This window comes from Bactrocera tryoni, chromosome 1, assembly GCF_016617805.1.
Source record: "Bactrocera tryoni isolate S06 chromosome 1, CSIRO_BtryS06_freeze2, whole genome shotgun sequence".
Lineage (NCBI taxonomy): Eukaryota > Metazoa > Arthropoda > Insecta > Diptera > Tephritidae > Bactrocera > Bactrocera tryoni.
Window position 1 is genome coordinate 50816477 of NC_052499.1, and position 58765 is coordinate 50875241.

The 58765-nt window shown below is 38.1% G+C and overlaps 1 protein-coding gene across 1 annotated transcript; it reads right to left on the reverse strand.

Annotated features, from left to right (window-relative positions):
- Positions 1-24121: 24121 nt before the first annotated feature.
- On the reverse strand, positions 24122-32722 carry LOC120774023 (opsin Rh2). Its single transcript, XM_040103315.1, has 5 exons — positions 32703-32722; positions 32497-32560; positions 24921-25411; positions 24409-24834; positions 24122-24318 (listed from the first exon to the last, which is right to left on the reverse strand). Exons 1-5 carry the CDS (start codon positions 32720-32722, stop codon positions 24189-24191), a joined length of 1131 nt encoding a protein of 376 aa, XP_039959249.1. The 3' UTR covers positions 24122-24188.
- Positions 32723-58765: the final 26043 nt, after the last annotated feature.

A 58765-nucleotide genomic window follows, 5' to 3' on the forward strand; every position in this document is an offset into this window, starting at 1 on the left:
AAGTCGCCAAAATGGTCGCATTTGAAGAAAAAGAAAGTGCTGTTTCACCAAACCAATGCACCGTGTCACAAGTCGGTGCAAACGATGGCTAAAAAGCATGCATTTGGTTTTAAATTGCTTCCGCATCCACCGTATTCTTCAGATCTGTCTTCCAGCGACTATTTTCTGTTCTCAGATCTCAAAAGAATGCTCGCTGTGAAGACATTTTCGTCGAATGTGGAGGTGATCGCCGAAAGCGAGACCTATTTTGAAGCAAAAGACAAATCGTATAACAAAATTTGTATCGAAAAGTTGGAGGGTCGTGTATCACCCTTGTTGGCAATAATGTTGAATACAAAAAACGAATTTTGCCAAAATACATGTTTAACTATGTTAGGCCGGGGGCTTTTGAACACGTTCTTTCTCCCCAAGAAGTTGCTCATTGGTTGGAATCGCCGATATCGGATCATTGCATTTAGCTGTCATACAAACTGGACGAGCGGAATCAAGTGCTTGTAGGGAAAACATGTACATTTGACGGCATATCTCCACAAACTTTATTGGCAGCCCTTGAAAACTGTTGGAACTACATATATTCAACATACAAAAACTGATTTACTGACATCAAGTGGTCTTTTTCTACCGTTAACCTATTGAAGTCTCTTTATATTCCAAATGAACTCGTAAGCTTGGCATTGCCTGCTAAAGGTCCCCTGATTTCACATTCACCACCAACCGATTGCCGAGTGACGCACTAAACCCAAACGTCTGTAGTTGTGGTCGCCAAATGTGTTTTGAAAACCTCCTACACACATATATAAGCATTTCTATACCGCATAAGTAGGTGTATGTGACAACAAGCTACTATTCTGGCCACTGTCGCTTGCTGGCGCTGATTTGGGGCTCTTGCCATTTCGTGCGACTCCATTTTTTCGCTCCATGTTTCGCCTTAATTTGTTTACTCAGCTTAGTTGGCTGAGCTGTTGATGATTATCGTTTTTTTGTTGTTGCTAATTTCTATTTCCTGTTGTCGTTGCTGTTGTTGTTTGTTGTATTTTAGTCAGTTGTTTCCTTTTTGTTGGCAATTGTTTTTCTTTGTTGGGCCGAAAACTTTTGAATTATTATACAGTTAACACACGCGCATGCACAATTGCGGTATTACGTCTACTCATCTACACTCTGCTCTGGCAGCTCGCACGAGCGCTCGCTTGTAAAACAAGTGAAACTTTTAAAAATTCACACCAAAATGCTGGTGGAAAGTTTTAATCTTCGGGCGAATATTTCAATTAAGTGACAAAACTTTGCACTTGTCATTTCCCATTTGTTGTTGTTGACGTTGTAGGCGCCGCTGTTGTTGTTTTGCTCGCTACTGCCGCTGCTGTTGTGTCGTTCTGCCATGTTCTGCCCGCTGCTGCCACTCAGCCTAGATGTATGCTACAAATAAATCTGCGTATTTTCGTTCTCTAATTTCGCCTTCGGCCAAAGTCTCGGTTCAACAATCGTTACTCTACTGGCTTAGCCGACAACTTCCATACATACATATGCATGCGGATATGTTGCTGTTGTTGCTCTGCTGACGTATGTTGCTCATACGCCTTGTCATCTAGTTACCACTTTTCAATTGTTGTTTTCAGTTTTCGACGCTCCGCTCGCCTACGCTCTGGGATTGCATGCCAATTCAGGGTGTGACCGCATTTAATTGGAAGTATTTTGCACTCGCACTTGATTATATTCAAATTGAAAGACTCGAACAAAATACAACTAAATCAAGTAGAGTTTGTCGAGTTCGTTGAGCACGCAAGTGAGTGAGGGACTTGTAGCAGAAGTTGCTCTGCGCGGGAGAGATATGCAAATAAACTTAAGTTTGTGTAGTATTATGCTAAGCTCCTGCCTTGGATAATGTTTTGCCGTTTTTAGTTGGGAAAATAGTTGTTTTCGTTAAAATTATATTAGAAAATAGCCAAATATAAAATATATTATTCCTCTTTCTCTGATAATTTTCGATGTCATCCAACAAATCGATACATTTTAAGATAAGCACATCTTTTCACTTCAAGAAAATACCTGCTGATTTGACATTGCCTACAGAGATTCGAACACTTTTAAAAAATATTTGCAAGACTTTGTTTACCTTGTTTTTAATCAAAAATATATCGAATTCTGCGCTCATTATAGGGGAAAACAAGTACCGTTATTTGAATGGGGCTTATTCAACATAATACATAAGTAAAACATTCTGATCCCTCAAAGGAATCAAATTTGACTCGAACTGATCCATTAAAACAGCGAACGTGAACCGAATCAATGAAATTCTAAATTGGTACAACCCTTTTTATTTTCGTTTGCTTTTCCAATGGAATCATGGCAACGGAATCATTGAGATTGTTGCAGAAATAGTTTGCGGATTCTGCTTTATCACGTATCCAAGTATTTGCGCGACAAAAAGCATTGAGGTTATGACGTCATCGAAAACGTGTCTCAAGCGAATCGTCCATCCACCTCTGTTAATCACGATAACATTGGACAAGTTAAAGAAACTGTTGATTGTTGTTGTTGTTGAAATTCGTTGTTTTAAGACAAAAGAGAGATGACTGAGAATCTCATCTTTCATTGATAGACTCAACACATTTTGGTAAATGTTTTGTCTATGAAGCATGTCAATGCTTGACTCCTATTAAATTATTTGAATATTTTGCAAAAAACGATGCCTACAACGTAGCTGAGGAACCTGCATTCATCGAACTACTGGAGAGGAAACCGGGATTTATGAATATGACGTTGAAACTATACAACAATCTACCGAATAACGCCTCCCACCGAAAAAAACATGTCAATGTCAGTCAAAAATAAAGGTGATGCCCATCAGTATCCCTGATTACAATAGTGTAAAAACGATCACCTAAGGCAATTCATCGTAAACGATGATACTTGTGCGTAAAGCATTTCTTGATGCACCACGATATGGCGCCTTGACATTCTAGCACGATGGTGTATGATTTTTTGACCAAATACGAAAAATGAAAAAACCTGTAAGAATTGGCACATAATGTATAGAAATCACGTGAACGATTTTTTATCTGTTCTCTTATAACAAAATTGCATTAAAATTTTTTGTAATTAAAAAAAAAAAATTAAATTAAAAAATTTTGGTGTTAAAGTATTCAAAATACTTCAAAATTTTTATACTCTTGCAACCAGCTGCTACAGAGTAGTATAGTTTTGTTCACCTAACGGTTGTAACTGTCACATAAAACTAAGCGAGATAGATATAGGGTTATATATAATATATAAATATATATAAATGATCAGAATGACGTGAAAAATGGAAATCCAATTGACTGTCTGTCTGTTTGTTCGTCCCTCCGTCCATCTGTGCTTGCTGTAATTTGAGTAAAAATTCAAAAAATTCAGATCAGAGATATCTCGATGAATCTTCGCATGTGGGTTAATTAGTACAAAAAAATTTCGAACTCTTAGATTATTGAGTACAAATCTTTTAAGAACTTCTACCGAAAGTGTGAAAATGGTTGAAATTGGAGAATAACCCCGCTCACTCTCCATATAACGGTACCGTTAAAAACTACTAAAAGCGCAAAACAATAAGTAAATACGCCAGATACATTAAATTTTACCACCGAGATGGCATAAGAGAGCTTTATAGGAGCCGGTGTAAAAATTGGACAATGGGCATGGCACTGTCTACTTTTTGGTGAAATCCCATATCTCGGTCCCCGGCTTATTGATTTCAACAAAATTTAGTATATGGCGCTCTTCTTACATTCTTACGTCACAATATGAAAATGGACAAAATCGAACAACAACCACGCCTACCCCTCCCATGTAGCACAATTTTAAATTCCACTTGATTCGTTCCAGTACATAAATCAAAAAGCAATTAATACAGTATAACGGGATAAGATTTTGCACGAATAATGTCTTTAGTGTGTGCCATCTTATGATCAAAAATTGTTTAAATCCAATAAAAACTGTTTAAGAACAGACTATTTAGACTCCGGTACCTATAGTTGACTCTTGATCGAAAATGTCAGCCAATAGGTAATTCTTCTCTTATAATGATATGTCTTTGTGTCCCCACATATACTTAATATAAAGATTTTCCAACTTCCGGCTAACTTTGTACCGCATGTAACGGTCAATATGGGAGTTATCCCAATGAATATAAGAGAGCGTGTTTTACTCATAACAGTGTCACCTTGTGCCTAAAATAGGTAATTTGGAGCGAAAGCTTGGCCTATCCCCTGTATAACTAACATCATGACTTTCGAACTTCCGGCTGACTTTACTCTATATGAATGGTCTTACACCTTAAAGTATTTCCCCAGCTAAGATTCTTGCAAGTTGCAAGAGTATTAAATGCTTGGTTGCACCCAAACTCAGTCTAGTTTCTTTTGAATTTTCGATCAAATCAGAAATAAGTCAAATGATGATATTATGAGTTAATATATATTGACACATGTTTTTAAAACCTGAACGCTAAAAAAATATAAAAGTTGAAAAAAGTTCACAAAACTGGTCTCTAATGGGTTAAAATGCGAAAAAGTATGTTTTTACTTCTTGTGAGAAGGTAATCAAGTCCAAAGTTTTTATACCCTGAAAAGGGTATATTAAGTTTGTCACGAAATTTGTAACACCCAGAATGAGGCGTCGGTGACCCTATAAAGTATATATATAAATGATCAGTATGTTGAGCTGAGTCGATTTAGCTACATATGTCCGGCTGTCTGTCTGTCCGTCTGTATATATACGAACTAGTCCCTCAGTTTTTAAGATATCGATTTGAAATTTTGCAAAAGTCATTTTCTCTTCAAGAAGCTGCTCATTTGTCGGAACTGCCGATATCGGACTACTATAACATATAGCTGCCATACAAACTGAACGCTGGGAAAAAAGTTCTTGTATGGAAAACTTTTGCATTTGACAAGATATATTCACGGAATTTGGTATAGATTATTTTCTAAGGCAACAATGTAATCTCCGAAGAAATTGTTCAGATCGGTTAACTATAGCATATAGCTGCCATACAAACTGAACACATAGTTACTAATAGAAATGCACCTGTGATGGGTATATTAGCATCGTTCGGCCGAAGTTAACGCTTTTTCTTGTTTTAAGTTAAGAAAAATGACTTCTACTTTATTTACTATTTCTTAAAGTAAATATATGTACAAATTAAGTAATTTAGGGGTTTCACATAGTCTCATAAAGTTATAGGTTATAACGGTTCGAAAACATAGCATCGAGAATTGTAAATGTGTAAACTCATTTTTGTATGTAATTCAACAACAATTTTTTTTAAACCAGTGTAAAAATTTATAATTTTATCATTTTACGATACTTTATGACGGGTTGTGAGTACCCCAATTATATATCTCATTTAAATGAAATTTTTGAACATTTAAATTTTTTTAAATATGTGCATAAAACTTTACAAAAAAAAGTATTTAACTGATAATATACGCTGAGCTCGTTAATTTGCGCCCATTCTTTGCTCATAGCCAACTTTAAGCCGCAAGAAGGTTCATAACGGTCACCAATGGGTTAATTAATGGCGAGAACCTTTATCAATGCCATGAATTTCAAATTAAAAACAATTAAAATTATTCACTTATAAATTCATGCGCTTTACTCAAATTACCCAAATAGTTAGCCAGACAGATAAATGACCTTTAGCTGAAGAAATTGGTCGACAGATGGTTAGTCTGGATTTATCGCAGACCTTAAACAAACTAAAATTTAAGTGATGCTTCTTTTAAAATCATAGATCAGCTTTTATATATAGATAATTGATGACTTGAATTTTTACGAACTTTCATTTTCACGAACTTTCATTTTCACTCAAACATTCGTTCCTGCTTCGCATTTCATTGATTTTTACAATATTTGAGTTATATTTGGCGTCTAATCAGGCGATCGTAAATCTCCGAGGCAAACAAATTAGTTTCCCCAAGTTGCAATTACCAATGCAGCATAAGCAATGGCAGCCAAATTACAGCAATTTAATGCGAATTTTCCAAACAAAATGATTGCATGCACGTGCAGGTACATAACGGCATACATATAAGTGTAGGTGCAGCTATATGTATACCTGCAATACATTGGGTCCATGCAGATGTGTGTGTGTGTGTGTATGTGTATGTGTGAGCACTTTGCAACTAGGCATCGACTGTTGCACTTTCGTTGGCGCAGCGGTCAAGCGTCATTGCACACACGAGTGCTGCTGCCCGAACCCAGGAGTGGTCAATACAATACAAGTAAGAAAATTATTTAAAAAATATAATTTACAATTTGCGGCGCTAAAACGAAAGCTTCACAAAATTGTTTCGAAAATAATTCCAAATTCTGAGTCAGATGACACTTAAAGGTTGACATTTTTTTTTTTATCACGTATAGCTAAACTTCAATGGCACTTTAAAGCTTTGTAAAACAGTTTTCTAAATTTATTAATACGTTTGTTGTCTTTCATATTTCGGGACTTGGCAACCCTAGTTGCCATATGGCAACTCACAACTGTATAGTAAATTCCCACATTTTTGATATTATACATGCTTTGACATACGACCGCTATTTGCGTTGTTTACAGTAACTTGAAATATTCTTCTCAGCCAAAAAATTTATTAATAGTGAACATTTTCGCATTCTTACAATTTTTGATGATGATTAACTCAGCAACAGAGTTTCGACGAACTTAATTCAATTTTTAGCGATGAAGCAGCACCTAGAACCAGTGTTTATGGTGAATACAATCGAGGCCGCAGATCACTCTAGACGAATTTCAAGAAGGTCGTCCAAAGTCAGTTGTGGGTCTGGATGCTATAGATGCTCTGTGAAAAAAAAAAATATGTTGGATCCCACAAATTATCAATTGCTCAAATTTGTTCGTGTACGAAGCTCTTCCCAGCACATTCGAAACCATACGACTTGTATAACACAAAACAGTAAATTCTGAGTAGTACCAAATCATTTGGGTGCCAGTTCTCACACCTCGACTGAATCAACCACATTTTTGAGGTTTATTGAGTCATCCACTGTAAAGTCTTGACTTGGCACCGAATGACAACTTGTTGTTTTGCTTTTTATGAAAATATAACCAATTTATCAAAAAAACTTCTCAGCACACCGAAATATATAGCGGTACTTTTGATTGAGTTGACATTTCATCTCTATAATTATCTGATCAAATTTGACCCGGACTGATAAAAAAATATATAAAAATAAATTTTCACGTATTTTAACGCTAATACTATTTTCCTTACACATAACAGTTATAAGCCCTCACTGAGATGGCCTTCAGTGCTCTCAGCCAAGTTTGATGTTTTCGACTCATTTTTGGAGCGTTAAACGTTGTACCAGTAATGATGCGTTTGAATGCGTTCGTGTTAAAATCGTTTTCCCAATATACTTCTGATTCCATTTGAAGCGACAACTTCGTGTACAAACAGCTGGAAGCCACATATAGACCAGACCGGTTCAAATTTAATATTGTTACTAAACAAAACTAAAAATAGGAATCAAACAAGCCAACCCAATTCTATGCTGGGTTCATCGAATTTTCCGCATGTGCGAACATACCCAGCTCTCCACCATCTTGGCGCTGTCTGTAAGAATGCGTCAAGACCGACGGGCAACAATGCTGCAAGGCACAGAATGTCCGCAGTTCGAAAGCAATTGGTCGAAATGTCTTATTAATGATGGTCAACAGACCGGCAACTACTACTAACAAATACATACATAAATAATGGCACACATACATACACACAATCATGCAACTATATATATGTGTTGCATGCAGCCTCATCAGTGAGTCAATTGTATTTGGCCGCAAATGGGTAAAGCTTGCCGTTAGGCTGAGTATTCGCCGAGCTTACTACACTACAATAACAATAACAACTGGAAGCAATCGCATATAAACTGCACCTGCAGCTCAATGAAGTTGAGCCACATGGCCTTACACCGAAATCAGTTATTCACATTTCTCAAGGGATTGCACACACACTCATAAACGCATACATATAAAGGAGGCTCAGTTGGCTTATTTGGCTGGCAGGCAGTGATTTGTATGTTTAGAAGGCGAGTGAAAGCGTGCGCAGAGCTAAGTGTGTTGCAACACAGCGTTGCATTTGGCTCTGAAAGTGAGTGTACGGCTGCTTAAAATGTTCCCAAGTAACTTTATCGAAAGAATAGGATTCAAATGTCTACTGCAGTCGCATTACTGCAGAAGATGGTGGCTGCTGGTTGGCAGCAGTCAAAATGACGGCATGTGGCAAGTGGCAGTTTCGGCAAAGTTCAAGGGTAATGCAATAATTATGATATTTCACGATTTTTTATGGCCGGCTGCTTTTCTTGCAGTTAATGCCAAAGCCATAATCGTACTTTCCTGAAACACGGCGGCGGGTGGCTGCTGCGCGTTCGCCAGGTTGCAAGCGCAGCTTCTCGCAGTTGATCTAACTTTGATGCCAGCGCCAACTGCGCCAACTGTTGCTGGTGTTAGTGTTTGCTTGCAATTTTCTATTTTTTGTAGTTCTCAGGGTTTGTTTTTTTGCAAATCTTCTTTACTACTTTATTGAGCTCATTGTTGTGGCGGCTCACAGCGAAAGCGGAGTTGTAGACTTTTCAACACAAAATCGAGATTTATTATGATTGTGTGCTTGAAGTGGGAGAGTACGAGTGTTTCCACAAGTAAAAGTTCATCTAAGTGTTATTGTTGTAGTCTCTTTCGCGAATATTGCATTCGTAGACGACTTTGAAACTGCTTTTTTAAAGTTTTGCTGAAGACTTGATTTGAGAGAATGAACGGAAGGTAAACTTTGTTTAAAGCAGTCGCTGTTAAGAAATTTCGTATAGCATACAGAAGCATTATTATCCTAAAGTATCAAGAAAGCACACAAGGGGTACAACTAGTATGAAAAAAATAAAGATATAATACCCTTTTCAAATAAATAATATTATTTCAAGAACTTGATTTTGATTTTTCAGTTTGTAATGCAGCTGCAGGCTATAGTTATACAAGCTGAACAATTTCGTTAGGATATCTCATAAAATGAATAAGTTTTCCATACAAACACTTGAATCTCATCGTTATATGTTGTAATGGTCCGATATCAGCACTTCCGACAAATTAGCAGTTTTCTGTGAAAAAACTGGACGTGTTCAAAATTTCAATTGGATATCTCGTAAACGGAGATACTTGTTCTCGTATATACATACACACGGGCACGGTTAATCAGCACAGCTCTCCACTCTAATCATTTAGATATATAACGGGTGATACAAGTAGAGCTACTTTTTTCCATAGCTGTTTTTTTGAGTCGCGTCAAGCTGTCAAGTGGCTATTGTTTGTCATTTCGTCATGGAAAGACTTACGCCTGAACAACGTTTTGAAATCTGTATTTCTGTAAAGAATTTATTTCGTGCACTTCGCTTAACTTATAGCCAACATAATCGGCCTATTGAGCAACATAATCTTGAGACCCAGCGTTTCTTATTGGATAATATTCGACCGTGTAGACTACGTCCAGCACGCGTCCGTGGATAGTCGATTCGGCACCGTTCGCTGCAACTCGCATTGACGTTTGGAACGGTTTAACCCATTTTTCGTCGAGATCTCAAATTGAAAGCGTACAAAATAAGGTTTGTGTAAGACCTAAAGCCGCCCACCTTCGTAAGCGACATCCATTCGTTCTATGAGCCCCTGAAAAGTTCCAAGAAGATCCGACATTTTCGAGCCAAATTTTGTTCAGCGATGCGCCCCATTTGTGACTCAGTGCGTATGTAAACAAGCCAAATTGCTGCATGTGGGACGAAGAGCAATCTGAAGAGATTCAAGAGCTGCCTTTAGATCAAGAAAAAGATTTGGTTTAGTATAGTTTGCAGGCCGGTGGAATTATCTGTCGATATTTCTTCAAAAATGATGCCGGTGAGAATGTAATCGTCCCGCTTCGATTCAGGCCTTGGAGCAAAGCAAAATTGTAACATCTGAGACGTAGTTTGAAAGAGATAGTTTTTGGAAAAGAAAAGCCAAAGAATGTTCTTTTGAATGATAATAACCATTACCATTAAATTTGAAGCTTCTGTGTTTTTAATGGATCACATTTATATTGACCTCAGTTCCTTTTTGCGGAGATTGAGTAAACCATTGTGTATTTAAGGCATTTAAATTTGAATATTAAAAAGAGCAATAACAAAAACTAAAAAACCTAAAATCCTCAATATCAAAAATATGAATACTTTCTTTGAATCAAAACATACATACATATCTAAATTTATTAATAAGTTTTGCTACTTTATATATGTATCTATATATATGTATATATAAATATCTTTAAGAGTAAATATGTATGTATGGTTATCACAGTCCACAATTTCTCCACACCGAGATTTGCTTGTGCGATTATTAATTTCTCTCGCTTGAGAGAAATGCTTGCATTACCACAATATTTTGTGAATTATCAAAACTTATTTATCAAAACGTTGCAGCCGGCAACCGAGCTGGCTGGCGATGCGGTTAAAAAAACAGTTGAAACAAGTTTTATTGTGGCAATAAATTAGAATTTGATACTTAGCTCCCTGTTGCCCTGCTGAATGAAAAACAAAAATTTAGAAAATGCAGAGCCAAGAAATGTGCAAAAATAGAATGAAATGAATTAGATGAAGCCAGCGAACCACAACGGCAACAAAAACACGTACGAATTAGAATTGCCATACTGCTATTGTTGATTTAATTAAAACCTTACCTGAAATCAACACCATTGTATACTATGTATGTATATATCTGGAAAATATTTATGACAGAGCATGAGTAATCGTGTGCACTGTGTTGAGTGACTGCTATTTCGTAAATTGTGGGGGCGAAACTAAAATTTTAAGAGAGATTCTTTTTTATATCTATATCTATATAATATATATCTATATCTATATCTATATCTATATCTATATCTATATCTATATCTATATCTATATCTATATCTATATATCTATATCTATATCTATATCTATATCTATATCTATATCTATATCTATATCTATATCTATATCTATATCTATATCTATATCTATATCTATATCTATATCTATATCTATATCTATATCTATATCTATATTTATATCTATATCTATATCTATATCTATATCTATATCTATATCTATATCTATATCTATATCTATATCTATATCTATATCTATATCTATTTATTTGAATTATACTAAGAGAAGGCTAGACATGTTTTGGTAACATCCATTTAGTACAATTGTAATCTTGAAGCGCTAAATATCAAAACTCGATATAACGATACTGAATTTGGTTTTTGTAAGCGATTTTTACACTGCCTAGTGGCATGATGGAATATTACTATATATTGCATGACTAGGTTAGGTTAGGTTAGATAGATGATTTTGTTGCAAGCTCATTAGCTTTACAATTTCCTGCCATCCCACTGTGGCCTGGCACCGATACCAGACTTATCACAAAGACACTCAATGCTATGGAGAGCTTCTGACAGTAAACCCCCCAACCTCCCTCCCAAGCTTTGACCCATCCGTAAATAAGCTCACTGCCCCTCTTCTCCAACGACTTCTTCCCAACCACAAAGGAGCTGCCAGAGTTCGGTTTGGGGACTCCTTGATCCAAGCGATCCGGTACGATGGCAAAGTGTGTGAGGATTTTAAAAACCCAGATTTTCTGGGTCTGATAGCAGCTTTCGCAGCCTTTCGACGATGTCTACGTGCAAGATGGCGTTAAGTGCCAGGGTTGGAGTGAGCCTTAGGTCACCATATGTGCTGATGAGCACCGCTGAACGCTCTCGAGTTTCTTTGCAAGTGTGGTCTTTTCTAGAGCCCCTCACCACATAAAGACTTCATGGTACATAATGAGTTTGATTATAGTGTCTAAGAGCTAGAGGACCACTCTCGATGAAAGACCTGACTTTTTGCCAATGGCTCTTTTACAGCAGTATAAAGGGATCTTGTAGCTTCTAGTAAATAAAATCATCTCTGTTTTATTTGGGTTGATGGCGAGACCACTTCCGACTGCCCAATTTGTTACGACGCTGACAACTCGTATACGTATTCAGGAACTTTCTTTTGACCAAAAGTGCTACCTTGTCTGCATAAGCAATCACCTGACAGACGATTCTCAAGTTTTTTAAGCAGGTCTACCTTGTGGCGTTCCTACTCCCATTTCGTTGAGCACATGTGTTGCACCATTCCATTTCAATCACTCTGTCGCACAAAAGACTGAAAATTAAGAGTTTGAAATTTGATTCAACCCCAAAATCGACCAGAGTAGCATTACTCAAAATAAGTTATTTTTTAATTTTTCTGACTTAATAGGCATGAAAAGGATTCCGGCTTATAATAAATATAAGAAGACAAGCCACCGTGACATACTCCGAGGCAAACGTTTTAGGTTTTATGAGAAAAGTTGCTTGGTTATTTCATTGATCTGATTTCAAAAAGAGGTGAATTTGATTGACCACCATTATTTTCAAAGTTGGTTCGTTTTGCATCCTTTGCATTACTTCAAACTCAAACTTAAGCCAGCAATCTTCAGACTATTGACGAACTCTAGGAAAATTTTGGCTTTTTGATTGGTTTCTTGAAACTTTCTTGATACTCAAACTCTAAGCCATCAAGTCTCGGATCACTGATGAACTCAAGAAATATTCGTAGAGACATTTCCATTTTAACGCACGAGATTTTCGGAAAAATAATAGAGAACACAACAAAAATACTTAATCTTACAAAAATCAATAAATATAACCATTTTATTGTTGTTGTATTAAAAATATACTATTATATATTCTTGACAAATTGTAAATAGCCAAGTTTAATAAAAATTTCTCAAATATAAAAAGCTCACGCTGTTACTTCAAATAGAAAGGCAATGGTTGTAAAGAAAAATAAAAAATGGCACACCCTTTATTTCGATATAATATCGAAATGTTGAAAACAAAGAAACAATGAAGAAAATTTAAGAAATATACCTCAATATATTTGAAATAAAAGGATAAAAATGATTTTATATCTCCACAGCGAAGCGCTTGGGTTATTGTAACGGTTAGCAAAACACAAAAATAACAAAGAAAGAAAATAAAATGAATTATTTCCAGCGCAGACAACTACAAATGGCGATGCAATAAAACAAACAAACCAAAATTAAAATCTGTTTAAGTAACCCAGTATCAATGGGTGTGGCATGGGGCTTACATGCAAGCAGAAATCAGCACCAACAACAGGCAATGAGCGAAAGCTAGAATCATGCTAGATACATGGTGTATTGCTTCTGGCCATTGCCACTCCTATTAGCACCATAATGGCAATTGAAACTAAACGAATGTGCGGCCAACTAACCACTTAACGGACCGATATCCAAGCCCGGCAAACTGAACTCACACACCTACAAACATACCTACACAAATACACATACACGTTAAACAACGAACGAAATAATGTGAAAAACAGTTAACAGTATAAATACAGTTATGCACACACACACATGTACTCATACAAACAGGCAAACAGACCGAGTGCACCGCTGAGCGCAAATGAAAGTCGAGTTTGACCAAACCTAAAAACCGAAATGTTGTATTGAAATTGAAAATGGCCGCATAGCCAACGAAATGGAACGAATGAAAGTAAGATTATGAGCGGGCGGAGTGAGTTGCAAGCACTGGCTGCTGGTGGCTTGACCTCAAAAAGAAAACCATGCTTAAAAATGAGGTGAGCAACGCTGATGTCTGCTGTGTATATGCATGTGTATGCGCGCGCGCGCGTGTGTGTGCTGAGTTTGCTGACCGCAAATGCAATTTACTTCGCGATCATCAATGAAATTTACTCGGGCTAAGCAATAATGGGCAACAAAACGACCATAAAGCAGCGCCACCAACTAGTTGAATGGCTGAATAGAAATGACTGTATGTACAGACACCAACACTAACAACGCTATAACGGTACAGGCTTGCAGTTGCCTGTTGAAGGATTTTTCAATTTTGTCCCGTTTTATTTATATTTCTTTATTTCGCTGTGCGCAGTGCATGCAAATGCAAATGCCAACGAAGATCCTGTGGGAAATTTGAGGTGAATATTTCCATATGATTTTTATAAAAGTTTGATTAGCAGGATCGTTAAGTACAGTGGGGAAGTTTAGCCCTATCTTTATTTTAATAACTCCCTACATGGATACTAGCAGCTTTTTTAATAAATTCTGTTCGTCTCTTCTTCGACCAAAGAAAAAGCTCAGATCCCAAAATATTTGAATACAAATATTTTATAGGCCATGATTCAATTAAAACACTCAAAAATGCTTTATGAAGATCCTAACATGAAGTTGTTAGGGATAGCTGAAGATCTGGAACCATTGAAGGAACGAATTGGATGTAAGACTTATCATCAGGATTTATAATCGATAATTATCCGCGTGTACTCAGTTGGTGAAGATAAACGTCTCTATTTTGAGATGCCTTTGAAAAAAAGGAAAAAAAATCCTCGAAGGGTGACTATTATATATATTGTTATTGGAACGCTTGAAGGAAAATATAAATAAACCGAGCCCATTTTCAAAAGCTGCTTTAACGGCTTATCTACTTTATCCAAACAATACAGCGTATCAGGAATCAATAAAAACGATTAAGGGGTCAGTAGGGTAATCTGGCTTGTTTTTTTGACATTTTTTTCATAGAACGTTTAATTCTACAATAGAACTTTTTTCACATATCATGAGGTATATCGTGGGTGTATAAATACATTTTTTCGGAATTTTTTGATGACATCTTTCGGAGAAATGGCTGGGTGAGTGAGATGCATTTTTTCACTGGCGAACCTAATTTCTTATGTTTGGATCATCTGAAACACAAAAACACAATTTATTATTAAAAAGTATCTTAATGGTTATCGTCCCTACTAGAATAATGAAAAAATGTTGATAAATAAAAAAAGTAATTAACGTTTTTTTTTACCCTACTGACCCCTTAAAAAAAAAATTAGAGTTACTTTCGCATTTACCGCATTCTTCGAAACTAGATCCGTGGCTTCTTTTTGGTTCACAGACTTCAATATGCTCACTGGAAAGAGCTTGAGCATTTCGGAGTTCTCTACCTTTTTGAAGAAAAAACACAGAAACTTCAAATTTAATGGGGAGTGTTTACTATCATTCAAAAGAACATTCTTTGGCATTTATTTTTTGAAGATTATCTCTTTCAAATGTTGGCACGGCTACGTCTCAAATAGTCCATCCGTTGACTTGTTCGAGTATTTCGACTGGTAACTGACGAATGACATCACACCATTTTGGTGACTATCGACCAGCCCAAAACCTGAAATTATCTGCTCACCAAAGTGTTCTCTCAATAAATCAATTGATTGATGCGAAGTGTGGAAAGTGGCGCCGTCTTGTTGCGACCAAATGTCGCCGAGATCATGACCTTTAATTTCAAATAGTAGCTTATCATGGCGTGATAACGGTCACCATTGACGGTTGCGTTCTCACCGGCATCATTTTTGAAGCAATATAGACCGATGATTCCACCGGCCCATAAACCACACCAAAGCACACACCACAAGCGTTGTTTTTCTGGATGAAATGGCAGCTCTTGAATCTCTTCAATTGGTTCTTCGTCACTGAGGCGGCAATTTTGCTTGTTTACATACGCATTGAGTTAGAAATGAGATCCATCGCTGGGCTCGAAAACGTCGGATCTTCTTGGAACTTTTCAAGAGCCCAGAGAGCGAAACGATGTCGCTTGGGTTGGTCGAGCAGCTTCAGTTCTTGCACAAGCTGTATTTTGCATGCTTTCAATTTAAGATCTCGTTATAAAATGCGCCACATCGTTCCATACGTCAATTCGAGTTGCTACGAACGGCGCCGAATGGACTCTACACGGTCTTCGTGTACACTCTCACCTACGGATGCTATATTTTTTTCAACATGTGCTGGGCGTGGTCTATTCGGTCGAATATTATCCAATAAAGAATGCTATGTCTCAAGATGGGTGATGGTGTTGTGAATATTTAGTATGCTCAGCGGGCCGAATATGTTGAACATAAGTTGGGCGAAGCGCGCGAAATATATTCTTTAAAAAAACGTGAATTTTTGTACTAAAAATAATTAAACAGTCTCAATATTTTAAGGACCGCCATAGTATTTAGATACTTTTTGGAAAGTATTTTTAAAGTTAAGCAGTTTTTACAATCCTTAGAACCGGCTTGCCGTTTCATATTGGTCAAAAGTTTTTTCCTATTGACCCTCACATGCCAATGAGTTGGCGAGCCAGCTTGTTATCGGACTTTTCATCGTTAGCCACGCGGCCGCACATACAAATATATATGTGTGTGTTGTAAACGGCTTACACAAGCTTTGCATTGCTATAACATACATTTATACATATGTATGGTACGTACGTACACACGTTCTTTCCGGCATACGTTATGTGCATACCTGGCAAAAGCGATTCCGCGACGCCTTCATGCATAGTTGAGTTCGCATAGAGTGCCGGCATACATCATGTGGCCTGCTATTTTGCATTTAGTATTGCAATTAAAATTGAAATGTGTTGACCGTGATGTGTGTACTTTCTCGTAATCCCGCAAATGCGGTTGTAAATAAGCGATTTTTGAGTAAAATGTAGATACTTTTGCAGGGATAAAAATTTGAGCCCTAAACTAGTTTGAACAGAAGTTGAACATAATTTATATTAGAAATTATACGATCGCTTTAAGCAAGCTATATTTACAATTAAAACTTTCTTCAAATTTATGAGCAATGGGATTTTCTGGTGCGTGATATTTTTTGGAAATCTTTTCAATATAGGAGAAAATAAGCATTGCTTGTTACCGATTGCTGCACCGCTTTTGGAAACCATCTTCTCTTGTTGTCATGACCTTGAGGCACAATTAAAGCAGGATCATACACACAGCCTTCGTCTTTTTACGGGTTTCTTTGTCTTTATAGCGTAGAATTGATTCATAATTTGTTCCCTGCTGTGGAATTTCTGTGTTATTAACAGTTCTTTGAGAACAAATTTTTGGTCGAAACATATTTACATGCCTTTCTAATTTCTAGGTCAGCGTCCAAATTTCAATAAGCTTACCAAGTTTGGATGATCTTAATGCACCATGTTTCTAAAATTTATTGCAATTTTAATAATCACAAATATTTGAGGTGCTTGTACAATTTTTATTTCTGAGAATTTGCTTCTGGGGGATTTTGAACTCACGACCATTTGGTTAATAGTTACTTCTTCCATCTACTCGACTACAGCGACAATATTTCAATAATAATTTAGGTATAGACTGAACTCGGACGGTATTTATGTTAGGTCTTGCAAAAATAGATATATAATTTTTCTTCTGCTTCTTCTTTATTGGCGTAGATACCGCGGTTATAGTCGAGTTTACAAAAGAGTCATAGTTATTCTTCCTTTCGCTGTTTGGTGCCAATTGGAGATTCCAAGTGCAGCCAGGTCCTTCTCCGCCTGATATTTCCAACGGGGTGGAGGTCTTCCTCTTCCCCTGCTTCCCTCGCCGGAGACTACGTCGAATACTCTCAGAGCTGCAGTGTCTTCATTCATTCGGACGCCATATCTTTACTACATCGTTGTATATCTCATTCAGCTCGTTCCATCGAATGCGATATTCGCCATGGCCAATGCGCAAGCACTATAAATCTTCCGCAGAACCTTTCTCGAAAACTCGTAAAGCCGACTCAGCAGATGTTGTAATCGTCCATCGTTTGCAGCGTATGGCAGGATGGGAATGATGAGTGACTTTTAGTTCTTTGTTTGTCGAGAGAGGACTTTAATTCTCAATTACTTACTTAGTCCGAAGTAGCACCCGTTGGCAAGAGTTATTCTGCTTTGGGTTTCGAGGTTGACCTTGTCTGAAACCTCGTTTGGTATCGAACGTATTAGTTTTGCGGGGATACCAAATTCAGACATAGCGACATAAAGGCAGCTTCTTTTCGTGCTGTCAACAGCAACTTTTTTTAGTATTGGACGGGAATAATTATTAGAAGCTGCTCTTATACAGCTATGGTCAAAATTTGGATCTCTACAGCCAGCAATTGGACCATCTTAAGAAAGTAATCGCCCAGAAATAGTCAGCTTTAGCTAATAGTATACGAATTGTGTTCCATCAGGACAACTCCATGACACTCGTCGATAGTGACTCGCCAGAAGCTCCGGCTGCGAAATAAAACCATCAATTTAGTGCCAAAATAATGGATTTATTTCTATCAGACTCAATATATCCAGACGTTAGGTTTAGACAAAGATCACGGGCACTTGGACAATTGAAACATCGGTCCTTTGGGGTAGTAAGCACTCTTCGGTGTGGAAAAAATACCCTTATGTATCGATGAAGAGCTTTGAGTCTTCTAATTTCAGCCAGCCATCAAGAAATCAAGAATATATCTCGTTTACGCCCTCTGTTTTTGTTGCGTATTTCGTGATTTAATCTTGTGAAAATGTGAAAGAATAGTATAAATTCTCCAAATCAGGGGAGGTTTTGACAAAGTGAAACTTCTGTAGAGATTTTCTCTGCGCTCGCTAATTATCTTTCTTCCTAATCGATCTACAAATAAAAACGCGTAAAGTGGCTAAGCTTGGATTTCCAGATCAGTTCGTTAATTAGATCATTTTTTTAGGTGTTCTAACGACTTGTTATCTCATCTTTTAATGAAAATATAAAATATTAGTTTGGTTTAGTGTTAAATACTACCAAATACATATGTATGTCGTCATATACAACTACTTTCCACCTATGTATGTACATGTGTATATCTTCCTAAACAGAGGTATATGGCAGCACTAAAATAGAGTTGCAAACAATTTCATTCAAATATCTAAAAAAGCTATCTATTTCATTTGAATTTGTCTATTTCCTCAATATTTTTTGCAACAGCGGCAGTAAAGTGGGCCACCACATGCCACAACTGCTGCCACATGTCAATCAAATCAATTACTCCATGACAAGTATGAGTACAGTAAAAAGTAAACTGCAAAATTCGGAATTGAAAAAAATGAAATTATAAAAAATATAAAAAAGTACAATAATTGCTCTTACACATGAAATTGAGTGTACTTATGTGAGTACACATACTGAATATAATCGTACATAATACTATGAGCAAAAAATAGTAAGACTTTGCTCATAATTTTAAAATCTTTAATTTATTATTCAAAATGTATGTCGCCTCCCTGAAAACAATGTTTCTTGATCCCAATAAACTTGTGCCTACGTTTTTGCCAATGTTCGAAACAGTTGTTACAGTCAATTTCCGGAGTAGCCTTCAATGCGTGTAGCCGTCCCCGTTTAATGTCTTCAATTGACTCAAAACGATTTCTCCGGAGCGGTCGTTTGAGTTTGAATCCGGCGAATACGATGGTTGAGGTACAATATTGGTTGAAAATTAGTATGCGTCGGTGCATTATCCTGGAACATAAACCAAGAGTTGTCGATCCATAATTCCGAACTCTTTTTACGAATAGCTTCGCTCAAATGACGCATAACACTCAAATAGTAGTCCTTGTTGACAGTTTGGCCAGTCGGAATGAATTCTAAGTGCACCACACATCGATAATTGAAGAAACCGGTCAACATTCCTTGATTTTTGACTGTTATGACGTTGTTTTCGTCGGCTTCGGCTCGCCTTTGCCACGATATTCGGCCGATTGATCGTCTGTTTCCGGGTCGTAAGCATAGATACAAGACTCATTGCCAGTAATAAGACAGGGTTTGTCCGGAAAGCAATAGGACTGATTTTCTTCTGTGTGCGCACTGACTGGATTCGGTAGAGGTCGCTCCTAGCTAACGAACGAGCGGCTGATCAGTTGTCTCCGAGCACCTGGAGAATCAGGACAAATATACATATGCGCGCGTCGTGTTTCTGTGAGTGGTGCAAGCCGAAAATGCAGCGTTCTTTAGAACAGAGGTACGCGATTAAATTCTGTGTGAAACTCGGTAAATCTGTGACAGAGACGTTTGATATGATCAAGCAGGCTTACCCAGATGTTGCTTTAGCAAGAAGTGGTATGTTTCAGTGTCGACAGGTCTTTTTAGAAGGTTGCAAAGTGTTCTCTGATGAAGACCGTGCTGGGAGACCTGCGACTTCGACAAACACCGACAATGTGACTCGTGTGCGCAAAGTTTTGAACTCAGACCGTCGACTAAATATCCGTTTAATTGCACAGATGTTAAATTTATCAAAATCTGTTGTTCATTACTTTGAGACGGGTCACTTGAACATGCGCAAGGTGTGGGCAAAGATGGTCCCAGAAGTGCTCACAGACGACCAGAAATTGCGACTAGTGGAAGTGTGCCAAGAAAATTTGATCATGTGGCATCGCAACGCTTTCGCAGCTGCCCTACAGCCCGGATGTGGCCCCCCGAACTTTTTTTGTTTCCTTGCCTGAGAAGACCGATGAAAGGCATGCTTTTTAAGACGACTGAGGGGATCCAAGCAGCATGCACCTCGGCTCTCAAGGCTATTCCGGAGAATGCTTTTCGTGACACGTACAATGCATGGAAATTGCACTGGAAACGACGCATAGACGTAGAAGGAGCCTATTTTGAAGTTTTTAAAGAATTATAACGTTTGGTTCAATACATTTTTTTAAATCGACTCAGTCCTATTACTTTCCGAACAAACACTGAACGTTTCATGACATCTTGGTAGTCGGAAAGCATTGTTTCACAGACGTTAAAGTGACGTATTTTTTTGGAAAAAATTTATCTATTTTGGAACCAATCGTGCTTCACTGTTCTAAGGTCCAAATTATCTTACAAAATCGTTTTCATTGATCCTTCCGATACTCCCACGTTGCCAGCAAGATCTCTAACTGTTAATCGTCAATTCTCAAGACGGTTCTTTTATTTTATTGACGTGTTGGTCATCAGTTGTTGGCCGTCCTGGACGTGCTTCGTTGTCAACGTGTTCTCGCCTCTGTGTTCCAATCAAAACAATTGCAACTATCATCGGAGGACTTTTCCAACATTCCGAACGTTTCGACAACAGAAATTTGATTCCGCACATAAAATTTAATGGAACTTCTTTGATGAATAATTTCACTAATCGTAAAAATCGGCGAATGCGCTTAATGTATTTCATAAAGTTAAGCATATACTAAACTCGAATGACTATTTCGGTTTGACATTGATGCAGTTGGTCTTGACAGTCATACCAATCTAAAAATTACGGCGAATGGGCTTTCGCGCGAAAATTAAATTAAAAAGTCTTATTATTTTTTGCCCACAGTAGTATATGTACATACGTTTGAAATACTCGCTGTATACATCTGCGCGGCTTATTCGGTCATATATAAATATTTTTGTAAACGCTCTCAGCTTGATAAATGACCTCACATTCCACATATTTGTTTATATAACAATATTGCAAAATATGGACTATCAACTCAGCGTCATTTCCATACCGACTCAGCTGTATGTGTGTGCGTTTTTCACTTTACTGCTAGAGTTATGAATGTTTATAAATGTCAACAATAACATAAAGCCGGCTATTAAGTGCTCCACAACTAAACTTTTTTATTTGTTTACCATTTACAATCGTTTAAAAAATAAACATTCTGTAAAATTAATAATAAAAAACGCTTAATATATTTCTATTGTTATTATTGTTAGTTAAACTTTAATTTTTGCGCTTAAAAAACGGCAGCGGAGAGCTAAGTGGGTGGCTTCATGCGTTTTGTTAGTTCGCTGATTTTCCATTTACGTCAAAAACGTGCAATATTTGCCATTCGAAATTAAAAATCAACATTTTTAAAAGCTTTGTGCCGCACACATGTTGAGCAAATGGCAATTACATGTGTTTGTATGTGTAAAATATATGCCAGTCATGTATTTCATAATTTCCACTTTCCTTTCACTTTTATTTATTCACACACAACCTCCTCCTCCCGCTACAAAAGTGTAATCAGTGAAATGAAATGAGTTTATTGCCGAAAATACTGAAAGTGGCTGCAATGCCGTTACCATTGCCACAACCATTACACAACTGCTATACTGTATAACGGTAGTTACATATAAGGGGTTAATCTACATGTTTTCCGGCTTCTTGTTTTATTCCACCCAAACGGTTCTCAAAATCATTATTTTTCATTCCCTGCCGCTTATGGGTTTCAATAAACAGTTATTACCTGTCTTGAAGACTCTACGATTGATACATTTTTTCTTTATATTAGGGATGTTCAGGCCGAATATGTTAATCTGGTTAGTTGATACTTCGGCAAAACACTTAACTGCGAACATACTTGTTGCCCTATCGCATTCCATTGTCAAACTGGTGCTTCGGTACTCGGTAGAACGATAAGCTGTTATTTTTTTTTTCTAAAACATGTAGTCAAACTAATTCAGTTCTAATTCCAAGTAGAAAATAATGTAAAATGACGCGTGATCTTCAAATTATTTTGTGGACTCTTCCGAGTTTGAAAGTTCTTGGTTGAAGTAATGCTCTGGTCGGTTGTGGTTATGTAGATCCATATTTCATAGAAACGAAAACGAAATAGCAGCCTCGGATGAATGATCCCACTCTTGATGACAACCACAGCAAACATAATAAGGACTTAAGGTATGCACCTAGAATGTACGGTCCGACGCCCAGCTGCTTGATGTTCGCGTAAAAGTAAAGGCTAACATCACTGTCGCCCAAAAAGTGCGATGGACGTGACAAGCATGAAGATGAATAGATCCTTGTGACATTTACTACAGCGGCCATATAAAGGAGCGCAAAATTCGGTATGGGATTTGTGGAGGGGGGAAGACTCAGTCGTTGAATCCTGGAGTTCACTCTGGTGGATGAGCCACAATCCGCATTAGAGCAAAAATGTTCAACATAACAATGATTTCCGCCAACGACCCGACGGAAGATAAGGACCATATGATATACTTTTAATGAGTGACTGGAGCGTGCTTATGACAACTGCGACGCCACGATGTTAAATTGTTATTGTGCTTGGCGATTTTAACGCCAGGGTGGGCAAAGAAGGTATCTTTGGTACAACAGTCGTAAAATTCAGGCCCCATGACGAAACCTCTTCTGGGTTGAGGCGGATCGATTCGCAGGGGTCCGAAATATGATTGTCTGTAGTATTAGATTCCAGCACAAGAAAATTCAACAAGCTACTTGGCTGCTTCCGGATCGGAAAGTTCGAAATCAGACCATTCATGTTTTGATATATGGACGACATGTATGCAGTGTCCTTGACGTGCGTACGCTCCAAGGACCTAGCAACAACTAGTTATAGGGAAGCTATACGTCCGCTTCTGTACACGAAAGGAACGACGTCGAAAACTACTATCACAACCGACAGCGAAACGGTTTTCTACTCGACTCCTGCTCCTTACTGGTAATTTTAACATTGGTAAGGTCGAACTATCGTTAAGGTCGAAATAACAGCTTGTACGATGAAGACTGTTGAGTCGCAATGGAAAGAAAGCAGACAGCCTAATTCGCAAAATTACGATCAACATGAGAGTGGCATGGATACCGCGAGCTGATAAAAAGATAGAAGCTGAAATGCGTGTGTATGAGCTTCTTGACTACCTGGCCGACAGGGGTTATGGTCGAAAATTCTTCGAAAAAATTTGGCGACTAATGGAAGGTTTTAAGACCGGAGCTTACTCTTGTAGGACCCTAAGTGGTGATTTAGTGGCTGATGTTCAGGAGAAAACACTAATCCAGACAGCTGAACGGCAGTGCAAGTGTAACACCTAGAGCCGAATGTCTTCGTACATATCTCGTACAGCTCATCGTTCCATCGACTGCGGTATACACCGTTGCCAATGCGCAAAAGACCATAAATCGAAAAGACCTTTCCCTCGAAAACTCGTTCCGTCGACTCATCAGTTGTTGACATCGTCCAAGCCTCTGCACCATATAGCAGGACGGAGATGATTAGTGACTTGTAGAGTTTGGCCTTTGTTTGTCGAGAGAGGACTTAACTTCTCAACCATCAAGATCAACCTTTAAAGGAAAAAACTTGAAACATTTTTGTTATATTAGATCAAATGAGAACAGAGTTTCTTTATGCTAATTTATTAGCTTTTCGCAATGAATATATTAATATTTTAGTACATATTTTGTTTACGTCGTTTTGTAGTTTTTTTGTATATCGTTAATATTCAAAAAGTCCAGGAACTATTTAATCGGTAAATATTATTATAATAGAGAAATTTGTCTCTACCCGCTAAGCATTTGATTCAGCCTCGGTTGTGCCCTGACTTTCCGCTGCTGGCGCGTCCGGCTTGGGCTCCTCAGTCGAACCGAATACGCAACACGGACACTTCTCCTTCAAAACCAAACGGTATTTGGGATGACTGTAATTAAAATAAGTAATTAAATTATTATTAACAGTTATCACTGGCGCATTATTGTCGTTCACATGCAACGTATATATAACGATTCACCTGATACCGTACACAATCGGATTATAAACCGCGCTGGTCTTGGCGAATGTTGCACCCCAAATAGTATTCAACGGCGTCAGACCTTCCACCTCGAAGAGCCCGCAATAGCAGATAATTAAGTAAGGTGTCCATGCCATAAACCACAATGAGATTGTGGTCAATGCCACCTTGGCCAATTTCGCTTCGGCGCTTTTCTCACAATCCTCCGAGGAGCGCAACGACTTGACGTTCATCTTTTTCGCCTGCTCTCGCATTGCCTTCTCATGCGCGGCCACAGCCGCAATGATGAACCAGTAGGAATAACAAATGAGAAAGAGCGGCGTAAAGTAGACGAGGAGGGAGTAGGTGAGCAGGTAAGAGCGTGGATTCCAATCGCGTGTCATATAATCGATGGAGCAGGCGGTTAAATTACCTTCGGGCACATATCTGCACGCACGCATACAAGAGAGCGCGTAATGAGAAATTCAATTAACAGTTATTAATTTGCGTGCAACACCAACATATTAACCCACCTGCTCCAGCCCATTAACGGTGCCAGTGTCCAAAATGTCGCAAACAACCAAATGGCAATGATTTTCATCAACGCCAATTTAATCGTCATTGGTCGCCCTGAAACGCCCTTCACAATAACATTATAACGGTCTAGCGCAATCATGCACATCGACCAAATGGATACGCAGCCGAACATCGAGCCGCAGATGGCATAAATGTCGCACCATAGCGGTCCTAGTATCCAGGTCTCGTAATAGAAATTGATGATCATGACCGGCGCCTGTGAGACCATCATGCAAAAGTCGGAGAATGCCAGGTTCAACACGAGCAGATTAGCGGGTGTGCGCAGCGATTTGGTGCCGCCAAATATGTAGACCACAACGCCATTGCCGCACGCGGAGATAAGTAGCAGAGCCAATGTGAAAATACCTAAAATTTGACTCATTGTCGAATCCATTGGTGGGAATTTACTCCAATAGGGGTTGACGAGGTGTGCCATGTCGGGGGTTACCTGAAAATAAACGCTGATATTTAAATTTGTGTTGATATGTTTAAGTTGTGATATATGTCATATATTTATATGTATTTAAGACAATTCTAGGTTTTGTTAGAGCGGAAATGAACTCTAGCTAGAGGGCATACAAAAATTTTAGTATATCACCGTCTAGAAACTATCATAATTAACTTTAATACAGAAAGCAGTAGGCATTTGGAAAAGTTACTTGACCATGTGACTCAGTTTTTTATCTTAAGCGGATATCTACCTCGATGGTCCGAAAACGTGCTGATTTTAGCGAAATATTTATCACGTACAATCCAAGTGAAGCCAATGTAACTCAATTTCGGAGCTAAGCGAAGTTTTTCCAAATGTTTACTTCGAACCACCGCAGTGGACACTTATTGTATTTAGGTAGCAGCCACATTTCTGAGAACAATCGTTACAAAATACTATCAAAGAAAGATCCATTTCGTGGTTTACATATCTCCAAGGAAAAAGTCTAACGGTGTGATATCACACGATCTTGTTGGACAATCCACCGGCCCAAAACGTGAAATTCTATGCACACTGAAGTGTTCTCTCAAGAAGTTAATTGATTGCTGCGATGTGTGGGAAATGGCGCCGTCGTGTAGAAATCAAAAGCCGCCGAGATCACAAGCTTTAATTTTAGTATTCAAAAAGTCGGTTCTAATAGCGCGATAACGGTCGCCATTGATAGTTACGTTCTCACCGGCATCATTTTTGAAGAAATATGGACCGGTGATTTCATCGGGCGACCAACTCTACCAAACCGTGGTTTTTCTGGATAAATGGCAGTTCTTTAATTTCTTTAGGTTGCTGAGTCATTTCGTATGCCAGTACGATTCGCCGAATCGACTTTCCATGGTATTGGTCTGTTCGGTCGAAAATTATCCAATAACGAAAGATGGGCGATGGTGTTGCGCTCAGTAAGCCGATTATTTTGATCATAAGTAGAGCGCGCGAAACACATTCTTTACAGAACGTGAATTTTCGTAATAAAGTTGAACAATGTTCAGGCGTAAGGCTTTGAATGATGAAATGCTAAACAATACTGAACAAAAATAACTTAACAGCTTCACATGACTCACGCGTTAGCTGTCAAAAAGGTATTAAAAAAAATACCTTGACGGTTTCCTTCTAGCTGATATAAACTTTGTGGCGGCCTTTTTCGTTGTACAAAAGTTTTTCGACTTAACGGGTAGGCGGAAAAGTTCGTAAGCTTATACTACTAACATTACGTTATGATCCCTACCTTCAAAAGAAACAACTTTGATTAATGAAATATAGCATTGTGGGTGCAGCAACTTCTGTTAGTTTAAAAAATTGATCAAAAAGAATTACTTCAACTCAATATTTTATATCAAGTATTTAAGATTCTCTTTTTCTCATTCGGCAAATCTTTTTTATCGTACTAAGTCTTGTTCCAGACTCCCAAAATGTTTGGTTTCAAATTTAATTTATATAAAAAAGCAAAAACTTATCGAAAAAACGCTTCATACTTTCCAGTTGTAGTACGATAATCTTGTTGTGTTGCTCAGCTATGTGTGTGATGAGCACCGGGTATTATTGTCTTGTTGCTCATTGCCAACGTTATTTTAAACAAAGCAGTTCTTTCTGAAATAAAAATGACAAAGCCTAATCCGAAAGCTCAGCTTTTTGTGATTTAAGAGATTAAATTTGGTATTCCTTTGATGCAGACCAACTGCTACAAAATCAATATGACGACACAAACAAACGAAATCACGTGTTTATAGGGAAACGCAACAACTATTAAATAAAGTGTGCTTTTAAGTTACTGAATATATGAATGTTTACCCAAATGATAATCGCATCTGTTTAAACTCTAAATATTACTAAGTTCGCTACGAAACATTTCAATGAATCGCTCGTACTCATAAGCTCGTAAACAATTTATTGCTTCCAGGCACACAGAATAAAATATTTGTTGCAATTTGCACTTACACAATCCATAATCGAACCATTGGCCGCATACAATGCACACCCTTTGCCGAACTCACTCCAAATTTCAGCGACACTGTGTGGGATTTATTTCAATTTTCGATTATTATTAAAAACAATTTCGATTTACTTTAACATTATGCACTAACCGCTGCCAGTTGATGGCATTAAGTAGTGCAGAAAAGTTGAATGTTGTTAAATTTTCCAACATTTTATGTGTAAAATGCGCGAACGCCGCACCATGTCTGCTCGTAGCGTTTAAATCACTATCCGGATTTGTTCCGCTGGCATTTTCTTTTCACTATTGTTGCCTACCTGCTGGCGCCAAGCGTGAATCAAATGCAATCGCAGTATGAGCATGCACACAATAATTCGAATGCGTTTGATAAATGCGCTGACTAAAGCGAATACGCGCAGACACATTTAGCACAAAGGCGTGCGCTTATAATGAACCGGCTAAATTACACGGTAAATATTTGTCGGTGGATGCAATAATTATTGGAGAATTTCAGCAATTGCGACAAATTTTGGCAGGGAATATTATTTATGTAACATTATTTAAATGATAATTTATGACGTTTTTACTTATACTATTTTTCGATAAATTTACTTGAATGTTAATTGAAATTTTAATTACAATTTTTTCGATAAAATGCAATTTCTAGTTATCGATTAACCGATATTACATGAAATTGAAATAAATTAAAATTTTTCGATATATGTATATATTTGAATGATAATTATAGACTATTACATTACATATGTATGTACATCACATTTTAAAATGAAATAAATAAAATAAAATTTCTTGTTATCGATTAACCGATATTACGTGAGATTAAAATTTTTCTATATATTTATTTGAATGCTATTTGAAGACGATTTTGTTTAAATTTTTATCGATAAAATAAAATTTATCGTTATCGATTAACCGATATTACATGAAATTCAAATACTTCGATAAATTTATTTGAGTGATAATTGTAGACCATTATGATTACATTTTTATCGATAAAATAAAATTTATCGTTATCGATAAACCGATATTACATTAAATGTAAATGCTAAACATTTCAGCGATACAAAAAGCTCAAAAATTATGCATTCTAAACCCAAGTTAGTAATTGAAAAATATTTATTCAGAGGCTTTCAGATATTTTTAAATAGGAATTCTAAATAGCTATTTTCATGCATCATTTTAAGACCAAAATTTCCAAACTAGCTATGATTTTCTCTAATTGTTCATTTACGCCTTGGCATTAACCTTGATTAGCATCGATTAAAAAATGAACACGAGCTTTAACGGATTATCACTTGTTGGTTGAGGTGTAGTGATTGCGGTGTCAGAATAGTGGCGTGAAAAGATTTCATGCTAAAAATAGAAATTGGTTCCATTATTTCTAATTTCAAGATATTTCATTTCCGTTATACTAAGTCCAGATGAAAGAGAAGTGCGTACCGTTGAACTGTTTCACTGTTCTTAATTTTTTTTTTTAAGAAACATACAAGTATGTATGTTAAAAATCTTAGTACATAGATTTATTTTAAGAATCCTAAACGGAGAAATTTATGAGTTAAACCGGGGCAACCATTAACATCGACTGATTGGTAGGAAGACAACGTTCTGTGCTTGGTGGGATTAGAAGGGTTTACTAATGGCTACAGGCAACAAATGATGAACCATGCATTGATCGAAAAACGACCAGAATGGGCCAAAAAGACACGCCAAATTAGTTTCGTTACACGATAATGTACCTGCACTCCAAGCAAAAAGTTCAGGATACAATCAAAGTACTTTGCAAGGAGCTGTTACCCCGTACTGCCGTATTCTCAAAACTTGGCCCTTTCCGATTACCATTTGTTTTCATCGATGGGATACGCATTGGCTGGGAAGCACCTCGATTTATACGCAGAAATCGAAAATGGGGTGTCTGATTGGTTTGCTTCAAAAGACAAACATTTCTCTCGAATGGTATCCACAAATTGCCAAACATGTGGTCAAAATTTATGAAAAACTATGGCCAATACTTCAAATTGAATTACTTCAAATTCAAAAATGGTACTTCATTTTCACAAAAACCTCTCATTTCATAAATATTCAGTTTGACACGAAGTTTGTAGAACCCAGAAGTTATCGTTGGGTATCCTAAAAAGTACATACATATATATTAGGGTTCTTAGAAAAAAATGTTTGAATTTTTTGTCAACTCTTACCCCCTCAAATGTTAGTGATTGACAAACAAAAAATCCTCCCTCAAGCCAGGCGCTGTAGCTTTACCCTAAGGGGTCGCTATTTTTTTTTAGGTTCCCATACATTTAACATAGGAATTTTCGTTTTTTCATTCAAACTAAAATTTCACCAACTAATTTTCGTTTCTCAAAAATAATCATCATGTCTAATCATATCATAATCAGTATGTCTTTTGAATGACCTCTACGTCTGCATAACGCTTTCCTTTTATGGGCAAATGCATTTTTCCGAAAAGGAAGAAGTCGCTCGGTACTAAATCAGGAGAATACGGGGAAAGCTTAATGGTTAAAATGTGATTTTTGGTCAAATAATCGGTAACAAGCGTCGATCGATGAGACGGCGCATTATTTTGTTGCACGTCGTCAGTAAATTTGCGCGGAACAAACCGTGCACATACCTTTCGCAAGCACAAATGTTCGGTCAAAATAGGATAAATCGATGTTTTGGAGATGTTCAATTCCATTTCAATGAATTTCAATAAAAATTTCGGCTGATTTTTGATGAATTCACCCACAGTTTCGATGGAATTTCCGGTGATCATGGATTTTGATTGGCCCACATGTTGATCGTCATTTATGTACACAGGACCACTTTGAAAACGTTGAAACCACTCGTTAACTCTGCTCCGGGATAGGAAATCATCGCTATAAACTTGTTCCATCAATTAAAACGTTTCGGTAAAAGTTTTACCAATTTTAAAACAAAATTTAATGTTAGCTCTTTGTTCGAAGCTCATTTTCGCACCGATAACACAAACATACTGACACTTAAAATGCAATAACTTCACTTCCAATAAATTCCCATTTCTCAGAGCCTACTCTACCGATATCGCCAAAATTTGGTACGATGATTAGTGCCGCGTCGCAGTGGAGAGAAAACTACTGCTTACTAAGGTTACAATCGACGATGGAACGGACGTTCCATTGATCGCCCATGAAGAAATTCGAATAGCAATTCGCCGGACGAAAGCATACGGATGATTGGAATTTAAGGGTATTCCGCCTATTTCGCAAAAACGGAGATCCCACAATCTGCGCTAACTAACTTGGGATAAGCCTCCTCAACATCGCATATAAGGTTCTATCGAGCGTATTGTGTGAAAGATTAAAGCCCACCGTCAACAAATTAATTGGACCTTATCAGTGTGGCTTTAGACCTGGCAAATCGACAACTGAACAGATATTCACCATGCGCCAAATCGTGGAAAAGACCCGTGAAAGGAGAATCGACACGCACCACCTCTTCGTTGATTTTAAAACTGCCTTTGACAGCACGAAAAGGAGCTGCCTTTATGCCGCGATGAATTTGGTATCCCCGCAAAACTATTACTTTTGTGTAAACCGACGTTGAGCAATACCAAAGCTCCATCAGGATCGGGAAGAACCTCTCCGAGCCGTTCGATATCAAACGAGGTTTTAGACAAGGCGACTCCCTATCGTGCGACTTCTTCAATATCCTCTTGGAGAAAATAATCGAGCAGGTACTATATTCTATAAAAGTGTACAACTGCTGGCGTATTAATATCATTGGCCTCAACACCCGCATCGTTAGTTCTGCTTTCTCCAGAATGGATAAGGAAGCGATGCAAATGTGTTTGGTAGTGAACGAGGGCAAGACGAAATAACTCCTGTCATCAAACAACCAGTCGTCGCACTCGCGACTAGGCTCCCATGCCACTGTTGACAGTCATAACTTCGAAGTCGTAGATAATTTCGTCTATCTTGGAACCGGTATCAACACCAAAAGTAATGTCAGCCACAAAATCCAACAGGTGCTACTTCGGACTGAGTAGGCAATTGAGAAATAAAGTACTTTCTCGACGAACAAAAATCAAACTGTATAAGTCACTCATCATTCCCGTCGTTAAAAGTTTTCGAGAGAAAGGTTCTACGGCAGATTTATGGTCCTTTGCGGATTGGCGAATACCGCATTCGATGAAACAATGAACGATATGAGATATACGACAACATTGACATAGTTTAGCGAACTAAAGACAGCGGCTCCGTTGGCTAGGTCATGTCGTCCAGTTCTGAAAGTTTTCGACGCAGTACCCGCCGGCAGAAACAGAGAAAGAGGAAAACCTCCACTCCGTTGGAAAGACCAGGTGGATAAGGACCAGGCTTCGCTTGTAATCTCCAATTGGCGTCACTTAGCAAAAAGGAGAAACGACAGGCGCGCTGTTGTTAACACAGCTATAACCGCGTAAGCGGTGTCTTCTTCTTCTTAATTGGCCACTGTAGTAAATGTCACAAGGACCTATTCGTCTCTGTCCTTGTCCCGTCCATCGCATTTCTTGGACGGCGGTGATGTCAGCCTTTATTTTCGCGAGGACATCAACCAGCTAGGCAGCCGGACATTCCGGGTGCATGCCCTCAAATCGTAGTCCTTATTTCGTTTGCCATGGTCGTCATCAAAAGGGGGGTCTCTCATCCGAGGCTTGTTGCTTCCTTTCATTGGGGGTGTTTTTTTACGTGGCGGGTCCCAAACCCAGCGCACAACCCTATGTAGGGGATGTTTTGCTTTCTCAGATTAGCTCGCCTTCGAACGGATGTACTTAGGCCACCCAGAGGATACTTGGTCAAAGACCGGAAGTAGTGAGCTGCTTGAGCCATGTGTAAAAGAATCGCTTCTGGCCACTCCCAAGTGAATGGCGATCAGAGAACTTTCCTCACTTGCGTGAACTTCTACACATGACTCCATCCTCCTAAGCGGTGTCTACTCCAATAAAATAGAAAAAGAATGAGTATCCTTACTTAAGGAAATAAATTAGTAAATAAGTGAAAATACAAATGAACCGGGCTTACACTGTTATCCTAAAATTGCTTGCAACTTGATTGCAAAATTCATAAAATTCATATGCACTCACCCTATCCAAAACACTGCCATTGCTCAGCTGCGCCTCGAATTTCGGGAATTGCAGAGAAGGTGAACTGCAAAACAACAAACATGAAAAGCACCCACACGTGTTACCACAATTTGATTAGTGTTCCATTGGCAAAACTATATTAACCCCTAGTAATACAGCGGAAGCTACAAATTCCAGCACTTGTCTGCTTATTTGCGCACATGTACCTGTCCATTGTCATTTCCATTAGCCTCACAAAATTGCTACAGCATCACATGAGTGAGAGTCGAGTTTCACATGAATTTCTAACTTTTCAGCGAATTACATTAGAGCACGCTGCTATTAGTTATGAACTTTTGCTAGGGGTGCACGGATGATGGACATGCCACTCACACACACACTCCCGCAAAATTACATCAAAAATTTCTATTAAATTAACAGTCGAAATTTTCAAATACCGTTAACGTTGCACTTTCAGTCGGTGAAGCCGGTCAACCGGAACCGCGTTGCAGTGCTGCCACGAGTAGCCACGGGCGGAGGTTGCCACGCTTTTTATTAGCGAATTGCATTTGTAACACTAATTGGATTAGTGTTGTGTAGTACAAAGCGCAAAACGCTTATAAATTTACATAAAAAATAAAATTCGGTAATTTGCATTTGAAACTCACACCTCATGGCTCGGCTGTGGCACAGCGGTGGTGGATCGCTGCCAAAGTGGCGCCCAAAGTGCAATTTTGCAGGAGAGGGGGTGGGAATGACGTGCATGAAGAAAGTTAAATGAAATACAGTTAGTTATTGTAATTGTCAGTGTAGAACAAATGCGTTTACAACTGCAGATGTCAATAAGTGACAGCGACATTGTTGGGTAATTTCTTTTGTATTCGCCCTTTTGCCAAGGGAGGCAGCTGACAGAAATACTGAAAATAATAAAAAAAAATGCTTATAATAATATTTGGTTTGATTATCAATGTCAATTGATTGACAGGTGAATTTAAATGTTATTCATGTTATAATTGTATCAATACGTGGTTTTTTGTCCATCTCGTAACAGCTAAGTAAAGGGTGATCTAGATGGTCCATGCCTTGAGTACAATTTTCGATGACCGGTTCGGTTTATACTGGTAACTGGCGAATGACACGCGTGATCCAACGCCTTAATCGAAGCGAGATTGTCTACATATACCATATTTACATATCCCCACAGGAAAAAGTCTAACGGAGTGATATTACACGATTTTGGTGGCCAATAGACCGGCCCAAAACGTTAAATTGTCTATTTACCGAACTGTTCCCTCGATTAATCCATTGATTGATGCGATGTGTGGGAAGTGGCGCCGTATTTTTGAAACAAAAATGTCTTCGAGATCATGACCTTCAATTTCAAGTTTTCCATACAAGCCCTTGATTCCGATCGTTCGGTTTGTATGGCAGCTAAATGCTATAGTGAGCCGATCTGAATAATTTCTTCGTAGATTACATTGTTGCCTTAGCAAATAACCTATGCCAACTTTTGTAAAGATACATTGTCAAATGTGAAAGTTTTCCATATAAGCCTTTGATTCCGATCGTTCAGTTTGTATGGCAGCTATATGTAATAGTGGTCCGATATCAGTTCCGACAAATGAGCAGCATCTTGAGGAGAAAGTGACGTTTGCAAAATTCAATGCGATATCTTAAAAACTGAGGGACTAGCTCGTATATATACAGACGGACAGACGGTCATGGCTAAATCGAATCAGCCCAACATATTCATCATTTATACATGGTCCGTTCCAAAGTAAACAGGACTTTTTGAATCTAGCGCCCCATGATGGCGCCATCTATATGTCGACTGCTATCTTTATCGATTGTCCAGTGAGAATTTCAAGACATTTCATCTATTGGAAGTGAAGTTATTGCATTTTAAGTGTCAGTATGTTTGTGTTATCGGTGCGAAAATGAGCTTCGAACAAAGAGCCAACATTAAATTTTGTTTTAAAATTGGTAAAGCTTTTATCGAAACGTTTCAATTGATGAAACAAGTTTATGGCGATGATTGCCTATTCCATAGCAGAGTTTACGAGTGGTTTCAACGTTTTCAAAGTGGTCCTGTAGACATAAATGACGATCAACATGTGTGCCAATCAAAATCCGCAGTCACCAGAAATTCAATCGAAACTGTGGGTGAATTCATCAAAAATCAGCCGAAATCATTATGGAAATTCACAGAAATGGAATTGAACATCTCCAAAACATCGATTTATCCCATTTTGACCGTACATTTGGGCTTACGAAACGTGTGTGCACGCACGGTTTGTTCCGCACAAATGACGACCAAAAATTGCTCAGAATCCAACATTCGAAGGACATCATTGTGACCGATTATTTGACCAAAAATCACATTTTAACCATTAACCACTCCCCATATTAACCTGATATGGCACCGTGCGACTTCTTCCTTTTTGGAAAAATGCATTTGCCCATGAAAGCAAAGCTTTATGCATACGTAGAGGCCATTCAAAAGGCTTGCACCGGCATACTGGCGGTCATACCGGCCAACGAGCTAAAACACTCGTTCGACATGCTTTTGGACCGTGCAACTAGCTGTATTGAATCAGAAGGGGACTATTTTGAATAAAATAAATTGATTTTACCGAAAAAACCCGTTTTTTCTGGTTTTTTTTTGTTATTCTAATGTTCGGAGGTACTTCAAATGGTATATTTATATGCACTGGTTAAAACATATATAATTTTGAAACCACATAGATATATACAATTATAGGCGAATATCGGTCGCATGGAGTAAGTTTCCGCAGCTTTTGGGATGAAGTTCATGGTCGACCAATATTTTGCGCTTTAATGTCACTTATAAGGTTTTTGAAAATAAGTTGTGGACTGAGGTTCCATAAAACAGAGATACGCGTAGAGCTCAGAGAGGTGACGATAAAATAGCTCCAATTCGGAATTTATACGACAAATGGGTAGCTAACTTACCGCTACTGTTTGTTCCGTAGGAAACCATAATAGGCGATGAGCGTTTAAGTTATTTTAGGGGCAGATGCCCATACTTAAATGCGGGATAAAGGCATGGGTAGCTTCGGATATGCGTAAAATTTTCAAATGTATTTGGGAAAAGATTCAGCAGCTGCCCAACCAGAGCGAAACCAAGGCAAAAGGGTAGTTTTGGATCTAGTAAGTGGTTATGAAGGATGGAATATAACGACAGATACGACTTTTACAACTCGAGATTTGGCATTACTGTTATTGTAGTATATAGTTATACATAGTATAACATTGATGGGCACTGTGAGAAGTAATAAGCGCTTTTTGCAGGTTTGTGGTACCAAACAGGAGTTAAAACGATTACCAGTACTAAGTAGTCGTTTCTTCTTCGATGAACAGGTCATCATTGTTCAATACATTCCTAAAAATTATATTATAAAATGGTTACTGTACTGAGCACTTTGCATCATAAACATAACAAAACATTATTGAAAATCATCCCAAGAATTTGCCGGAAATAATCGATTTTTATAATGCTACAAAATTTGGAGTAGACACAATCACATAGCAATTATTACGAACTAAGGGGCAAACAGAAATCCACTCTAATTGGAACGCGTCAAAAACATAGGTATAAGCGTAAGCTTTTTCTCAAAAATCTGGGCTTAGACCTTGCTCGGGTTGAAATAACTCGTGAAAAACGCTTACCAAAAAATCAGTTGTCAGCTGATATTGTGCGGGCAGAAGTAAAACAGCCAAGCACTTCGGGGAGCGTTGCTACAAAAAAGAAGAAAAGCAAGCCAGTGAGCCACCTGCGCAGTTTGACCGAGCTTAATTTGCCGTAAACATATCGTCGCTACACTATTTCTAAGAAACTTGTGTGTCTTCAACATCGTGCAACGGTAACATCGTCACATCATTTTATTAAAAATGAAATTAAGTATTTTTTCTGCTTTTCTTTTTGTCACTTATTCACTTATCGTTGAATGCCGAATTCATATTGCGCAATACTATCAAAGTCATCAATTGAATTCTGTAAAATCCACCAAGCGAAGCAGACAAATTGCATATTTTTGCAACAATTCTCGCCACAGCTGCATACTTTTGCCACCAACTGTCAGGAAATTATGAAAAATAAAGAAAGTGTGCTCCGTTAAATATCTTGAATATTAATTTATATTTTTCTTTTCTATTTCCCTCTTGCCATTTTAATATTCCGCATAGTGAAATGCTAAAATTATTAAAAAAAAATATTTCCACTATGAGTCAATTCCGTTGGCATAAATTGCAAGCCACAGATTTTCCAATCAACTCGTAAAAATATTTGCATATGGATATTTTCAAAGATTTTTTGGCGAAGGGAAACAAAAAGTAAACGGGATATTCACATGCAACATGTGTGTGGGTGTGTGCAATGCCAAGCGAGCACTATCAAGTACAAATATATACGTGTATGTATATATATATATAGGTATATAGGCATGCATGCGTGTGAGTGCGTGAGTTTAGCATAAAGGTCATAATGCGCTGAACGTCACCACGAAAATGTTTGATATAAAGTTGCAAGGATTAAATATCTACTTGCAACATGCAATACATACTTCTACACACACGGGTGCATATATCCAAGCATTATTATGTATACTGGTACATACATATATAAATATATATACATATATATACAGCTATAACTATATAGTGCTACACTTCTATATTGTAACAGTATGTGAAGTGACTACTACTACAAAGGAATGCTTAACGAGCGGCAGCCGCCGGGACCACTTGAGTGGCCAAGGCGGGGAGGGAATTTCGCATTATATATGTATGTTACGCCAGCATGTGTGCCAGAAAGCTATGCAACAGGAATCTTCAAATTACTTGTAGAGGGAGCGCACATGCTCTCAGGGGCAAGCGGGCAGGTCGAAAAGGTTGCTGGCTGCTGCCACTTTACCTCGTAAGCTGCAAGGACATTAAGTAAATGCGTTAAAAGCGTAAAATAATTTCAAGTATCTTTGCTTTGTTGCTGGTGTTGCTGTTTTTAACAACTTGTAGGGGTGACAAAAACACTGTATTGATCGATGCTTGAACGCCTTCGCCTTAGACAGGTGTTTTCAGGGCTGTTTAAAGCAGTGTTGTTGGTGTTGCTGTTGCATTCTTGTGGCATATAAGTATGTGGGAATTCCCGTGAAAACCTTTTAATCGCTGCCATGCTGTTGATGAGGAGGTAGAGTTGCACTGAGTGCCGAAAGTCAAATGTTAAGTTGGATGGACGAATATCAAAGCAAACCTATGTGTGCGTTTGTATGTGTGTATGTGCATAATGTCAGTGGAAAAACGTGGGGTATGCATAAATTTGGCTTTGAAAGACGCACATGTGAACAAATGTTGTACAAGTTGCCAAGCTAAAACGTGTTTTACTCGTATCTACTTACATATTCGGCAATTTTTTGTGCTAATCCTGTAGGAAAATCCGAGGAATCCCAAATACTTTTGAGTTTTTCGCTGTTGCAATACGGGGTCATGGTGGATCATCGGTGAGCTGTAAGTGCCTTGGTCTACTCTTTCACCCTTTAGTGAATAAGTTCCTTCCACTTAAAGTGAACTCATGACGTGAACTCATGAAGTTGTTAGAATTAAGTGGAGTCACTCGGCATTTGCTTCTAAACTGACAAACTTTCTCAAAACTAAGATCGAAACAATTGGAATCTCTTACCAGTCCTTTAAACGAACAAAGTGGAAGCAATCTAATTACGATAATCTTAGGCACTTTATCGGTATACGAAGGTTTTGGAAATTTTTTGAAGTTTTTGTTACCACAAGCGATCGCTTTCCAAGTTCTGCAACATAGTGCAAGGGCCTTTGCACAGAACAAAACTTATATTGGAAATTCTTTGGAATATATACAAAATTATTAATTCTGGTCATTCAAGTCCACATAACCGAAACAAACAATCCCGCATTTTATCTATCCAAATATTGAAACTGCTCAAAATATACTTGGTGAGCGATAAGGTTGACTTCTGGCAGAGGATTCGTGAGTTTAACCTTGTTGAACCTGGTTCTATAGAACTTGGTAAGCCATGGAACTGTTCGAAATTCCCCTTTCTAACGGGATTAGGTCAAACCGGTCTTAGGTACAGAACTTCTTTGGGAAAGTATTAATTTTTGAGACTGCCAAATCTACAAAACGAACCAACGTGCCTATTCTTCCCATAATTGGATACCTCTTAGAAATGTGTGGGACTTCATTAAACATATACAAAAGCACTACAGGCGCGTCCGAATAATTTATTTGTTATAAACCGCTCTCAGTATTATACTAGTCGTGATGGTTTACTATTTGCAATGGGATAAGACAAGGGACAGCACTATAACCATCTGCTACGATTTTCATACCCGGAACCGGGGAAATTAACTTTGCTACGAAGTTTGTAACAGGCAGAAAAAATTGGGAGTGAACATCTTCCCCTTCCTCTGCTTCCCCCGACGGTTACAGACCCAACGACTGCTCTCACAACTAGAATATTTTCATTCATTCGGTTGGCAAGACCTAGCCGGCGTAGCCGCTGCCTTTTTGCTTAAATTGGTCATTATTCTGTATATCTCGTACAGCTCGTCGTTTCATCTACAGCGGTACTTGCCAATGCGCAAAAGACCACAAATCTTCCGCAGAACCTTTCTCTCGGAAACTCTTAAGACCGACGGAGACCGATCAGATGTTGTCATCGTCCATGCCTCTGCACCATATAGCAGAACGGGAATAACGAGTTACTTATAGAGTTCGGTGTTTGTTCGTCGAGAAAGAACTTTACTTGTCTACTAAGAGATTGAAAAAGTTGCACGGTAGGCAGTCGCTTTGTCTGAAACCTCGTTTGATATCGAAAGGCTGGGAGAGGTCCTTCCCGATCCTGACGGACATCGCGGCAAAAAGGCAGCTCCTTTTCGTATTGTCAAAAGCAGCTTTGAAATCGACGAAGAGGTGGTGTGTGTCGATCATCTTTTCATGGGTCTTTTCCGAGATTTGGCGCATGGAGAAAATCTGGTCGATTGTAGATTTGACAAGTCTAAAGGCACACTGATAAGGTCCAATCAGTTTGTTGACGGTCGGTATCAGTTTTTTACACTCTACGCTCTATAAGACCTTATATGCGATGTTGAAGAGGCTTATCCCACGGTAGTTGGTGCAGATTGTGCGGTCTCCCTCTTTGTGAATTGGACAAAGCACACCTAAACTCCAATCGTCGGGCGTGCTGTCGTCCGAACATATTTTACAAAGAAGCTGAAGCATGTTCCTTATCATTTCTATCAGAACAAAATTTTAATTGAAGGGTATTTTTGGTGCAAAATAACTATAGTTTGCACCCGCGTGAAATATTCCCTACTGGGCACTCACATTCAGGTCTATTTACTTGCATACATGAACTTTGACTTTAAGTTGAAAGTTACTTTTGCCCCAACCGTTACATGCATTGAATGTTTGCTTTGATTTTCAGTTTCAACTTTACTTTACAAAGTTGCAATATTTGTGTTGCCGCTCACGTGTGTGCGATACGTAAATATATGTTTGTGTGGACGTAAATAGGTTTGAAGTTTGGGAAACAACTTTTCACATATTCACATATGTAAATAACATCGAAGTTTATGTTTGTGATTTTGCTTTTATTCTTGAGACACTTCCGTAAGAAGTTGTCTTTTAATGTTTCAAGAAATCGCATGAAAATAAGTGAAATTTGGATTTTAACAAATGTTGGGTTAGCATAAGGTTTCTGTTCTTTTTTGGAGGTTCATCATAATTATACTCTGTGCCATTACGTTTGCAAGATCTTGGCCATCATTCGAAACTGTTAGCACAAAACATCACTGTAAACAGATATATTGACGTCTATCGTAAAAGTAACTAGTTTAACCCACAGAAGCTAACTACCAATGGTTTCTGCATCTTTTTTCGGATTCAATGGGTATGCATATTATAGTAGACAGAATGAAGGGACCAGGTTAAAAGTCATCGATAGAAATGGTAACCGAACTTTTACAAGAAAAATATTCTTTTGAAAAGCCAGGTTCAGTCGTCAGATTGATCTTGAAAACTCTCGAATAATTTATGAGACTATCATTTTGGGACTATTGGAACAGCTGGTGCACCTTTTTCGCATTTTCAAAAAAATGAAGTCAGATTAAACTTGAAATTTAATTCTTTATTAATAACACAAGTATTTGAGTGGCACAGCACGGTCAGTGAAGGTCATGAAACCAACAAAAACTTACCGCTGTAAGTCGTCCATCCATCCACTTCTGTTAATGACAATAACATTGAAAAAGTTGAAGAGACTGTGCTTGTTGTGTGGTCTTCAGAGAGATGACAGAGTATCTCATTATCTCTTATGGATCAACTCAACACATGATTAATGTTTTGTGTCAATGCTAAACTCTTACCAAAAAATTTCAATCTTTTGCAAAAAGAACTTTGAGTAGGGTAATCCTTACTTGCTTGACTTGGTAGCTGAAAACCTTCTTCTTCTTTTTCTTTATTGGACTAGAGACCGCTTACTTGGTTATATCCAAATTATACAACAGTGCGCCAGTTGTTCTTCATTTTCGCCGTTTGGCGCCAATTGGAGATTCCAAGTGTAGCCAAGTCCTTTTCCATCTGCTCTTTCCAACAGAGGGGATGTCTTCCTCTTCTCCTACTTCTCTTGGTACTGCGTCGAATACTTTCTGAGCTGGATTGCTTGTGGTTCACCTTCCCACTTTAGCTCGCCTCAAACGGGAGTTTTTTGGCTTTTCAGATGATACTTTATCTAAGACCGGAAGTCGTGAGCTGCTTGAGTCATATGTAAATGAATCGTTTCGAGCCACTTCCAAGTGTATGGCGCTCAGAGAACTGTCCTCATTTGCGTAAACTTCTACACATGACTACATTCTCCAGCTGTGAGCCTTGCATTTATCAAAAATATCATTCGTAGAGATGAGAAGTGAGTTTATAATTATGATGTCGAAACTGTCCAATAATCTGTCGAATAGTCGGAACGACGGATTTCAATCTTGGTTTCAGGCTAGCAAAGCTCTGTAGTGCTTTTCAGGCTATATGGACTGCTATCGAGGTGCGGTAGATATATTGCTACAATGTGCAGCTTTTTTCAAAGAGATGAGCTTTCACTCCGAAAGCACTGCAAAGCCGATAAGCTTACCAGAATGGGCACCCTTGCCCCGCTCACAACGGTATGGGATTGAGTTGGAACTCAATTGGAGTTTTGTGACCTAGTTTTGTTAGTCTAAGACCATCTCCAGCGGTATTACGCGATCTTAGAGTAGAACGCAGGAGATTTACTGAACTACTTACCTTGAGCAAAGTCCATCTTGCCGCATTCCTATTTCTATCCGCCTATTTTTATTCCTAAAAACTTATACTCTTTAATTGCTTTTTCTGTTTTCAGTTTTGTGTCCACACTTCCTGCGAAATTCAAGTGATAACAAAGAAAATAATTAAAAAATAAGTTAAAAATCAGCAAGCGGTCGGGCGGTTTTTAAAGTGAAAATTTTCAACCACACAGACACAAGTGTACACACATGTACACACTTCCAATCCGCAAACAGAAGCCGAATAAGAAATTAAGCGAGAGCAAATTCCATGAATACGAATATGTGGAATCGAGCAAAAGAGGAAATTAAGAAGAAAGTGAAAGGTAAGTCGAAACTGTTTGTTTTCCCCACTTCTTCTTCTGCTCCTCGTGAATATTTGTATGTGTGTGTGTAAATGAGAAAATCTCTTTGCTTTCGCACACTGTATTCTTATTAGCATACAAAATGTGTTATGTTGCATATTTACTTTATGCGCCGTATGTATGTATTTGTTGTTGTTGCAGTTGCAACACTGGGAATGGCAGTTTTCTGAACTTGTTCTGACTGCGCTTGGGGCTTCATTAAGTGAGAATTACAATTGAATTGCAAATTATTTTCAGCAGCTTTCACTTTGCATAGTTTCTTTTGCGCTTTAATTCTCGTGCTTGCCATGCGCTTTATGTTTTTCATTTTTTCCATCTATCTATATGCTCATATGTGTGCGTTATGAGTGTTTTTTTTTTTAAATTTTGTGTTTGAGTGTTGCTTTGCACACACGTACAAATGTAGGCGCTTGCTTTATGTGTGTTCATATGTTTTACATTAAGTTTTGCACTTTCTGTTAGCCACTTGCTTGTACACATGTACATATGTATATCTGTCTGCGCTTCTTTGTATTTGCAATTTTAATTTCACATTTCACAAATGTGACTGCGCACTTCGTGAAGACTTTTGCATAATTCTTACTTTTAATTTCCCGGAATTTCTGTTTAAATATCAAAGTTTTCTGGGTATCAAATTAATACAGTGTTAAGAGAATTCTAAGTAACTAAAATTAGCATGTTATCTTCTGCTTGCATGCCATAATTTCGAAATAATTTTTAAGATTTTGTTTTTCAAAATTTGAATTCTCCAAAGTTCAGTAAGTAGTTTGGAAAAGTATTTAAATTGCAGGCTAAAGAATTCTAGCTAAAATATATTAAGAAGATATCATTTCATAAACATTATTTTCATTACCAGAGGTACTCAAATAGCAAATAATTTCAAATATTCTGATTCAAAAGAATATAACAGACTCAGCTTGTCTTCAATAAAACACAAGCAAAAAAAAAAACGTTATTGCCTCGAAGCTTTAGGGTGATCCATTTCGAGGTTCCCTACATGTTTTGGAGAAAAAACACAGAAACTTCAAATTTAATGGGGAATGTTTATTACCATTCGAAAAAACTCTCATATATTGGCCGTGGTTACGTTCGAACATTTCCTCTGATAACTGGCGAATGACACACTTGATGTTGTGCTTCGTGGCCTGAATTGAAGTGGGATTGTCCGCATAGATTTAAGACTTTCCATATCCACAGTGTGGATTCCACACAGAACAAAGTCTAACGGTGATATCATACGATCTTGGTGGCCAATCATTTTTAAAGAAATATGAACCGATGATTCCACTGGCCCTCAAACCACACCAAACCATTGTTTTGATTGAATGAAATTGCAGCTCGTGAATATCTTCAGTTAGAACTTTTCAATAGTCCTTAGAGCGAAGCGATGTTGTTTGGGAAGGTCGAGCGATTTCAGTTCGTTTATAGGCTGTATTTTGTATGCTTTCAATTTAAGGTGCCGAAACGACTCTACACGATCTTCGTGTACACTCAGCTACATCTGCTATATTTTCTTCACTGCATACTGGACGAATCAATAATGGATGCTGAATCTGTCAACAAAAGGCTATTGAAAAAAGTACATCTTCTTGGATCATCCTTTATAGCATGCTTCATAAACGATTTTTATCAGTCCGCTTGTATGGCAGCAACATATACATATACTATAGTGAGTCGTTCTTACATATGTTGCGTTGATAAGAGGATAATGCCAGTATTCCTGAATATATTTCGTCAAATAAAAAAACTGTCGGCGATTTATACAAATGAAATGATGATTCTCTAATATATATGTATATGTTAGGCCAGTACACTAACTCTCATTCGGTTACTAATTTGCTAGCTTACCTTCTGTTTATGCTCAGGTGTTTTCAATTAGCAAAACTTGCCGGTTCCCTCAGTCAATGACAAACTAAACTCTTTTTCCATTAGATGGCGAATGTCTTCCTAAAATTAGGAAACATCGCTATGTTCTATCATTAGTCTAAAATTGCGATGGCTACCGTTTTCTCTTTTTCCAGAGATTTACAAGGCTTGGCTATCTGTATAGCCTATCTGTACGTATGGAAAGAGCAGAACGAGGCAACGTCCACTTATTAGGCCATCCAGATATGGCTCCGTACGACTTGTACTTGTTGGCAAACAGGAAAAGGTCGACCTTAGATAAGAATTGGAATCACCACCAGAAGACCAAGTATGCATTTCTCCCAAGGACGTAGTTTTTAGATGAGTTAAAGAAATTGGAAGACCGCTGAGTCAAGAATATTGTTCAGTTAAAGGTCGATAATTCTGAGATATGCGCATGCACTCCATGGGATATTTTATTGAAAAAATATTGGTTTAAAGCTGAACGGTCATCAAGTGCGTGACATATTAGGTGAATGCGCCACCTTTACTTGTTTTCACAAGAAAATTTTGTTCAGTGATGGAGCTCACTTTTGGTTGTAACGCTACGTTAATAAACAAAATTGTCGTAGTTGGAGCGATGATAATCCACAAGCCATTATTGAGACACCGTTACATTCTTAAATAGTTTCTGTTTGGTGTGCTCTGTAAGCAGACGGAATCAGTTTCTTACAGTCAACGTTCCTCGTTCTATTAAGCCATGACTAATAACTTTCTCATACCTCGTTTTGAGCATGTTGATATGGGCAATCTTCGGTTCCAATAAGACGGCGGTACAACTAACGAAATAATCAATTTATTGAAATAAACTTTTGGGGAGCGCATTATCTCGCGTCGTGGATACGAAAAACTTTTCATAACAACTTTTTAAGATGGCTTTCAGCTTCTTCAGCGATTTTGTTTTATCTCTTCGATCGACTGAAAACGGGTCCCACGGAGCGGCAATTTCAGTTTGAGGAACAAAAGAATCACTAGAAGCCACTGGTGAATACGGTGGTTGATCAATGGTATTAATTGCGCTTTTTAACTTAAAATTCGGTCAGAATCGTGGCTCGATGCGATAGTGCATGATCATGGTGCAAAATCTATGAACTGTTCTTCCATAATTCCGGCCGCTTTTGACGGATGTTCTCAATAAAACGCTTCAATACGACCAAATATTACTCCTTATTGACCACCTGTCCCTCCGGAAAAAGTTCATGATGCACCATACCACGAATATCGAAAAACTAATGAGCATCACTTTGACTTTTGAGCGGCTTCGGCGTGCTTTTTTTGGTTTCGGCTCGTTCCCCCCCATTCCGAAGATAGTTGAGTTGTTTTCATCTCAAACTCATAAACCCATGTTTCCTTAGGACTTATAATGCTCTCCGTAAATGTGGGATCGGAACTCGCACGATCAAGCATGCCCAAAGAGACCTTCTTACGGTACTGTTTTTGAAAAAAAAAAATCGGCTTTAGCGGGACTAGTCGAGCAAGAACGCGTTTTATGCTCAAAATCTCCACCAAAATCATTCCAGTGGACTCGCAACTTGCCATCTCTCTAACATTTGCCTGACGAATTTTAAGCACCAAATCCTACACCTTTTTAATATTTTCATCAGTTGAAGAGGTCGAAGGTCGTTCAGAACGAGGAATGTTTTCAACGTAGTTGAAGGCTTTGTACCACTCGTAAGCGTAAGCCTTTTCCAACATTCACAATGATTCTGCGCACGAAATTCTTTTTTACAATCGAAACGAACTACTCAGGTGTACCGACTTAAGCCAATGCTGTTAACAAACAAGTTTGACAGATCGTGCTCATATTTTGCATAGTAATTAAGGACATTCCCTACCAACTTCGAAAAGTACATTTTTGTACCCTGAATAGGGTATATTAAGTTTGTCACGAAGTTTGTAGCACCCAGAAGGAAGCGTCGGAGACCCTATAAAGTATATATAGTGTCGGACAAAATTCATTGGATTAACTCGAGTCTCTCATTTATTCCGTTATAACTTTTTACACAGATGCATTAGAAAGATGCATATTCTTTATTAAGAAACAATGAAATTTTATTTTTAACTTTTATGTAAGATTTATAAATTATAGCAGAATGGAAAAAAGTAAAAAATTCGTGCGACATAACTCATTGGACTTAACTAAATACGAAAATAAATTCGTTTTAAATTAATATTTTCCTGAGTAGCCATTATTTTTTTTGATTGTAACATATCTTGTAGGCATATATAAAATTAATTTACCAATATGTGTGTCATTTATTCCATTCCAAGCTCGTTTTAAGGCATCTAATAGCTTGTTTTTATAACCGTGAACCTGTTCCCTGTTAATTTGCTTGTTGACAATTTCCCATTAGTTTTCAATCGGGTTCATATCAGGAGACTGGTCGGACCATCTCATTACATAAACTTATCATTCCAAAAAGCAATCCTTCTACACTTTGAGAGTGGTGTGTCTGGGGTCATTGTCATGATGAAACTGCCAATCAAGCTGAATTTTTTGGATAGCGTGAGATAACATTTGGGCTTGCAGTATATTTTTATATTGGAACCCGTCCATATTCCCTTCTATTCCGTAAATACGTTCTACTCCCTGGCCAGAAAAGCATCCCCACACCATTATATTACCCCCACCATGCTTTACTGCACCATGCAAATGTCGGCGTCTAAAAGCTTTCCTATTGATCTTCGTACACCTGTCATTCCATCTGAGTTCTGCAAATTAAATTTGGACTCATCTGAAAACAAGATCGACTTCCATTGCTCTACAGACCAATTGATTTGTAGTTTCGCAAGCCCAAATGTGAATTTTCATAGATGGTACGTAATAAAATATCTATGAAAATCTCATACAGCCTTACTTAGAAAGCCGAATATCTCGAGAAGTATTAATAATAGCGATTTTGACCTTGGACCTTTTTTGTAGCAAATAAAATTTCCTACAAATTTTTCATGTACATTTTCTTATAGCTCTTGTCATTTACGAGATACAAAAACGAAAATGCGAATTTCGTGAAAAAATCTGGCTTAGAGCCCCGTACTACCTCGCGGGTGTGAGTTACGACTTTATCGCACTGGCCACTTTTGTAGAGTGAACAGTTCTGAGAAATATGCGTCTAAAGTCAAAGCGATGCCTTAAAACACTTCTGATCTGTAGGAATTTAAAGATAAAAGATCACGATTGTAGCGGATTTTCTATGGAACATTATTGCGACGGTTGGTTCTTAATGTTAATATTAAGGGCTAAAATTTTCAGAGAAATTTTTTTAGGATATTTCCAAAGAAATTCCCGACGGGATTGAAAAAACTTAATAGTTCAAAAAAAAAACACCCTAATACATATATCAGTTCTTTTGTATTGAAGTTGCTGGTGGATAATACAAGTTAAGAGCTCTCTTGGAGTCCAAGAGAAAGTGCTGTTGCGAAGGATTTAATTTTCTCATCGCCGCTGCTCCGAAAACATTTGGTATGAAAGCCGCTGGAGGTAACACTATGATGAGAAGATATCTGTACTTAATTGAAAAGATTCGGCGTCTTACGGTTTAGGTGGTTCCGACTGACGTTTTTTCTAAGATTCATAATTTTGTACTTATTCAAATTCCATATTGAAAAGTCTAACTTAATAATACTTTTTCATTTAAACATGTTTTCGTGGCTTTGTTAATTAATATAAAAATACGAACAATACAAAAACAATTTATAAAACGAATATCGGTAGACATACCGCATTAACGCTTCAGGTTCGCTCATCCTTACTGATAACTGTTTAACAAGCTAACAACATTATTTCCTGCAGTCGAAACTAATTTGGCGTACTGATGCCAAAGAAAAACTAATTAACTTTAACTCAGCTGCCACGGAAGTGGTTGCTTGCAACATGCGCTCTCTCATTGTGCATATTAAAGCGGTTGCACATACATATATGTTCGAATTGCACCCGTGTACCGTTATATCTTGAACCATTTTTAAGATATGTATACTGCGAGTGCAAAGCTTCTGTGTGTCTTCCGCTCGGTTATGGCTCCACAGCAGCAATACAACCTAAGTGCATCTGTGTGGCACGCAATCGTTCGAGTGTTACTAATTCCCCAGCTACATTTCCATGCACACACCCACGTACATATATATTAATATATTCCATATATGTCTATGTACAGATGTGGGTATATATGTATATGTATATCATATGTATGGATTGGCATATCTCGGGGGGAATGCCTTCTTCAGTACAGTTTTTGGTATTGCCCATAAGGGTGCATTTTGTTCTTAAGTATTGTTGCAACACATTTGCAGTTCATATTTTTTGTTCAAATATTCTTTCTATTTCTTAAAAAGCATTGTTCTCATATATTAGAAGGGAATATTAAATTCTGCTTGTGGATTGTGTAGATTATATGTAAATTTCCACCAGCAGGCGTGTTTTTGCTCGACAATATTGAAGTTGTATTGGAACTTCTTCTAGCTTTTCATCAATAATAGGTTATATAATTACTATATACGTTAATTCACAAATGATCCCACCGACGCCTAGGTCACTTTCCTTCGTTCAAGTTTGACTCCTCCAAAATATTTAGTTTCACTGTAACTCGGATTAATAAGTACTTATAAGGTTTTAAAGAACGGATTTCTTTAGATTGATAGATCTGTTTAAATATATTTTCCATAAGTTTTCGCTTGATCGACAAATTTCAATCGTTTGGAAACTCGGAAATGTTCTCCAAAAGCTCATGTTTCATGTGATGACAATAGCTGTTCTTATCGAATTGCTTCGCAGCCAACTTCACACTTAGCCTATTTACCGTTACACATTCGAACAGTTGTTATAGAAAAACTCGTTTGTAGAAAAATTCTTAAATTTTTGGAATAGTTTTTGTTTGGTTCCCTATTGAATATGGAATATCGAAAACAGCATTTCCCGCATATTTTACTCTTTACCTATAAAAGGAATAAACTCATTAACCTACCTCACATCTTCTTCTTCGACCTATTGACCTATGTCAATGTCGTCGTATTTCTCATACAGCTCATCGTTCCATTGACTGCGGTATTCGCCGCTGCTAATGCGCAAAGGACTATAAGTCTTCCCCAAAACCTTTCTCACGAAAACTTGTAAAGCCGGCCCACCAGATATTGATATCGTCCATGCCTCTGCAGGATGGGAATAATGAGGGACTTATATAGTTTGGTCTTTGTTTGTTGAGAGAAGACTTAGCTTTTCAATTCCCTATTCAATCTAAAGTAGTACCTGTTGGCAAGAGTTATGCTGCGTAGGATTTCGAGAAGATGGTACCTTCTGTATTTAGTTCTGCAGCTGCAACTATTTTCTCCAGCAGTAGATTGAATAAATCGCACGATAGGGAATCGCCTTGTCAGAAACTTCGTTTGGCTCGGAGAGGTCCTTCTTGATACTGACGGAGCCAAATTCAGACAAAGCGGCAAAAAGGCAGTTTCTTTTCGTGCTGTCAAAAGCAGCTTTGAAATCGACGAGAGGTGGCGTATATCAATTCTCTTTTAACGAAGTTTTTCCTAGATTTGGCGCAGGGTGAACATCTGGTCAGTTGTTGATTTCCCAGGTCTAAAGCCACACTGATATGGTTCAATGAGTTTATTGACGGTGGGCTTTAATCTTTCACACAATACGCTTGATAGAACCTTATATGCGTTGTTGATGAGGCTTATCCCACGGTAGTTGTTGCAAATTTTGGGGTCTCCCTCTTTGTGGATTGGGCAGAGCACACTTAAATTCGAATCGTCCAGCTTGCTTTACTCCGACCATATTCTACAAAGAAGCGGATGTATGCTCTTTACTAATTCTTCGCTGCCGTATTAGAATAGCTCGGTCGGCAATCCATCGGCCACTGCCGCTTTGTTGTTCTTCAGACGGGCAATTGCTATTCGAACATATTTTCGGGCAATGAAACGTCCACACCAACGTCATAGATTGAGGAATCGGGTTCACTATCTCCTGATGTGATGCTTTCACTGTCATTCAGCAGGCTGGAGAAGTGCTCCCTCCTCATTATGCCTTGGGCATCAGTCGCTAGATCACTTCTGGGGTATCTAAAAGAGTATGTCCGGCTTTAAAATCTTTGGTTAGTTGCCGCATCTTTTTGTAGAATTTCGGGTCGGCCAGCTTCTCAAGCTCTTCGTTCTAACGTATTTTGGCCTCTCTCGTTTTTTGCCTGCAAATGCGTATCGCTTCCCTCTTCAACTCTCGGTAGCTTTCCCATCCCGCACGTGTTGTGGTTGATTGTAAGGTTGCGAGATAGGAAGTCTGTTTTCCTGCCTGCGACACGGCACTCTTCATCATACCAGCTGTACTTTTGATTTTTCCGAAAACCAATGGTTTCGTTTATACGCAGGAGATTGAAATGCTGTCCCAGAGTTCCCTTATACCGCGTTACTGATGAGTATTATCAGAGAGCAGAAATGGAAGTCGAGTAGAAAATCGTTCGGGTGTCTGTTGTGATTGCGGTTTCTTGACGTCCAACCTTCCTTGTGCGGGTGGGTATCTTCTCTGCAACATGATCGTTCTAGTTGGTGGCTTTTCGATCCGCAGACATTCAGGTGAGCTACCTCACATACCATGTATAAAAAGTTAAGGGCTAAGGAAAATTTTCACCCTCACTATCTCACATACCATATTAACCGGTATTTTCCGCAAAAAGTCAGTCATGCGCATTTTTGTCCACATTTTCGGTATCTGGAGGTTTGATTAGTTCCGGTCCGATTCAATTTTAGTGATAAGGAATACCTTAAGGTAGTATGTAGTCTGGTAACTTATGCCTATTTTCATGACTTCTTTGAGGGGTGGTTTTTATAGGAAAATAAAAAGAATTATCTTGAATATTTAGAGTGTTTTAATTTACATTTTGAAAATATAAAAAAAAAATTATTTGGAAAAATTTAATCCTTTATTACTATTATTATTGTCACTGAGTTGAACCTCAAAAAATGCACGTGGGTGGCCCGGGTGATTTTGGCTCTTGATGTTATCTGAAATCAAATATTCTTGATTACTATTGAACTACTGAAGATACATTGAAAGGTAATAACGAAATGGCGGACTTTGAAAAAGTCCTTTTATTTTAACAAAGGAAGGGTTTCTAAATAAAAAGTTAGGAGGATTCTCGTTAGCACAGTATAAGAATTATAAATGTAGAAAGCCCATTAAAAATTTGAAAGCAATCGGTTCTGTAGAAAAAGAGTTAGGACTCGGGCCGACCAGAAAAACAATGTTTTGAAAAAAACGCGTTTAAAGTTCAACAACTCCGAAAGAGAGGACTCTGAGGCGCTCTAGGAAACTCGTTAAAACTCCCGAAATGTTTCGAATTTCTGAAAGAAATTTTCACAGTATATTCCCAAAACATTCTACTTTCAAATTAAGCAAAAACAATGTTCGATTTTTTTAACCCAAGTTACCAGACTACTACCTTAAAGGGGCATTTTTTTATGCGGGTATATTGAATGGTTCTTGACTGGCAAGTGAAATCACTTGGTTTTGGCGTGGTTTTTTTCCGATTTCATACTCTCACGGGGGATGTCAAAAAAACCTTACACATTTGGTTGAAATCCGTCTTGAAGTGATTGTGCCGTGCCCTTCGTCCAATTCTTATAACGATTCCTTTAAAGCTCTTTTGCCATCCTGCATGTAAAATTTAATGTTTCTGACGTATTTATGTATTGTTTGATCCGGATTTCGCACTTTTAGTAGTTTTCAAAAACGTTCATCTACTAACTCGTCGAAATATGAGTAATCCATTTTCATTATCATAAATGATATTAAAGACATTTAGTAGACATTCAACACTCTTTTATCACATTACATGGAAATAAGGACAAGGCCATTTGGCGGCCATGCCTAACTGCTAAATAGAACAAAGCCGTCTGTAAGTCCAAATGCATAACATAACTACAACTTAAGCATAAACAGAAATACTTTGTATCTAGAGGCGAGTATAAGGTAGATAGATGTGTATATTTATATGTGCATACGTATTCGTATATATGTATATTATTAGTGTTTATCTATGTGTGTATATTTACGCGTATATCATAGCAGAACACAACATCATAACCGCGTGCGGATAATGACTATTTCATAGTGGCAAGATGGGAGCTTGAGTGTCTGTAAGGGACAGTTACGACTGCTGCTAATGGCAGGCGCGCTTGTCTATAATATCAACTGTCGCCTTGACATCATCGCAACCATTTCAACCAAGTGTGGTGATGTGTGGCATATGAGCGTGAACGCCTCGCTGTTAATGATATACCCAATAGGCGGGCACATACACATGCACATCAGTTGCAGCCGCTGGCATTTACGCTGCGCTAAGGCAACGGTATTTACGCTGCGACAACTGTCAATGTCACCGCCATCAACGCCTGGCTAATGATTATAATTACAAAGTACTTGCGTTACCACTTTTCACAGTGCCGCATCATTTCAAATACCCAACAATAACAACAGCTATATTTACAACAACAATAGCAACAACGACGACAAAAACAACCATGTTAACGTGGAATTCTAAGTTTACAGAAACAACAATAACAACAACAACAACAAATGCTATTACAACAACAACAACAACACAACTGCTGGGTAAGCCAGACAGTTGGCACATTTCAAATTGTAGACGCAAACGTTGTCGCTTATGCCCTCAACATGACACACAAACCATCCCGCACACACACAGTTATGCTTGCATGTACATACATATGTATGTATATTGCCACAAGATATACAATGCGGTGCCTAACGAGCTGTCTGAATGTATTTTCAGGCGCAAGCCTGCCTATAACCTAGTTATATGAATATGCGGGTCTGGGTGTTATTTGTGTTGTTTTTATACATAAAAGTGGAAGTCACGTATCCACTTCCACTTCCACTTTTATGTATAACAACAACACAAATTACACCCAGACCCGCATATTCATATAACTAGGTCTATGGTTAGGAGCGCACACACGCACACACATTACCATGCGGTATGTATGTTAATTAGACATCATTTGATGCATGCCACGGCAGTGAGTAGCGTAAACTTTGCAATTTCGCCTCACTGAAGTTGCTTGTTGTCTAACTCTAAACGACACTTTTCGGCGCGCTGATGGCACTGCTGTAGGTGGCGCCGCAACGCTGTTCGCGCCACTGTCAGTTACAATTGTTTATAACTACATTTCCGCCCTTCACCACCGCTCGACCGCTACGAATGCCGGTAGCAATAGCTAGACCTTACCTAAGTGCGTTGCTTTGGTTGCCCCCAGCGACTTTCATATTTGCATTTCCTTCAACATTTAATGTTTTTGTTGTGCTTGCTCATACTTACCATTCAAATAAATATTATGTTGGTTATGATGCTGCTAGTAATGGCGCGAGCATACAATTTTCACTTCAAATAATTCGCTGCGTGGCTTAATTCTTTTTTTTGGGTTCACACTGCGTATGAGTAACCGAAAATACTGCGCCTTTGTAAAGCTGGTTTGCACGCACGTGTGCTCATATTATTATCATATGCCCTGAATATCTGTATTTGTTTAGACGCAAATATATAAAGGTAATTTTTTAGAGGATCGAGATATCGTACCAAAATTGATAAACGCGGAAAAGAACCAGCTTAAGATTACTAAAATACTTAAAATAAGGTAGGTCGCTTAAAACGCATATAAACATATGTACATAAATGCTCACCAGTTCTATTCCAAAGGTTGATAACTGGTGATGTATCATGGATGTATGGTTGTGATGTGGAAACGAAAGCTCAATAATCACAGTGGAAGATGCCACATGAGCCAAAACCGGAAAAAGCGCGCCAAGTTAGATCGAATGTGAAGGGTTTGCTAACAGCTTTTTCGATTGAAGGGATGCCGTGCTTCATTAGTTCTTTTCAATAGAGCTTACGGTCAATAGGTAGAGGAACAAAAATTGGCTTTTGCACTATGATAATGCAAAGTCATTGCTTGTGTGCGGATATTTGGTCAAAGATGACACACTAATAGTGCAGCAGCCACCGTATTCTCCAAACATGGCCGCCTGACTGCATCGAAGGAGCAACTAAACAAGATCACTAAAATCCATGGTAGAAGTACAATATATCAACCTTAAATCCATAGCATAGGTGTGGGTACTATAAGAATTAAAAAAAAATAATGCTGGAATGTGGGAAAAGGTAAAGTCTATATGGTACTCAATTCTTCAAAAGAGATGCTAGGATTTAGTAGTTTCTGTGCTCAAATGCTGCATGAAAATAACTGTATTTAAAGAATACCCAACCAATTTGTTTTAAATGGACTTTCTTGGTTTAAATCTGTATACCGTGTTTTTCAAATCCTGAATGGAAGAGAGTAATAATCGTTTTATTGGAAATGTAATCGATTTTTTTTTTCATAAAAGCGCGATAACTCAATAACAATAGAATACGCCAGAGACGTTAAATTTTATGCTCGAGATAATATGAGAAACCCTTATAGAAGTCGTGGTCAAAATTGGACGATGGACGATCACATATTTCGAGACCCAATCGATTGCAACCAAGTTTGTCAAGCGGTATTCCTGTAACATTTTTAAGTTACAGTGTGAAAATGCGCGAAATCGGTCTACGGCCACGTTTACTTCCCATATAACACAATTTTAAATTCCATTTCAAAATTTAACTTTCTAGAATACAAATCAAGAATCAATTAATTTATCAGAATACAACGACTTGTGCCTTTAAGGTGCAGCACCTAATGACTAAATGACAATGGACCCAGTGCTTGTAGTCGACTTTTTACCGAAAATAACGGTCAATGTGGCAGATTTACAATTGAAATTCAGAGAGAATCCTTTCCTGATGGTGATATATACATATGTGTGCTACAAATGTGTTGACTCGCGTGAATATTATCCTTTGTCCCCATATACCTAATATTGGGTAGTCACCCTTTCTGTTAATCAGTTCTTGCCGTTTTTTTCGAGTGCTTGCTTCAGTCTCCTCAGTTGTTAACAGTAAAATGTTGAATCAATCGTTCGACCAGGCTGGAGCAGCTCATAGTGGATGATTCCTTTCCAATCCCACCAAACCCATGATCTTTTTTGCATATTATTGTCGTATTTGATTCAATTTCCGTCTTCTATTACCATTCACTTCAGAAATGGTACGATTTCATTTCGTTTCAGCAAAGAATGGCAGATGTTAGTTCGGTTCATTAAATATTTCACAGACAATTCATGTGGTACTCAAACATCGAGATTCTTTTTGTACCCAGCCTTTTTCAAATGGTTCAAACCGTTTGGTGATGAATGTTAACTTTTTTAGCAATGTCATGGCTGCTTATATGACGGTCCTGGTGAATCTTTTCCATAATTTGAACGACTTTTTCAACGATAGGTCGACCAGATCGAGGTGCATCTTTCACATCAAAATTCCCATAACGGAAGCGAGCGAACTATTGTTGTGAACTGATACAGCATCGTCTCCGTAAACTTCATAAATTTCATTGGTGGCTTGCGTGGCATTCTTTCCTTTTTTACACAAAATTTCAAAATATAGCGAATTTCTTCATTATTTTCACTCATTTTTGAATAGCTGTAACTTTTTTTCCAATTCCCTCAATTTTTTTCTGGCTAAATAAAGCGTAAAATCTCACATTTCCAACACTATATAGTATGACACAATGTCAGATGAAAACTCGCCCCAGACCCCTTATAACTAGCAAGCCTGGAGGTACTTTCCTGGCTTCAATCCTTGCAAGTTGCAAGAGCATGAAATTTTCGGTTATACTCTAACTTAGCTCTTGTTTACTGGTGATATATTGTCTTTGATTTTCTTGGCCGTCTATTACATGTGGCATTACAGCTTTCTACAAGTATATTTACAAACATGTATATTTTAGTACATTTGTATTTCCAATGCAAGCAACATGAGAGCAACAACAACATCCAATAAAATTTTTTTCCTTGCCAGAAAACATGTACTAATTGTGTTAGTTTATATTAAATTAAATCAAAGAATATACATATATAATGAATTTCTTCCATTGGCATCTAGCTCCACCTGCCCAAATGCACTCAAATAGTATTCCTTGTTGACAGTTTGGCTGGTCGGAAGGAATTTGGAGTGCACCACATCTGGATGATCGAAGAAAACTGTGATTTTTGGCCTGTTTTGACGTGGCTTTTTGGCTTCGGCTCACCTTTGCCACGACATTCGACCGATTGATCGTCTGTTTCTGGGTGGTATGTGTAGATCTAAGATTCATCGCCAAGATTCATTCAAGGCAATACTGTTTTTCAAAAAAATTAAGTGATTTTGGAACCAATTGTGCTTTCACTTTTCTTCGGCCCAAATAATATTTCAAAATGGGTTTTACTGATCCTTATGATATTCCAACAATGACAGTAAAGTCTCTGACTGTTAATTGTCGATTTTCAAGCACCAATTGTTCTATTTTATTGACGTGTTGATCATCAGCAAATGTTGATGGCCATCCTGGACGTGGTTCGTCATGAACACGTTCACGACTCTCTTAGAATAATTTGTACCAAACAAAATCACTTGCTCGCGACAAACAATTATCATCTAAGACCTTTTTCAACAATCTGAACGTTTCGGCACCAGAAATTTGCTTCCTATTGATTAATTTTGTTCTGTCGTTTGGCACAGATATTAATGACAGTCATTCCAACCTAGAAAAAAATATTACCACGAATGGGTTTTGCCACGAAATTTAATTTAAAAAGTCTTACTATATTTTGTCCACAGTAGTATAATACTTGCAACGAATGAATTTTATTCTTCTGCATCTTATTTTTGTGGTTTCGGTACCCAATAAATAAGGTGACATTGTATTTAATTTGAAAATTCTTTATTTATTCTTCCAAATCAATTTCATCCCCTTCAAAGTAATCCCCTCCCGATGCAATGCACTTATGCCAACGGATTTTCCAATCTTCGAAACACTGGTTGTTGTCACTTTCCGGGATGGCCTTCAGTTCCGTCTTCGCTGAGGCTTGAATCTCCTCTATCGTATAAAAACGGTATCCCCGGAGCGGTCTTTTGAGCTTGGTGAACAGCCAGAAGTCGCGCGGCGCCAGATCAGGTGAATACGGTGGTTGCAGAACGATATGAGTTGAGTTTTTGGCGAAATGATCACGAATTACGAGGGCAGTATGGGATGGTGCATTATCGTGGTGTAAAAACCAAGAATTGTCTTTCCACAATTCCGGCCTTTTTAGGTGGATAGCGTTACACAAACGACGCATAACGTTCAAATAATATTCCTTGTTGACTGTTTGACCGGTTGGAAGGAATTCATAATGCACAACGCACGATAATCGGAGAAAACAGTCAACATTACCTTGATTTTTGAGCGACTTTGGTGCGATTTTTTTGTCTCGGCTCTCTTTTGTCACGATATTCGCTCGACTGATCGGTTGTTTCGGGGTCATAAGCATAAATCCAAGTCTTATCGCCAGTTATAATGCGTTTCATGACACGCTGGTAGTCGGAAAGCAACGTTTCACACACTACAACGCGACGCCTTTTTTCCAAAAAAATTCAATGTTTTCGGTACCAGTCGAGATTTGATGCGCTTGAGGCCCAAAACATCCTTCAAAATGGTGTTGGCTCAGCAACACATTTTGATATGCCAACTTCAACAGCAAGGTCTCTAATTGTTAATCGACGGTTTTTCAATACCAAATCTTTGATTTGTTGAACGTGAGCTTCGTCGGTTGAGGTTGATGGTCGCCCTGGACGCTCTTCGTCTTCGCCACGTTCACGGCCGGCGTGGAACTCACTACACCACTTGTAAACATTTTTTTAGACATAGCCTCATCACCAAAGGCTTTTTGCACCATCCTCAACGTATCCGCAGCAGAAAATTGATTCCGTAAGCAAAATTTAATGCAAATTCTTTGCTCAACAAATTTCGACATCGCAAAGAACGAAAAACTCACTTTTAGCAGCTCACAAAACGACACGTATCTCAAACACTAATGAATATTTTGACATGAAATTTGACATAAATGTGTCTGACAGTACTACCAACCCAAAAAAAAAAAAAAATTCTCCAAATCCTTCGACGCGCGCAGTTTAAATTCAAATGTCACCTTATTTTTTGGGCACAGTAGTATCGGGTGATTTTTTAAGAGCTTGATAACTTTTTTTTAAAAAAAAACGCATAAAATTTGCAAAATCTCATCGGTTCTTTATTTGAAACGTTAGATTGGTTCATGACATTACTTTTTGAAGATAATTTCATTTAAATGTTGACCGCGGCTGCGTCTTAGGTGGTCCATTCGGAAAGTCCAATTTTGGGCAACTTTTTCGAGCATTTCGGCCGGAATAGCCCGAATTTCTTCGGAAATGTTGTCTTCCAAAGCTGGAATAGTTGCTGGCTTATTTCTGTAGACTTTAGACTTGACGTAGCCCCACAAAAAATAGTCTAAAGGCGTTAAATCGCATGATCTTGGTGGCCAACTTACGGGTCCATTTCTTGAGATGAATTGTTCTCCGAAGTTTTCCCTCAAAATGGCCATAGAATCGCGAGCTGTGTGGCATGTAGCGCCATCTTGTTGAAACCACATGAGTCAACATTTAAATGAAATTATCTTCAAAAAGTAAATGTCATGAACCAATCTAACGTTTCAAATAAAGAACCGATGAGATTTTGCAAATTTTATGCGTTTTTTTTTAGAT

Coding starts and splice junctions, on each gene's coding strand:
- LOC120774023 (XM_040103315.1), bottom strand. CDS start 32,722: ATGGAAATGACAATGGACAG. Junction 25,412..32,496: donor ATGGCAGTGTTTTGGATAGG/GTGAGTGCATAT, acceptor GTTTATTTTCAG/GTAACCCCCGACATGGCACA. Junction 24,319..24,408: donor CCGATTGTGTACGGTATCAG/GTGAATCGTTAT, acceptor TTTTAATTACAG/TCATCCCAAATACCGTTTGG.